The 72,089-nt window shown below is 45.1% G+C and overlaps 1 protein-coding gene across 1 annotated transcript; it reads right to left on the bottom strand.

The window, feature by feature from the left end:
* Positions 1 to 38,891: 38,891 nt before the first annotated feature.
* IRX6 (iroquois homeobox 6) lies at positions 38,892 to 45,784 on the bottom strand. Its single transcript, XM_078668991.1, has 5 exons — positions 45,191 to 45,784; positions 44,041 to 44,295; positions 43,519 to 43,628; positions 42,236 to 42,540; positions 38,892 to 40,413 (listed from the first exon to the last, which is right to left on the bottom strand). The coding sequence occupies exons 1-5, from the start codon at positions 45,233 to 45,235 to the stop codon at positions 39,737 to 39,739; spliced, it is 1,392 nt and encodes a 463-aa protein (XP_078525117.1). The 5' UTR covers positions 45,236 to 45,784; the 3' UTR covers positions 38,892 to 39,736.
* Positions 45,785 to 72,089: the final 26,305 nt, after the last annotated feature.

Here is a 72,089-nt window from a genome sequence, read left to right as displayed (position 1 = left end):
GCGTACCTCCACATCCCTAGGCTCCCAGGGCCCTAACCAGGTTAATAATGCCTCCTCTCAGCAATTACCTGTGCCCCCACTTAGTGATGTTAAAATCCATGGGTTAACTAATGACGGTCAAGCAGGCTCTCCAGTTAAAGAGCATAGAGCCCCTAGACCACATTTGCCTGACCTTCCTCCGGAAGCCAATCCCTTTATGGTAGTTTTAGCGGGTGCCCCCTCTCTGGAAGTCGGGAAGTTGAAACTTTTCACGCCCTAAAAAGTAAGGTTGTCAGATGGCTCAATTGGAATAGACCCTTGCCGGCCCACCTCCATAACGAAATCATCATGGTAAAAAGGGTGCCCTGGCTGGGTAAAACTGTTAAGACCATAAATGGGGATTGTATTACGGTTAATTTCAGAGACCCTAGAACCGTTTCGCATATTTGTGCAGGTTTTAATAGATCTTTTGACTCCACCATCCAGACCCTTCCCCTGTCCTTCTTCTTTCCACCTGATTCTACGAATTATGGTAGAGGAAGGGATGACTGGACCAGGGTTGAGCGGAGGGGTAGGCAAAGAAGACATGATGTAAGACCGGCCCCCTTGCTCCGGAATGCTCCCTTTTGTGATTATAATCGGTTCAGTTGTTTGGATGGAGTTGACTGACTACTTCCAGCCATCGAGTCACTATCAACGACACGATTTTCCATCCCCCACCTCAGTAAGGGATTAATGGTCGAAGTGGCTGAGCCTAACGGAAATACCATTATAGAGTGCCTGCCAGTGGTTGTAAGCCCTACGGAGATATCTCTCACTTCTATCATTAACCCATTAGAGCAACCTCAGGATGTAGATAATGTGGACATCCTCCCCCCATTGGTCCCCCCTGTTATTCTTGAGGATTAATTTTTAACCCCAGTACTCCCAAGTGATTCTGTGTTCACTCAGTCAGCTCCCTGTGTCCCTGGTTTTAAAATTATAAGCTGGAATATTGCCGGATGGCGACAGAAGGTGTCGTCTCTTGGTTAGAGGGAAATTATTTCCAAGTATGACATCCTCAGTTTACAAGAGACGTGGTCGACAACAGATATCCACTTTGATGGCTATGTGTCCTACAACTGTCTAGCGCAAGAGTCCACTATGGGTAGGGCTAAAGGTGGGCTTGTAATTCTTTTGTCTGTTAATTTCCCAGTATGTGTGAAATCCCATTCCACCGTAGGATTTCATTCGCAAATACTATGGTTGGAACAAAGAGGGGGCCGTGATACTCTGTTAATTAACCACTATAATAATATGTTTGACCCCCACGAGCACTTGTGTTGTAAATGACCTTGAGACAGCCATTAAGAAAATGTGTAGGGATATTCATAATCCCTATGACATCGTTTGGGGAGGGGATTTTAATATTCGCACTTGTCCCTATTCATTTACAAATGTATGTGGTTTTGACGGGGCTAATGGGGAGGACCGGGCACATTTTATCCATACATCTTATGGTGATTGCCTTAACACCCTTTTGCTTAACTTTGATTTGTTAATCCTTCAACCTGCTGAGGATAGAGATGGTAATATTGTACCAACTTTTGTAGGGAGGAATTCTGCCTCTGTTATTGATCACTTGCTGATTTCTGTACATATTGCCCCATTTTGTGCTGTTCCTAGCATTGCTGATTTTGGCCTCAGTGATCATAATGCAATCACTATGTCGACTTCTATCTGGGGGCCTATGCCTTCATATGAGCGTAGGATTGTTGATGAAATTATCCCTTGCAGGGAACAAGCGTGGGACAACCTGACTAAAGCAGCGGAGCTGCGAGACCGCAAGTTATTCTGGAGTACTGTTAACAGCCCATTCCTCCAAAAGGAGGAATTCCCAGTTTTAACAGCTCAGGTCAGTGAGGACAAATGGGTTCAATATTTTACCGGAATTTTTGACCCGGCCGGGGAGGACCATGTTAGTTTAAGTGCTGACACTATAGGATCTAAGCTACCCCTGGAGATTGCACTACTCGAAGTTGATACCGCCATCCGCAACAGTAAGGGGGGGAAGGCTCCAGGACCGGACGGTGTTCCGGTCGATTTGTATAAAACTGATTTAGCGCTATGGAGCCCACTCCTGACCTTGGTTTTTAATGCCTCCGTCAAAGATAGTACACCTTCCACATGGAGTGATTCCATAATTTTGCCGATTTTCAAGAAGGGAGATAGAGGAGAGGCCAAGAACTACCGCCCTATCTCCCTTCTGGATTCTTCGCTGAAAATTATGAGTAAAGTCTTACTAACTCGTCTGGAGGAATGGGCTGAAGCCAATAATATCCTTGCGGACTCCCAATATGGTTTCCGCAAGGGTCTCGGCACTATTGAGCAGTGTATTAATCTAGATTTAATCATTGGGAAATACACCAAAGCTAAACAGGGCTCTCTATTTCTCTGCTTTGCAGACCTTTCTAGTGCCTTTGATCTGGTGGATCACACCCTTTTGTGGTCCACGTTACTTGACATGGGAGCCCCGGCAGCAATTATCTATTTTTTGGCCAGACTTTACAATAAGTTGTCAGCCCAGATTCGCTTTGGCTTGTCGGGGGAATGCACAAAGAGGATCAAGGTTAAATCTGGCATCAGGCAAGGCTGTGTTTTAGCCCCGTTACTTTTCTCCCTTTTTATAAATGCTATGGAATCTGATTTGAAGAAGGTCCAAGCAGATGCTCCCCAAGTTGAAGGCCAAGCTATTCCGGTACTGCTTTATGCAGACAATACGGTTCTACTCTCGAGAACTCCAATTGGTCTGCAAAGATTAATGAATTGTTTTTATGATTTTATAAAGGGGAGGAAATTAAAAATCAATAATTCTAAAACTTTTATCTTGGTTTGTGGGAAAAAGGTGAAACAGCTTAAACCATTCCAGTTTAAGGAACATAGAATTGAGGTGGTGGACAAATTCTGCTATTTAGGAATAACTTTTAGCAACAGTGGGTCGTGGGCCCCAGAGCTACTTAACATCAAGGCCAAGATGGGCAAGGGGTCCTCAGGAGTTTTCCGATTTGCTTCCAAACTAGGCAGCCATCTCATCTCTGATATGCTAAATGTCTACCGGCACAGATGTGCTTCAGTTGCTCTTTATGGTTCGGGAGTGTGGGCACATTGTAAACAAGGAGATTTGCAAGTAGTTGAAAATACATTCCTAATACATTCCTAAAGAGACTTCAATGTCTCCTCCTTCAATGTCTCCTACCGTCGGCATCCACCGAACTGATTCACAATGAGGCTGGAATTCCTGACCGACCTAACAGGATTGAGACCCCTTATGGTCTGAAGGTCAATTTGGGCCAAGGACGAAACGGGTTTCACTAGGCGAATAATCCAAGATTGTCTTCGCCTGGACAAAGCCCGTCAGATCCCTTGGTTAAAATATGTTTTAACTTCTTATAAAGAAATGTTTGATCTGGATGTTTTCAGTGACCCTGAATGTGCAATTAACTTATCTAAACAGGAGGTCAAAAACGTCTTTTTGGGGGCCAATTCTAATATGCGTAAAGATCATTGTAGCCACCTCACCACTCATGTATTTTATAATTCTAATAATGTGGATGGTCATGGCATGCCTAAGTATTTAAAAGTAATTACCAAACAGTCCCATCAGTTTGTCCTCACAAGGTTGAGATTAGGCATTGTTCATTACCTGGTGGCATTCCCCCTGATGAAAAAACATACGTCAACCCCTTGCCCATGTGATGGAGCCACTAAACAGAGCACGCTGCACTTTATGCTATTTTGCCCCTTGTATTTGCAACTTCGTATTTTTTATCTTAAACCTCTTTTTAAGAAATACTCTGTGTTTACAGTTAAAACTGCTATGAGTCTTCTATTTGCATTTGATTCCTTGGATGTCTGTTTTTTTACGGCGACCTTTATTCTAAAATCAATGTCCCACCGAAAAAGCCTGGATTTCTAATTATGCCTTTTGTGTATTAATTTTTTTTAAGACACAAGGGGGACCCAACGGATAGCTAAGTACCATGGGTATAACAGCGTTATAATGAACAAAGGTCCTTAGCTTATTTGAGAATCAAAAAAAACAATACTGTATAGAAACACAATGGAAAGCTATACGTTATAAAGTTTCCAAACCCAGCCGGGAAAGGAGTTTATTTATCAAGAAACAATGTTCAATCCTACAATACAAACGTAATAACAAGACACAAGCCTGTGCCGTACAAAAAAGAGGGAAAGGAAAAATAGGATAAAGGTGAAAGCGGTGTCTATCAGGCAAAGGAAGAGAGCAAGGACAGGGCACTGTAAATAGGTAAAAGATCAATAACAGTGTCGCCTGGAGTGGAGTATACACAATCTTATTTGACAATATTGTAAATGTAAACCCACTCATGGGTGTCGACGTTTCGATCCCTATTGCTCAACTAGATACATGGGATCATCATCAGGACTTTTGTAATGAACAAAACATGCCTGATTGTGAGAAAGCCTCAGTAAATCTATGCATGAAGCCTCACATGGGAGGTGTACTTCACTTCAAGGTTTATGGCCGAAGAGATCGTGCACGTAGTAAAATGTCGTGGAGGTCTTTTTTGGGGGTCCAGACGAATTGTTCGTTAAAGAATTACTGGTACAATTCGTAGTTCGTTTCCAACTGCATACGATGGCAGCGCTTACTTAGCTCATCAGGGGAGCGGGGTAAAGATTTTACGTGTAGGCAGCAGTGGCCATACACGGGGGTTGCCAACAATGTGGCGTTCAGACGAAAGTCAAGGTGAAGACTCGTCTCTCCCGTGGCTTCTCGGTCAATGCCGGTTGCAAGTCCAGTTGCAAAATCTTTACCCCGCTCCCCTGATGAGCTAAGTAAGCGCTGCCATCGTATGCAGTTGGAAACGAACTACGAATTGTACCAGTAATTCTTTAACGAACAATTCGTCTGGACCCCCAAAAAAGACCTCCACGACATTTTACTACGTGCACGATCTCTTCGGCCATAAACCTTGAAGTGAAGTACACCTCCCATGTGAGGCTTCATGCATAGATTTACTGAGGCTTTCTCACAATCAGGCATGTTTTGTTCATTACAAAAGTCCTGATGATGATCCCATGTATCTAGTTGAGCAATAGGGATCGAAACGTCGACACCCATGAGTGGGTTTACATTTACAATATTGTCAAATAAGATTGTGTATACTCCACTCCAGGCGACACTGTTATTGATCTTTTACCTATTTACAGTGCCCTGTCCTTGCTCTCTTCCTTTGCCTGATAGACACCGCTTTCACCTTTATCCTATTTTTCCTTTCCCTCTTTTTTGTACGGCACAGGCTTGTGTCTTGTTATTACGTTTGTATTGTAGGATTGAACATTGTTTCTTGATAAATAAACTCCTTTCCCGGCTGGGTTTGGAAACTTTATAACGTATAGCTTTCCATTGTGTTTCTATACAGTATTGTTTTTTTTTGATTCTCAAATAAGCTAAGGACCTTTGTTCATTATAACGTAATTTTGTGTATTAATAGCTGCTATGTTTATTGTATTCTTTCCCACCGAACTGTTTTATATCTTGTATTATACTGTAATCCTTCCCTTTTTAATCTTAACGTGTTGTTTTAATATTCTGTGTGCTTTTATGATTGTTTATTGAATAATCAAATAAAGCTTATGAACTGAACTGACAGTTTAACATTCAACCATCTACCATCATCATCTGATTCTTGGGATACAAATGTGAACAAAAGGGATTTTCGGCAAAATATCATGACACCATTACGTTTACCATCACCTGGAGAATAGTAGTCTTCACCCACCCACCCTTTGTTTAATTTCAAGGATTCAACATCTGAGAGATGCGTTTCTTGCAGAAATGCAATATTGGCTTCTAACTTAGCCAGGTGAAACAAAACTCTTTGCCTTTTAATGGGAGAGTTTAATCCCCTAACGTTCCATGTTACTAGTTTCAGTGACATAGGTTTTTAAACACGAGATGATCAAACAGTGCAAAACAAGAGTCCAAGGCATTATAGCAAAAATAAAGAAAATGAGAAGAAGTAAAAAGGAAGAAGATAAATAGTTCAAGAAGAGAGGTGTACAAGTCTAGGAGCAAAGGCCAAAAGAGCAGGTTAGAAACAACTGTACCGTAAATAGAAAACCAGGCAAGTAGAAGAAAGAAGTACGGAACAGCACGTAGAGAAAGGTGGCATGAGAGGCAAGGGAGAAAAATGGTGACAACACCCATGAGTAAAGTAGTCATTAGAATTTAGATAGGAAGAAAGATAAGAAGAGAGAAATGAGAACAAACAAAAAAAAGAAGTATAAGGATAACATACCTACACACAGAAGAATCAGGGAGACAATACGAGGGGAGGGATGGAACCATATGGAACAAACGGGGCATCCGGGGTTATTGGACGGGGGACCAGGGGGAAACCACCCCATGAAGGTGAATGATCTGTGAAGACGAAGGACAACAAAAATTTAGACAACAAATATGAACACAATGTGAACTCATTAAACCATGAAAACGCATCCAACGGACGAACAAGTTAAAACTGCAAGCTTAAACAACGAAACAACCAAGGATAATTGAGTACCAAATGTCACTCAAAAGAAGGAACAAAAACTATGAAACACACTGATGGTGCGAATAAATAACAGATCAACACTAAGAAACATGAGAAATTAAGCAATCATGCAACCAAAGAATAGAGTAATTTGCAGCTGCGACAGGCATTAAGAGTCATGTAATATTCGAAGAAGATCCTGCGGAATCCATAGCACTCAGGCCACCGGAGTTGATGAAGCTCTGTAATCGCACAGGATCGTCATATGATGTTGTTCTGTTGTTGTAAGTAACCTTGAAGAGGCAAGGATGAAAGAGGTCGTAATGTGCTCCCATCGACCTCAGAACTGGACTCATGTCAAGAAACACCTTGCGCCTATTGGCGGTGGCTTTGGCATAATCCTGTGTGAAAAATAGGGTAGAACCAGACCAAGTGATTCGTTGAGAGGATCTGACTGCTGATAAAATCTTTAATAAATCTGTGTACTCCAGAAAGTATAGAATAACTCCTCAAGGCCTCAGCAAAGATGAAGATGAGGAGCTGGAAGAAGGTCTGCCCAGTCTATGAGCTCTTTGTATATTGAGAGATGTGTCTTCTGCCATGCGTAGCAATTTGGGAAGGAAAGATTTAAAAAAGGTGAGAGGATCCGACCCCTCAATTCCTTCCGCCAGGCCGTAGATACGTAGAGTATTCCTCCTATTGCGATTATCAAGGTCCTCAAGTTGACGTTGAAGCACAGAGACCTGTGATTGAAGCTGCAAGACATTCGTAGTTGTATTGCTAAAGGAGGATACGCTCATTTCTACCGCAGAGACTCTTGTCACAAGTAAGGACCAATTATCTGTAAGAATTTGTAGCTTGGCATTAGTTTCCTCCATAAAGGGCCGGAGGGCCCTAATTTCCTCCAACAATAACTCCATGGAGACGGGTGAGGTCAATTTAGGAGGAGACGGCGGATTCTGTTTTAGATGATTAGTGACAGATTTGCCCGGTTGTGCATTGGAGAGATCCATATCAGTTGCAGAAGATTGGAGCAAGGAGCAGAGAGAATCTTCCAGCCTGGATAAATTAGTGAAAACTCTTGAATTTTTGACAAAAGTTTGTTTGGGCTTTTGTTGTTTAGATAAAGCACCTTTTAATCTGCCCATCGATCATATTACTGCCTCAGACATCAAACTAAGGGTTAATAAGACCAGGAGCTGCAAATGAGTAGGCAAGAGCCGTAGATGAATCTGAACACAGATATGGGCAAACCTGTTCAACATTATACATTCAACAGGTGCCTTATGATGATGGAATTCCACTATGAAAAAGCAATTCTCCTGGATATAAAAAGAATAGACATTAGCCCAAATGGAAGTTGAAATATCGTGATGTGGAAAGAAATGTACTTGCAAATTGTGTTATTTAAGTAGAGTGTCAGAGGACTTACAAAATGGCCGCTGACAGAGTTCACCAATTAATATAAAACTGTGAAGAGTTTTAAGCATGTAATGTCACTTGCAGAGCTTGGGGCAATATGAAACAAGGCTCAATTAGCAGCATATGTACATGAATGAGGCTTGAGTCATTTTTAAGCAAAAGACACCACAGAGGAGCGGAGCACCGGTAAATATGCAAATTCAAAATGGCGGTCGTGACTGCGATAACAGGTCTCACATAACGGAGATTGCAAAATGACAAAACCTTGTCTCTGCCCTGTTTCCGTGAGCAAGAAGGGTCTCAAGTTGCTCGCCAGACCTTCAGATGTCCTCCTCTTCTCGTATTTCCGTTTGAGGCAGTCTGGAAGCGCGGGACCTCCGAGTCGCGCCCCGGAGCTTCAGCCGAACGCCTCCGCGTTCATCGGGCGACAAGCCACGCTACCAAGTGGGGAACTTAGCATCTCCCTTTCAACTGTCTCCATCCACGCTAATGTCACTGCATCCAGATACAGGTCCATGCCGCTCGTCAGTTCGCTGTAAGAGAGGTTAAATAATCTAGTTGAATAGTCAGCGAATGGAACCAGGATATCAATCATGAGATGAGCGTCCTTCTCCTGTGTCAATGGTGGCAATGCGGCCAGCCACCCATTTTGGCTTTAAAAGGCCAGCTAATATGTGCCCAAGGCACTTTCCCACTCAACATATTCCTGTTTTTGCATATTTTATTAGATAATAGACATCACAAGTAATGCGTAGTCATAATAGAAGTAGCATGCTTCCAAATGGAACTGGAAACCATTATAGGTGGAGCTGTAGATGTAGTAGTACAAATAATTTGATTCATCACAAAAAAAAATTAACAAGGGCCAAATGTCTGGAATTACAAATACCATGGAAAATCAAGTTCTGCCCTTAAGGTTGGTGAACACCTGTTAAAAACAAGTCTTTTGTTGTTTAAAATTGTTACTGATGCCAGTAGCCTTACAGGACACATAAATAACCTTGACAACAGATAAAGGACCAGATTTATCAATGTTTTGTGCTGGTGTAAAGTCAACAAAAAATTGACAAAACTGGTGCAAAGCGTTTCTCAAAACTATATGTGTTGGAAAGTTGCCTAAATGTAAGACAAAGTGGTGCTATGCACTACTTTGCCTTACTCCGCATCATGGGTGCATCCCATGGTTGGTACTTGCAACCATCAATGTTTTTTATACAAAGCCCTAGATACTGATATTGGTATAAAAAGATTTATGGCAGAGAAGAGTGCCTCCTTGAGACAGGCACAAAGCTGGACAAAAGTTTTTTTTCTCCAAACTTCAAACTTTTCATGTGTTCTATACTGTACAACTCAAATGCAAAGTGGAAAATGTTTACATTTTGTCTATGCATAATATTTTGTACTAAATGGTACCCTTCTAGCATAAAACCTGTGCTAGACATTCACCCATGCACCTTTGCAGAATGATGCAAAAGGTTTTTTTGTGTGGCACAAGGCAGCCTAATTGTACTCCAAAATTTGGAAACATAGCAGCAGCTCATCATATAATATTTGCCATTCTCCTGTTTTTTCTTTCCTGTACAAAACAGTGCAGCAACTTTGGTAGCTGCGCTGCGTGAAATATTAGTAAATTTGCTTCCAAGTATGTATTTGTCAATACATTTGGTGAAGTTTGATGGATTTGCATGATATTTTGCAGGCTGTAAAAAATTGAAGCCCAGTGCAGGTTGTTAAACATTTTTCTGGTGTGGAATTTTGGGTGAAAAATTATTTGTGTGAATTAGAACTTTTAATGATGCATAAGAATGTAACCGGTGAATTAATAATTTTGTACTTAAAATACTATGATTTTCCTATTTCGAAGTGTGATAAATTATGTAGTATAGTTATGCCACATTTTAATCTGAGACACCATTTAATTATAATGGGTACAGTTTCTGGTAAACTGCTCATCTTACTTCCGCTCATTTTCCCCTCCCAATCAGCTACCGGCTGAGAGTGTTCTCTCCCCACTGTTTCTGCGGAACACAGAGTGCAGTGACACAAATAGATTTTAGTATCAGCAAGCATGTATTGTAAATGAAACTTTCCATTGTGTGTCTGATGTATCATTATGAAGGATTTTCACTGGACGTTCTGATGCAGGTGTGCAGAAGAACATGATTACATGGGCTATTGTTAAAGAAATGTTTCATATTGGGTTGTACATCTCTGGTGTACAATTGCGGAAGAAGCAAGCCGAAAATGTCTCTTACCTTAACAAGTGGGTTAGTGTTAAGAACCTTTTGGAGCTACGAAATAGTTTATGATATGCCAATGTGACATTACTATGATTGTGTCATACTGAATTTGACGTTTTATTAATTAATATGCATAGATTGTATATAAAAACCCCTGGTTTTGAGGGATTGGGTGCAACTTCCATTTTGCCTCCTGAGATTCTACTTGACTATTCTAAAAAAAACTTTCCTCACTTAGGATGTTGTCAGTGCTCTTTATGAGATTGGTATTAGAATCTAGAGGGAATTTTACTAATTAACTCAGGTTCTGTTATGATTTATGATTCTGTATTTCTAGTCTTCATGACAAAATTCTGCTTTCTCTGTAATGTTTTATTAACAATTCTTGATTAAACCTTTTAAAACTTGATTTTGATCTAGAACTGAGTTCTAAAGTGGCCCTAGTCTCTAAATATAATTATACTCACTAAATTTGAGTCATTGATGGGGAGGGTGGTCTCTTACTGCTAGATCAATGAGAAAATTCTCGGAGGTGAACTGCCTATGGGAGAATTTGGGGTTCATACAATATTGGGCTTCTGGAGGTTATTGCAGTTCGGCTCCCACGAAGTGATCTCATGTTTGAATGAGATCTGACATGGGGTAGCAAAGTCAAAAAATCTTTGGTGGCATTTCACAGAACAGCTCAAAATGCGGCAGACTCTTATCATATTTACCTTAATCTTGATGTATTGAGCTTTGGGCAGATCTGTCAAGGTGGATAAGATGAAAGGGGCAAACGCGTGTGCATTTCTTAATAACTTTACCAAAACCAAGCAAAATTCAGCAGACATGTACAGGTTTCATGTAGATCTAAAAAGGACACCCGGACAAATTTAAAGGGGATGGTCAAAAAACGTGTTTGTTTTCTAATAATTTTAATACCTTTTGACAATTCAGAATTACGTTATGCAAACATTTACATTTTCAGTTTTGTATTGATGTGTCACGTTTTGTGCCAATAAGTTGTAGGTCGTAATGCTAAAATGGGGTACATTAAGTGGGGCAAAAATATAGTAATTTGCTACTAGGTTTGTCTCGACTGGCATACATGTATAACATTTTCAGGACAGTTAAGAAGGTAAGCTTCGAAAATCTGTCAACTTATTCTAGAGTCCATAAGCTTTCTGGTAACTTTGGGGCATCTTTAAAAACATTCTGATGTTTTTGTTGGTTAAATGTTTACATATCCTTCAACCATGACGGAGGGTCTATTTTTTATCATGGGGTACCCCAGGCCCATTCTGCCCACACCTGAAGTATGAGCCCCTACGTAGGCCCTGCCAGGCTAATTTGTAGGCCTTTTGTTAAGTTGACCAAACTTCTGCACCCATCTTTACTGAACAGCAGGCTCTGAGTTTGTCTGACCAAGAATCACAGCCAGCCTCTCTCAGCGAGGCCTCCGGCTCCAAACGAAAAAGCCCCCACCCTACCCGTGTGACAAGGTCACTGGCGCAGAGTTCAATGTCTAACTTTTGTGATGAAATATGGCTCGTCACATCCCGGGTCTGTAAATGAGAATAAGGGAAGTTTCCCACCACAGCCACGTCAAGCTGGAGTGATGAATAACCAGGACATATATCCCTATATGTATATATTTCTGCTTGCCCTGTGCAATTTACGACGAGCGCTTGGCCTGTGAATATAACCTTTCACCTAGTCTACGTGCGATAAATGTGCAAACCATGCTATAAGTGATGTAGGTAGAAGTGGCATGAGATGACGTTACTGTAGATGCTTAGAGAGTATAAAAGGGGAGCCCACACAGTTCTCGTCGGACTACCCCACCCCCGTCTGTTAGTAGATGGCAGGCTGGTGTGGGTACTTCCCATGAGCTCTTGTTTTTTGTTTTAAGATACAATTTAACTTGCCAATATAGTTGCTGTATATGCTATGTATGCTATTTTGTCTCCAAATTGGTGTTTTCTTATTGAGAATTTAATGCCTATATTACACTTGCAAGGCTGATTTCTTTTAGGTTCAAACGTGAGTATTCTCAGCATTTTAGATCAAATGTGTTTTGCATTCTGAGAACATTTTCCTAGGTTTAAATCATGTTATTTATGTTGCATTTATTGATGTGTCCTCGGGGTTTTTAATCTGCACATGTTATATTACATTGCATTAGCTAAAGCGTCTCTTTCTTCAATTGTTTCAATGCTTCCATTTAAAAGTGCCTTCTGAACTGAGTCTGAGTCTGATCTCTGGGAATGCGAGGTCATTATATTTTATATTTTGTATTTTAAATGCCTTATTCTTGAAGTTGCACCTTCTAAATACATCTGTTGAACCTTTTGGCTTAGTTTCCATGACTCACACATCTGTTTCCTTCATTTTAGAATGAGCGTTCCCGTGCACCCCACCTCAAATTAAGGTGCCCCTTTTGCCCCTAAATCACTCCCTCGATCATTCGGTGAAGAGCCCAAGTATCCCCGTGCCCCCTAAAAAATGCTCCCTCCAACAGCCACATCAAATTGTGCCTGTTTCTTAACAACAGGAGCCATTTTCACCAGTTTGAGAAGAAAATGAGGCATTAACCTTTTATACTGAGAGTCACAGTTGCATTTTATATTGCAGTCATGGTAGCCAAAGCTGAATTGGGACTTCCAGGGCAGTAGCACTCAGCATGGTACGTGGATGGTGGGGCGGGTGCGGACAGGCAGGGGGGGCTTCGCAAGGGTGTTGGGGGAATGGTAAAAAAATAATAATAAAAGAAATACTTACCTTGCTGCAACGGTCCTGTATCTCTGCTCCTGCTCACCTCATCAGACTGAGGCACAGAAAGCACAGACAAGGCTTCCCTGACCAATCACAACTCTGCAATGCAGTGTTGTGATTGGTAAGCAACCAGACTCTCACTGACCAATCACAACGCTGCAATGCAATGGTGTGATTGGTTTTGAGCGTCCTGGCTCGACGCTCAACCAAGGAATGGGGGGCTGGGCTTGTTCTTCAAGCAGGCTGTATTGCAGCCTGCATGGAGAACAGGTAAAGTGTGCATGACTGGTTTGGGTGGCCCAAGAGGCCGACCAAACATTCATTGCACACTTAGGAGTGTGCAAACCACTTCTCCCTTCCCTGCACAAAAAGCAGAGCAGCCCCGCCCACCCGCCTGCCCGCAAAGCAGCAGGAAAAATAAAAGGATTTTAACTCAAAGTTATTATTACTTTATTTTTCCTTTACTTTGCAGTGCACTGCTTAAAAGCAGCGGGGTGACCTCCTCCACCATACCAGAGGAGCTGCCCCTTTTCCAGGGACTTTAAGTGCTTCTGCACCTCAAAAAGCGGAAGAAGGCATTTTCACAGGGTAGACTGCGGAGCAAATAAAAATAAGCAATCATTCCATAGTTTTGCCTCCACCCCAGAGATAAAACACAATGCTTTAAGAACTAAATGCAAAGTCAGTGACCTGAAGTTGAGCATGTGACTAATAAACAAATAAATGGAGTACATGGCTGGGATTTCGGAGAGGGTCCACTAAGCACAAAGGGAGACCGGTTTTCATGTGTTCTAGTGCAGTTAGATAGCAGCTCAAAGCAGAAAGTATAAATCACAAAGATCTGAGAGGTAACCAGATCAACTTGAAGTGAAATAACGGCAAAATTGCAGAGCATAAACAGATGAAGCGAGAGATTATCTTTGAATATTTGATCCTTTATTCCATATTCGCTGGAGAATTAGAATACAGCCAACGTGTTTCGCCAGTATTTGGGCTTCTTCAGGGAATCCAAGAAGACAAGCTCCTCGATTTCGTGGTTATTCCCAGTGCGATATCTGTTTAATGAACCAGAAGCTATATGGCTTGATGTCCTCCGCACGGGTAAAATCCAAATCCATGGACGTTGAAAATCTTCAGTGAAGAGTGGTGCGATTAGGGTTCTCCGTGCACGTATGTAATTTTGAAAAGCTGTAATCAGCATCACCTGGCAACGCTGCCCAATCGAGACACAGGTTGCTTTGACGTCGGATCCGGACATGGTTTACCCTGGCAATGATGATTACCGCTTTTTTAAATTACATACGTGCACGGAGAACCCTAATCGCACAGCTCTTCACTGAAGATTTTCAACGTCCGCGATTTTGAGTTTTATCTGTGCGGAAAAAATCAAGCCATATAGCTTCTGGTTCATTAAAAACATATCGCACTTGGAATAACCGCGAAATCGAGGAGCTTGTCTTCTTGGATGCCCTGAAGAAGCCCAGATATGGGAAAAACACGTTGGCTGGATTCTAAATCTCCAAAGAATATGAAATAAAGGATCAAATATTCAAAGATAACGTCTCTCTTCATCTGTTTATGCTTGGCAATTTTGCCATTATTTCACTCCAAGTTGATCTGGTTGCCTCTCAGAATGTGATTTATGTTAAATTATTTGTGTTTCTAATTGGTGGTGAACCCTTTCTTGAGGGGGGCAACTGTGATTTTTCTTTATTACTTCACTCTGCCAGCAACACGTGGTTTTGCAGCAAATGGGTCCCCTAGCCACCATTGTTTGTTTGATCCCAAGCAGCAAGTAATTTAGACTAACACGGGTGATGTTGTATGGAAAAGTTACATTTAATCGCCCTAGGTACTTCGTTGTCTTGCTTGTGCTTTCTATGTTGGTTGCTAAGCGCTGTCAATTAAATTCTCACGAGCCTCTTGTTGTATTCAACATTGTAGTCCTATTTCTAGGATTGTGGAAACTCCTGTGGTTTGCTTTTCAGACTCTGTTGACTTTATATTCTACAGAAGCAAAAGTATTCGGGATCGCATCCCCATGCATTTAACTAGGCCATGCTGCGGTTAAGCATCAGTGGGATGGCAAGGGATGGCAAGGGAGGGCAAGCTTCAGCAGAACTAGTGCAGAATGGGTCAAGCAGAGGGCACCGGAAGCCCTCGAGGTGTCCCGAGACTTTGGACTGCCGTACACAAAGCCACCCTTCTGCCTGCAGTGCCTCCTACCATGGGACTGATAATTATCTTCGACATCATTCATTAGCGGGTCTCGGGGAGACATCGGCGTGCCCTGGCATTCCAACGGGGGCCAATACATGATCTCAAACAAAGCCACGGCACATATTCCATCGCGCTCTTTGAATAAACGTAATGAAGTGTGCATGTCGGGGCCTCGTCAACATGTGAACTCGTCCGCATTTGCATACAAGGCTTGTTGTTCGAACGTCCTGCCCAGGCGTGGGATGCGTCCATCAGCGCCCGTCCGCTCTATCGGGCCCTGTCAGGCCTGGCCCGGGAATTATCACCGGCAGAACGGAGTGTGTGCGTTCATGCTAATTGAAAAACAATACACACGGCGCTGACCCCTTTCCCCCTGACAGAAGTGGGCCGGCTACAAACGTGTGAACCGCCCCTATCTAATCTCGGGGTTCTGGAGGGCGCCGTGACATCCGGAACACTTCCTCTTCACTTGACGTCGGTAGATAAGATTAGGGCATCCCTTGTGAGAATGTTCGAGGGATGTTCCTCGCCTCTCCTATCTTGACACCGACTTTTACTTGGCGATCCAACCCCTGGCCCTGATTTCTGACCTGTGACATAACACATGCTGCAGCTGTGCTGCTCACCAAACATATCCCTGAGGCTGGCACCCGTCAGTTCTGGGGTGGGGGGCGGGGGGGGGGGATTTCATAATGAAATGCCACAAATCTCACCGTACTGCCAATCCAAGGTTAACCACAAAAAGACCACGTGACGTGTCTTAAACGCGAAGTGCCTACAGGTATTATACTGCTGTGGGCATGCAGGTAGGTTAACCGTCGTCGGCATAGCAATACTAAAATCATTGTTGTACAAAGAAATAGAGCCGGCAGAAGTGGAGAGTAGGGTGTTTCAAACCACCTGTATCTCCGTGCACCCCCCCCCCCCCCCAATTAAAGCATATGCAGCTGATTATTTCTGCTGCTGGCTGGAAAGGGAGCAACATAGTTGAGTAGTGCACGTTAAATGCCTCTCGTATGATCTCCCTGGTGTATTCTGCTTGGTAAGTCATGGGCAGTCACACTGTTAGATAAGTGATTACTTAGCGACACCGGAAGTGTGCGGCCATTCCCATTCCTATGGTGTGATGCCTCGCATGCACAGTGATTTAGCTAACTGTAACCGTGGCATTACGAACGCACAGACCAGATTATCACTGTAACAGAGTATAATAATTCAGCAATATTTTTACAAACTCGTTCATACAGCGGCCGTGCAGGTAAGACTCGTAATTTTCTTCGACTTTGACGGAATTGCTAAACTTTTTCTGGCCATATTTTGTTCTAAGATGTGATTCGTTTAAGAACCAAAACATGACAACTTTTAACCTTGCGGCTTTTTTCTTATTGGACTATTTAAGGACCTTTGTAGGATGCAGCACAGAGTGCACTTCGTGCGTGTCAGCATTCCTGTTCCGGGCACGGTGCCCGGCTTCACTCGTCACCCGAGGCAAGTGACGGCGAAAAACATTTCGGAGAAACGATAGCAAATTGTGCGCATCTAGCCGGGCATAAATCACCTCTGTACGTTGAAAAAGGACCAGGCACGTCACACTTAAAATATAAGCGCCCGCACAATACACAGATTCAAAACTTGAGTCTCCGAAGTTATTTTCATCCGTTTCATATTTAAGGCCGGAAACGGAACGTCGGCTTTTTTCACAAGGAGGAAGGTGATTTCATTTCCAGGTCCCAGCGTAAATCACCACAATTCCCCAGTGCGGCAGCCGTGTGCTTCACGACGCAGCACTAAATATCCGCAAGAAACTGTCTAGAAAGTGCAGCGTTCATAATTAGGCGCTTGTGATCGGATGCAGTAATTTGTACTACGCATGAGAAGAACAAAAAATACTAATTCATGGAAAAATCCATACTGCAACTGGCGAAAGCCGCGTCTGTGTATTATCCAATACTAAAGAGGGCATCCATCGAGTGTGTGTATTAGAGATGCTTTATGTACAGATTTCCCTATTGCAAATGCTATTTCGTTATTGATTGGCCACGCTTTCGAAAATTAATAACTGTTTTTCTATGAGGCTTGGTTCCACCGTTTTTGCGTGAGCTGTAAATAGGATGTTGGTCGGTTAATTGACCTCGGAAGGACGAACGGCTGAGTTGGCCCAGTTTGCATGTCAAAAAGGTTTGGCTGTGATGGCAGCAGCGGGAGTTTAACTCTATGAGCCATTGCTCTATTTGCATTTACCTTTAATATGCACGTTTGATGGTGAACATTCACATGCAATGCACGTTGTACGGAACTCATAAGGAAAGTACTCAATCAAAGCGGTTATCTCTAACGAAGCTGACCCTCAAAATATGTATTCCTATATCTTTCCTGTTGTGTTGATACTCCACTCAGACCTTGCTATTTTGCATCAGGTCGCATGCTGTTTATTTCTTCTGATCTATATTAAATATTAAGGCGCTCTGAACTCATTTCTTCTCATATTAGTGCCGCATCAATCCCGGCTCTGATTTTTTAATCAAAACAGTATTCGGAATATGATTCAGAAAGATTATATTTTGGGAGATTTGCGATCCATATCTTGGCCGTCTGACAGATTGCGGGGGGTTCTGAGCTGGGTGGATAATCTGGCGGGCGGTCGGTTGACCTTTAATGCCAGGCGAGGTGGAGGAGCAAGCACTCTCTTAAGACTCTCAGCGGGTCCTCCCCGTTCAGTGCGCGCCTTAAACAATTCTCAACAACCTGCTTAAGTGTGTTTTAATCATTGTCTTCAGAAAATAATCATCTTCCTGGAGGGAAGAAAATCATATTTCGTCGTTTTTAATACAAACATGGCTGAAGTGGGGAGCAGATGTCGAAGGGTCTGTGGACTGGAGGGAGGTCTGTGGTGGTATCTGTGTGCGCTGGTGGTGGGCTCTGAGTGGGTGTAAAGCATCCTGCTGTGTGGAAGGCTGTCGCATTTCCACTGGTGGCCACAGGGGCTTATACCTGGGGGCTATCACTAGTAGAGCAGAACCATGACCTATATGAAGCAGAACACTTCCGGGTAGACAAAGTGGTGGGTGTACAGCGTCCAGCTGTGTGGAACGCTGTACCCTTTCCACTGGATGGTCACGTGGAAGTACACCTGGGGCTGTCACTTGGGGGGGGGGGGGGGGCAGAAGCATGACCTATATGATGCAGAATGCTTCCGGGTTCACCTAGTGGTGGGTGTACAGCTTCCAGCTGTGTGGAACGCTGTACCATTACCATTGGATGGCCTCCTGGACGTACACCTGGGGCTGTCACAAGGGGAGCAGAACCAACTACATGAAACAGGACACTTCCGGGTTCACCAAGTGTTGGGTGGACTTATCCTATAACAGGTCAATGGCCCAGTTCACAGAAGGAATTTTTGGAGTATTTGAAGTAGTAGAACAATAGTACAATAAAGTTTACAAACCTATGGCTCGAAATCTTCATCTCCACCTGTCCTATGTGTTCTCCCACCATGGTGTGGATCTCGGCACACATAAGTTTATGTTTAGCAGTAAATATAGGAGGTAAGGGGGGTGGTGGGAAAATGTGGAATAAGTGTTAATACATGAGAGATTATATTGATATACAGGGAGGGGGTTAGGGAGGGACATGTTTTTCTAAAACACATATCCCTGTAAGAGTAAGACAACTGCAATTCTCAAAATACACTACTTATTCTATGTCAGCCCTACTAATGACAAAATAGGTTCGAATGGACTCCACCCCAGCGTGTTGTAAATCCAGCACCACACATGGACAACCACTGGTACTACCAATAGAAAATAATGAAATAAGTATAATTAACAGCAAATTTTACTTTTTTTGGTGTAATAATTCAACCAAATTTGAAATAAAGTACATTACATTTTTAACTTAGTTTAAACAAAGCTGAATATTATCACAATAATTAAAACCTAACGTATACTAAATGTATTAAATAATACTTACAAACTAATATATTTACATTCATTTACAAAGCAACATAAAGTTAATTTTAGGAGATATTTACCCATAGGGATATTTCTACCCAAGTGGGGAAGATCGCCACAAAGAGGTGTTAAGTAACATTAAACTCATACATTCAGTCGTGGGACTCCTACAGCTCATCTGAAAGGCTGAATATTCTTAGGTTTACCTCCAAGTGTGAATTTTCCCACAGAATCGGTGAAGAGAAATAAGAAGAGATTTGAACCTAGATTTAGGTCGCCCTACCCATGAGTTGATCTAAACATGCAAAGTTTCATTTGTGAATCACACCTGAATATTGCAAAGTTTGAGTCTTTAATGAAGAGTTCCATTTGGAGTGTGCTTTACCCACCGAGCTATATGTACGCTCAAGAGTTTGCTATTTTGGCAGCCTTAGGTTTCCTATAAATGTTTAACTCGGAAGACTAACATTTTTATTCTCAGCACGCATAGACATTTCCCTCCTATCCACTCCTTTTAATCTGATGTGTAAATTATTTCCAAGAACTGGATTTTTTTATTTGAAAATGCCAAAACTACTTGTTCGAGGCAAATATGTTACGCTGAGTTCTTGTGCAAATATTTTTTTTGAAAATGTATGGCGGCTGTCTTCTGTGCCACATACCTCTGCATGACAGTCCATTGCAGGAGGTGGATGTAAAATAGACGAAAAGAGTAGGGTTTGTAGCAGTGGGGAAGGTGAAAGAGAGGTCAAGGGAGAGAGATGGAAACAGAATGAGGGTGAGAGGGACGGCCGGTTATAGAGGAGAGAAGGGGACAGAGGGGGAGAGGAGAGAAGGGAAGCGAGTGAATGGAGCAATGCGGTAAAGAGGGAATGGGAGAATGGGAGAAACAAAAGCGCTGGAGAGATGCAGAGCTCGGAGAGAGAGGGAGGAGAGAGAAGAGATGGAAGGCAGGTGAAAGAGAAGCTGAGAAAGAGAATGGGGCGAAGAGAATGTAAGAACGATAAAGGAGGTTGAAGTTCGGTGGGCGAGAAGCATGGCGAAAGGCTGCATGGAAGGTGAGCGGAGATGGTCAAAGGCGGCTAGGTGTAAAAAGAAGAGTGCGTGAAGAGGTGGAGAGAGGTAGAAAGAGAATTAATGGGTGATGAGAGAGTGAGAGTGACAGAGAAAGGCGGAAGGGAGAGAGAGAGTTAAAAACAAAGGCAAGACGGCCGATGATAAAGACAACAGAAGGGAGGGGCGCGAGCTACTACTTGCAAGAAGCCACGGAATGGGCCTAATACTCTTTATTACAAGCGCTAATCCTTCAAATCCGACTTGAAATAATGTTTATCTTTTGGCAGCTTAATTTCCCGTCCCTAAGCTGCAGGTCAGTACAGCAGACTGTGCTGTTCCTGCTTCCTAAGCGGCAGCAAGAAAGTGGAACATCACCGCGGATGCTTCCAGCCAACTGCCTGCCTCCCAGAATGGAATCGGCCGGAACAGTCCATGTTCTGCCCCTGTTCTTGTTTGTCTGAATGCACCAGCTCGTAACCAGCCTATGTGCAGGCTCATGTATCACTAAGAAGTACGTTTACGAGTGTTGTTTTAGTTTAACTTTCAAGAACAGAGTCTAGCTTAAACTTTAATTTATACAAAAAAAAATCATGTCATGTTGAAAAGATAAAAAATAAATTTTTACTACAACATTGCGTGGATTCTCTATGACAGATGGCAAAAGTTCACGGTAGTCATGTTAGGTCTTCCTCATAGAAGCCGAGCACGAGCGCAGCGTACTTCAATGAGCTGGGGCATTAAAAGATGGCGCTAGTGTGAATGGAGTTCCAAGTGGCGCGCGGCAACGCGTGTCTTGGCGTCAACACAAAACATGAATGAAAACCATCCTATTGATAATATCACCGACTGAGTCCATGTTATGGGATAGTCGGTTTCCAGTGCTCCATGAACTACCTTGTGCATTCTGGGAGGCGTAGTCTTTAGAGTGTGCTACAATTGGACTAACGCACCTGCAACCAATTAATTATTTAAGGGAAGCTGAGCACCAGAGCATGGTATTCCAGAAGACATGGAGACGTTTAGGGCGTAGTCATAAAGGAGAGAAAAAATTCTAACGGACAAAAATTCGGGAAAGGAAAAAACCCAGGAAATGAAAGATAATATTAATAAATGGGCGGGAGGGAGGGACAAAAAACGCTACAGCCCTCCTAGCCACCAGGTCACCAAACCTAAAATGGTGGCTAGGAGGCGGGGTCAGGGAAATTTATAATTGGGCTGGCCAGTCCTACTAGGCCAGCCCAAATCCCGAACTTTCTGATACCTACGTCATGACAGAAAACCCCTCGTGACCCTCCCAAACAGCCCGGGGGAGGAGACCTCCCTTCGGTCAGCTCTCTCCCCCAAGCCCCCCTTGGGAGGGAGGGCGAGGGGTGAGAGAAACGTAGACCAGAATTGTTTTTGTGTGTGAAAAAGGCCGCTTTATTAGGAAACAGGTGCACATTACAATTATAAAACCTTGGCAACGCCTTACAAAACTATCTCTCACTAAATAAATAATTAACTACAAACCCCGCCCCCCACCCCCTCCCCTAAAATTCTTTGACCCCTCCCCCACCCACAATTCAGCATTACAACATTACAACAACATTATAAACATAACATCATCAATAAACATTACGTCATTAATTCAATCATTACGTCATCAATTAACCCCTTATTCATCAAAACCCCAATCACATATTGAAAGCCAGGCCCTCTTTAACCATAAACCCTGCCTGACCCTTCACTCCTGCCAATACCCCCCAAAACCTGAACGGTCAAACAATGACCAACTTCCCCTGAACCTGTCAATCAAAGAATCAATCCAATACTCATCAAACAATCTACCATAAACAGCACCGGGGCAACCAAAAAACCCCGCCACCCAGAAAGGTAGGAGGGGGAGAGAAACTACACCACCTCCCTTTCTGCCCCCCCCCCACCGGAAAACGAAAAACAGAAACCGAACCAACCTTACCGGTGCATCGCTAGCGAACGCGCCAAAACCTCACGTAATTCCAACAAGTATAGATCCATACCCACTCTTGACAGGTGAACACCATCATCCCTAAAGAATTCCACAGTCTCAAACTTAATTTCCCTATGGGAAATCCTACTAAAACCAAGACCACGGCAGCAGCGCGAAACCTCTGAATTTACTTTCATCCGAGCCCTGTCAACCGCCTTGGGGTTGACCGCTCCTCTCCAGATCCTACGCGGTATCAATTCAGTCCAATAGACATGGCACCCAGCCCAAAGCTCTTTGATAAGGCCCAAATCCTTCTTATTAGCTCAGAGTAACACCACACCTTTGGTAGCGCAAAGATCATTTTCCCCCAGATGGATGACCAGAATATCAGGACACAGCCCACCCACCATATTGTTGTTAAGACAAGGGATTAACTCTCTCCGGAGCATCCCACCTTTCCCCTTCCAAACCCCATTGAACATACTAGCGTTAAAACCTAGAAGTTCTCCAAAATAACTCTGTGCTGCCTGGACTCGGCCCCACTTCACGAAGGAATGTCCAACTATCCAGACCGTCACCACCGGAGAACGAGGCCCAGCAACAGAACCTATAAAAGAAAACAGAGTTAGAGCTCATGGGAAGGAAGATGACGCATGCGCCTCCTCCGCCTGACTTCTCACGTAGCGCTGAAAGCAGCTTGAAGACCAGCGCCCCAGCCTCATGATATCCCTTTGAGTCCAACCTCTGTGAAAAGCTTCAGTTGCAGCCCCAATCCGGAAGGAATGTGTCCCATATAAGCTCCCATCTAAACCCAGGTGTTCAAAAGCTTTGCGCAGAACCATGCGTAATTGGTATGCAGTAACCAGGGTGCCATCAATATAGTGAAAGACGAGTGCATCATCACCACCCCCGCACAAAGAACGCCAGCGCCGCGCCAGCAGCAAAGGGCAAGTAATCCTGAGAGCACGCACTTGCAACCACACACCCTTTCCCTTCTTAGTCTGATCAGTTTTAGAGCTGGCGAACCAGATGTGCACCCCCTCATCAGAACAGAAAACATCCCGCCAACATAGGCCACACTTGCATTACGAACCCAACAACTCCGAAACCCTAAAAGCTCCAAAAAACATGAAGGCCATGAACATGGAAAATAAGCATGACCAAAGTCATCTGAACAAACCTCAGGGAGAACAGTTAATAATCGAGCCAGGATCTGCCAAGATAAAGGAGCCCTAAGTCTACTGGTGTGCCCCTGTTCTCTGGCCCAACCCTCGAGCATTCTCCTGCCAATCTCCCCTGCCGACGGAAGATAACCCCATAACAACTTGTCCATAAATGCTATCCCCGCTAATTTACCGGCAATAGTCACCTTAGTAAACCCTTTGTCCATGAGGTCCAAAATGAAATTCACTACATCCTCTAAACGACGCCAAACCTCCTCACGCCTACAGGCGCCAGACTCCAGAAATTCCCTCCAGGCCAGAGAATAAGCAGAACGCGTAGACACAGACAAAGAACCTACCACCAGTTGTAAGACCCGACGTTGCCTACGACCACTCATCCGGCCAACGTTCCGCACACCATCTCCCATTCCAGTACAGACCAAAACCATCACTGCCAGCAGCATCTGAAAACATTTGCACATCCCATTGAAAGTCAACGTCCCTGAGCAAAGGAACACCATTAAAGGAAGAAAGAAAAAATCTCCACATTCTCAAATCCTCCTTGACTCCAGCAGACAATCGAACCCTATGGTGAGGCAAATGTTGACCAGCAAGAGCCCTGCCTAATCTACGACAAAAAGTCCTTCCTGTTCTCACGACCCTACAAGCAAAGTTGAGATGGCCTAGTAACACCTGAACATCTTTCACCAACACTTTCCGATTTGCTAACATATTGTCCAGCAAATCCAGCATCTTCACTTTCTTGTCCTCAGGCAAGCGAGCCCGCATTGCCACCGAATCAAGGTCAATCCCCAAAAAGGACAAAACTGTGTCAGGACCCATAGTTTTCTCGGGAGCCAAAGGAACTCCCAGATCCTCCATGAGCCCTTGGAAAGTGTCCAGAGCAGACTGGCACTCCGCGGAGCCCGGGGACCCGACAAAGAAAAAGTCATCCAGGTAGTGCGTTACCAGTGAGTGACCAGACTGCTGAGTAAAGTACCATTGTAGAAAAATACTGAAGCACTCGAAGAGAGGACAAGATATAGAGCAACCCATCGGCAAAGCCTTGTCCACATATCACTTTCCTGAAAATTGTATACCCAGAAGACACCAGTCTTCCGGATGGACAGGCAGCAGCCGGAAAGCAGACTTTATATCACACTTGGCCATCTCAGCAGCTGCGCCCGCGGTCACAACAAGTGACATGGCCACGTCAACTGATGAATAAGAGACTGACACAGCATCTGGATCAATAAAATCATTGACCGACGACCCTTCCGGCCATGATAAGTGTGGTATAAGTCTGAATTGTCCCGGATCTTTCTTCGGGACCACTCCAATATGTGATACTATTAAATTAAGGGTCGGCCAATCATGAAAAGGGCCAGCCATCCTCCCTTCGTGAACTTCCTTATTCAACTTGTCTTGTACTACTGTGCCATGCTCAGATGCAGATTTTAGATTAGCAAACCATCGTCTCTGTCTAGGACCTGTGTAACCTAACTTGAAACCAAATTCAAAACCATCCAACAATGTTTGTTTCCCAGCAGCATTATCATAGTCATGGAGTGCAAGGCGCAGCTTTTCCAACCTAACCGGTGTACGAGCCCTTGGCCCAGAACCCCGATTACCTCTGAATCCCCTTCCTCCTGTAGAATGTTGGGACGTCCCCGAACCCCCTGCACCTGACTGAAACCCCTGATGATCCCCCGCTGGTTTGTTCTCCCAGCATTTAGACAAGGGGTGTCGCTTACCACAACCTGAGCACTCGTGCCTGAATTCACAATATTCCCTAGTACAGAAACCTTTATTAAACTCCCAGCATGTGCCGACTGCAGGCTGTGTGGTTGAGCTACTTCCCACCCCTCCCCTGGTGGGCTTGCCCTGAAAGGGCCGGTATATTATGGGGAGACCACTTGCAGTAAAAAACGTCTTACCGCCCGAAGCCGACCCCATAGTATGTTGCCAGAAATCAGTGTCCAGTTCCCCCCACCTAACCTCCGGATCCCAAGCCATTCTAGCCCTGAACTCCTCATCATATTGAGACCAAGCAAACCCCCCCCCCCAGTAAGCTGCGCCTTGCGAATTACATCCATGTATTTAAAAAGGGACACGCTGCGCTCCGGGAATTTCTCACAATATACACTTGCATATATTAGGAAGGCAGCTGTCCAATTCTCAATGGGTAGGGGAACTCTAGGTCGTTTAGCCAACTCAAATTCTTCCCCTTTGGACCCTTCTTTGGACCGTACTTCTCTGTGTAGTAACTTAAGTATTTCCACATATTCACCCTTCCAAATTCTGTCCTTTGTACTCAACATCAAATGTGCCCCCAAAGGCTTTGTGACTCCCATATAGGGCAATTTTTTGATTTTCCATTCTCTGCTGGCCAATGGCTCCTTTGCCATACCTGAGGCCTCTGTACCAGTACCACTGTCCATTTATTTATTTATTTTTTTTTTTTTCCCTTCTTCCCTGCAGTGTCCAGCACTTCATCAGTGCCCACCGCGGTGTCTTTCACATAACGTCCCTTTACCAACCGCCCCTCACCCACCCCAACAGTCTCATCTCCACCTGTGCCCACAGACACCATACTTGGTTTGGCCTGTGTAACAATCTGCTCACCTGGCAACAAAGAGACCACTCTTCCCGGCTCCGCCCGTGATGCCGAAAACACTGTGTCACGTCTTGGAGGCGCCCTGACAGACGGGCCGCGTTCTCGTCTCTCCTTGACTCGCTTTTGCACCACTGGAGCCTGAAAAACACTTTCAACAACATGAGAGGGCACCCCCCTTTCCACGTCCCTCAACTCTCCCTCTTCGGGACTATCATCAACGTAATCCAGAACCACTGACTCAGGTTCATCAGGAAACGTCACACCACGGGTCTTACCAAACCCAACATCAGCCATATTACATTTTAGATTTTGTGTAGACATTCCATGAGGGGGAGCAGACTGTACACGCCCGTACCTCCCCTGGCGCTGACTCTGCGGCTCCATAGCCGCCGGTAAGGTAGGACACCTATACCTGCTACTCGATGGGGCCAGCGGGGTCACGCCGGACCCTCGTGTGCTGGCCGCGGCGGGTTCCGGAATCAACCAGAAGGCAACACATCACCACGGGTCTCACCTAACCCGATATCAACACTATTACATTGTAAAGTTTTTGAGGAAAATCCAGGAGGGGGAGCAGACTGTACCCGCCTGTACCTCCCCTTGCGTTGACTCTGCGGCTCCATAGCCGCTGGCAAGGTAGGACACCTATACCTGCTACTCGTTGGGGCCAGCGGGGTCACGCCGGACCCTCGTGTGCTGGCCGCGGCGGGTTCCCTCGGTGGAACAGAGATGGCCGCGCTAGGCAATCTCCTCGCTTCGCCTTGGCGAAAATGGACTGGACCGCGCCCTGCCAAGTCTGGACCGCCGCGCCTAACCCTGACCTGAAAAGGAAAAGTTTGGACTGGTGTACTAGGGTCCCTGACTACAACTCCTGACGCGGACCTCCTCCCTTGCATATTATCACCCATAACCTTCCCTTGCAACCTAACCAAAGAACATCCGCATTCAAAAAACCAAAATCAGCGCCAGAAACTGAAACCCCCTTCGTCCTTTTGGGTCCATTCCCCCTCTCCCCTGGAACCCCCCCCCCCCACTGACAATGCCACCCCCACAGATGAGCCAGGCGTGGAAACAAAAGGGGCATCCTAAATTATCCTCCATCTTATTCATAACCCTAACTGTATTGGCACCACACAACACTGGACCCCCTTGCTGTTCCAAACCCTCAAAACCCTCTAAACCCCCTGAAAAAGCCTGCCTGTAGCCTTCTGTTCAGCAATAGGCATCCCTGGCACAAAATGCTCTGAAGGTGTAAACAATGCCCCCTCCTCATTGCCCAATAACCATGTGTCTCTAATACAATAGGTCTTGAAGGGGTTAATGTCTGCCCCACCAGCTCCCTCACGGCTGTCATGACTCCCGAGATTCTAACTGAAGGGAGCCTCTCCTCACACCGCGCACTGCCCGTCATCTCGCAGGCTCTGAAAACTCTCCATAACCGGGTCAGGGGCGGAGCGCTTCCCACTCGCTCTCCGCCCCCCTCATGTCGGTCACCTTCGCAGCAGCTGGTGCTGCCGAGCCTAAGGTGTGTACACTGGAAGCCCCGCCCGCCTGCACAATCAGCGCGCTTGACACCGCGCCTCCCGCCTCCCTCCCCACAGCAGACACCCCCGGAGCTTTCCCCCACCTGAAGCGCCACTCGCGCTGAAGCAGCAGGGACCGGGCGCGCCTCATGCGCACCTGTAGAATTAGCGCCAGATACCGCTGGCGCTCCCTCCGCCCCCAACACCACAACACGCCTGAAAATGAGGGGCCGGTCTCTTTAACGTACCTGCACAGAGCCTCTCTCCTTCGGCGATGAAAACGCCATCACCGCCACAGACACGCCAGCGGAGGCCTGGCGCTGGGGGCGCGCCGGCCCCCCTCCCACCATCCGTTCCGTGCGACCCGCTTGATACAGAGCCTCATCGCTTCTATCATGCAATAATCCGCCATGTAAGCGATCCAAAAACAGCCACAAGAAACCTAAATAAAGCTACCCTAACACTCTACAAGTAATCTCATACAAAAAACGCTACAGCCCTCCTAGCCACCAGGTCACCAAACCTAAAATGGTGGCTAGGAGGCGGGGTCAGGGAAATTTATAATTGGGCTGGCCAGTCCTACTAGGCCAGCCCAAATCCCGAACTTTCTGATACCTACGTCATGACAGAAAACCCCTCGTGACCCTCCCAAACAGCCCGGGGGAGGAGACCTCCCTTCGGTCAGCTCTCTCCCCCAAGCCCCCCTTCTGCCCCTGTTCTTGTTTGTCTGAATGCACCAGCTCGTAACCAGCCTATGTGCAGGCTCATGTATCACTAAGAAGTACGTTTACGAGTGTTGTTTTAGTTTAACTTTCAAGAACAGAGTCTAGCTTAAACTTTAATTTATACAAAAAAAAATCATGTCATGTTGAAAAGATAAAAAATAAATTTTTACTACAACATTGCGTGGATTCTCTATGACAGATGGCAAAAGTTCACGGTAGTCATGTTAGGTCTTCCTCATAGAAGCCGAGCACGAGCGCAGCGTACTTCAATGAGCTGGGGCATTAAAAGATGGCGCTAGTGTGAATGGAGTTCCAAGTGGCGCGCGGCAACGCGTGTCTTGGCGTCAACACAAAACATGAATGAAAACCATCCTATTGATAATATCACCGACTGAGTCCATGTTATGGGATAGTCGGTTTCCAGTGCTCCATGAACTACCTTGTGCATTCTGGGAGGCGTAGTCTTTAGAGTGTGCTACAATTGGACTAACGCACCTGCAACCAATTAATTATTTAAGGGAAGCTGAGCACCAGAGCATGGTATTCCAGAAGACATGGAGACGTTTAGGGCGTAGTGACCTCATTCTTTGGTGAAAAGACCACCCAAATATACTTTAAAATGAAACCGGATTTCAACTAAAGGTCCCAAGCAGCACAGCCACCCGTGTGTTCTAGTTGGATACCAGTGGCGTAGCCAGTGTGTCATGGGCTCAACTGCAAGGAAGTACATGCCCCACCCTTGGTCGCTGCTTGAACCGTAAAATACAGCATTAACCAGGGTTCAGTGGGCCCTTCGGACTTCTGGGTCCAGGTGCCACTGCACCTGCTGCACCCATTGATCCTACGCCCCTGTTGGTTACTGTTGTTCCCTGTTCTGGAAGGTTAGCAGTTGCTTAAGTGTTGATCCCTTTTCAGATTCTTAGAGAGAGATAACTCACTTGAATATGCTGTTGGTCTACACTGGGCCCCAAGGGAAGGAAAAAATACATGGTTCATCAAACTCAAAATAGACAAACAGGTGCAAGCTTTTGAGGCCTAGTATTTAAAAGGACACGACCACAAACAAAGTCACATTTCAAGCACCACTTCCCAGCCCTCAATTAATTGAACCTGAATTATTCATGGTCCAAGATGGCTGTTTTTTTAAATGGTATATCTACTGCTCAGCCCTTGGGAACCTATTCTGCAAAAAAAAAAAAAATGCTCGATGGTTAAAGCATCTTCGGTCACAAAATCAGTAGAACAAGGGATCCGCACTGTGTTTTTAGCCTTTGCTAAACGTGAACAGCTCGATATTTCACATCGATTTCTCGGAGGGGGCTGATTTATTGAAGCAGAATTGATCTGGCTGTTGAAACCACAGATGATACACAGTGAAAGCTGACCGCGCTGAACTTGGGGGTGGATGGTAGGCAGAATGGCCTGGTGGGGAATCGGTAGATTTCCCCTACAAGTTAGTGCCTCTGAAAGGCAGGTAGTGCCAAGGCAGTGCAGGCCACGTGACAGTCTGGTGGACATCTGCAGAGCTCTAATCCCACTCCCACTCACATTTCACAAGCACTGGACTTCAGGAGGATGTGTGGGATTCCATATAGTCAGGGACACTGGATGAATGCAATTCTGCAGCTGCAGCTTTTGCGAATATTTATGGATTTGCCACGTAATCATGTGCTGCATAATTTGCAGATTTTAACAATAAAAAATGATTCTAGCTCAAACGGGAAAAATGTTACTAAAAATGTGGCAACAAGTTAGTCGCCCAACAGTGGGAGGCATAGAGTAAGTCCTGGGCTTTTGGGTAATTATTTCTGTATTTGGCTGTTAAACTGGTCATAATGAGGTGAAATCTTTGTCCAGACATTATTACCATACTTAAAAAATAATAAAATAATTAGTACTATAAAAAAATATGTGCAGCATTGTGCTGCGTAATTTGCCCTTTCTTGCTAAATATAGGCAACTCTGCACACAATTTAGTGCTCCCCTGCCTCATAATTCCAGAGGCCTTAGGTATAGATAGGTTAGTTAACCTTATGACCCTTTCTAAAAGGACGACGCCAGCTACAGTTTCCTGCTTGTAACTCCAGAAAGGCCTGGATGCCTTCACCAGCCCATAGTATAGATCCATTTGTAATTGCCACATTCATTTAAAATAGTGCTTTGATTCAGCAAAAAAATACGTGAACAATAACTCATTGTTGCCTCATTAACGTTTGGTTCCCGAGTCTGAACAGAATGCGTTTGCCGACAATTTTAATTAAAGTGAAATAATGCAGTGCTGTTGTTTTCTTTCTTTTTCGCCTAATTGGGGACAACGTTGCTCTTTTCATCGAATTATGGTGACCCAGTAACTGGGCCACAGCTCGCCACTCCAGGCCAGCGGGTGCCTGTTAGATGCAGAGTGCAGGCTAGAGCTGGCAGGCTTCAAGGGTGGATGTGAGTGAGTGAGAGACAGCTGGGCCTGGTGTACACAAATGTTGCCGCCTCCAGATTTATCGTGACGTGTTTGACGTTCAGACAAAAGAAGCGATCATTGCCAAAAGCGTTTCACGTAATTAAATCAATGGTCAAATAGGCATACGCACTTTGTTGTAAAGTGTAATATGCACACACAGGAGCACCCGGGTCGTGCATCATGCCTTCCAAAATGCAAATGCACACATAAAGGAGATTTTTTTTCAGCAGAGTCTTGCCACAAAACGGGAGATATTAGCGGAGAGAGAGTGCAAAACATCAATAAAAGCATCAAGATGTGTGTACAAGAACAAGAGAGATGCCTTTCTCAGGAAAATTCGCCTGGATGCAGGAAACGATTGAGATATACTTTATCAAAGGAAAAGGTGGTTGTAAAGTACAAGAGAAGCAAGCACAATGCTGACATATTAATAACATGGACTGAAAACGTTATTTCATAGCAGAGCCTTTATAGGACCACAGTTGTTGAAAACTCTGCAGGCCATGATGAATAACAGGCATTGATATGGTGGAAAACACAATACAGATGTTGGGTGGATCGGCGCGATGCATCATGGGTAGACGGAAGATGGCTGTCCCCTTCTGTGCATGTGTGCAGTAGGTGTGCTCCCACGTTTCATGCATGCACCTGCCTCAGGATGCCTACATATGTTATTACTAGGTTAGACTCTTATACTGGAGAACAGCATTGAATGGTATGCCAAGTTTTTTGCCTTTCAATTGTGTTCTCAAGGCGAAGTCTGCTGGCAATGCTAATTTACAATATGCCTAACTTATTCATAAAGATATAGAGGGTTTTTAACTTTGCTCCAAATGTTCATGGGCTGGGGTTAGAATAGTAGCTAAGATTCCTGGACAATATTGGGGAAGGGAAGGGGGTATTTTCCACAAATATTGGTGGACTGGAGATAGAATAGTAAATGAACCTTCTTAGCATCTGCAACATTATCTGCTGATCCTGCTGTGTATGTGGATGCACCTTGCAGGCACCGTTCTCTTATCTTATAAAATAAGTAGTATCTGACACATTGTCCATGTTCAGAAGAGAGCCCTCTGCAGGAATGGCGTGAGTGTTTTTGCCAAGGCCTCTACATCAGCTAACAGGCAATTCTTGCCAAATACATCAATGTTCCCACTTTTTCAGCATGGGCGGCTCCTCCACTAGGACGGAGGAACATTGGCCCACTGCTTTCCCACAGTGCGAGAAGCAGAAACATAAAATGGTAAAACTACAATTTTATGTTTCTGATTCTCGCACTGCGAGAAAGCAGAAGTGTTTGATTGTTGATCGGCGGGTGGATGGGCAGGGCTGCTCAACGAGCAGGGCTGGGCAGGGGAGGAGTGGTGTGCCCACTCTTGAGTGGGCATGACTGGTTTGGTCGGCCCTCTGTCATGCGCATTCTGCCCTTTCTCCATGCAAGCTGCAATGCAGTGTACATCAGTCACGGCCGGCAGTAATCTGGGGGGGGGGGTTGCCCGGGCACTGGGGTGGGTGTAAATTTAATTTAAAAAAGTTACCAGTCTGCCGGCCAGGTCCTGCGTTTGTTTTACAGTTCCAGCTCCTGCTCTCCTCTCCTGCCTCCAGCAGGAACAGGAAGCAGGCAGCCTCTCTCCCCTGAGCCATTCACAACCCTGCAATGGCAGCGTTGTGATTGGTGGGGACGGCATCCAGCCAGGCACCTATGGGGAGGCCATTTTCTCAATGTAGGCCAGGGGTGGCTCCTCCACTAGGGCGGAGGAGCGGCACCCCACTGCTTTCTAGCAGTGCGAGAAGCAGAAACATATATTGATAAAACTACCATATTATGTTTGTGCTTCTCGCACTGCGAAAAAGCAGAAGTGTTTGGTTGCAGGTGGGCAGGTGGGTGAGGCTGCTCTATGAGCAGGGCTGGGCAGAGGAGGAATGGTGTGCCCACTCCTGAGTGAGCATGACTGGCTTGGTAGCCAGACATGCACACTCTGCTTTTTCTCCATGCAGGCTGCAATGCAGCCTACATGGAGAAAATGGCCTCCCCATAGGCGCCTGGCTGGACGGCGTCCCCATCAATCACAACGCTGCCATTGCAGCATTGTGATTGGCTTACAGGAGGGGAGGGAGGCTGCCGGCTTCCTGTTCCTGCTGGAGGCAGGAGAGCAGGAACCAGAGCCGGAACTGTTAAAGAAAACGCGGGACCCGGCGGGCAGACAGGTACGTTTTTTTTAATTATTAAATGTAACCCCGCCTCCCCACATGACCTCCCGCACCCCAACAAGCGATTTATGCCGGCCGCAACAGTTTTTCAGCATCCCTACCACCTACTAATTTTAGAGGCCACTCTTAGGGCTTTTCACAAGGACTCGGCAGGCTTTAGCAATTCACTGTCCCTCGTGCACCGTAAAAACAATGCAAAAACAATGCTCAGAGCAGGGAGACGGTGGTTTACTTAAGAAACATCTCTGGAAAATGGAACTAGAAACTTCTGTGTGAGCAAATGAGATAGAAAGGCAGTGAGGGCATTGTGACTGCCAATTTCTGCCACACCTGGGCCCCACTTCTGATTGTGCCCATGGAGCATTTGGAGAAAGATTTGGGAATTAATCTGTACAAAGCTTAAAAAGGGCATTTGCCTTCTTTTTCTTTGCCCAGCAGGCTGCCACATGTAATACCAGAAACTGGAGTTGGGAGAAGTAAATGTTCACAAGGGAGGTGTATGGATGGCTCAAAACAAGGGCCTAGTGAAGCCCTCACTAAATCAGCTTCAGCGGGAGTGCTGGTAGATAGATTAAATTGTTTTTTATGGCCCTATTTACTTTTGATCTGGGACCTGAAGGTAACCAGACAAAGATAGGTCCTAATGAATAATACTGAAATAAAGACAACATAGCACTGATTTGCGTTGATGGTCAATCGGTGGCAAGGAACCAAAACAAGGTTAAAGAGATTATGAGAAATGACCACAGTTGCAAAGAAAAAATGAACTGAGAGGCAGATGGAATGAGAGTGGTGAAGACAGAAGGAAAGAAGAATGCAGAATGTAGGAAAGAAAACAGTATGGAAAGGCCGTTTGAAGGATTGAAAAAAGAAGAGAAAGAAAGAAAGCTACATGAAAGGGAAAAAAGTGAAGAAATAAGGAAGGAAACTTTATTATTGGGAGCAGTTGTGAAGAATCTAGCCAGAAAGAGCTGGTTTTCACTCACCCATACAGTGCTCTATGGTTCAAAGTTGGGGGTATTTTGCTTTTCAGACTACATCCTTGGCACGAGGTAACCAGTCTATGTGTTAAATGTCCCTCATAACTGGGCCAATCAGGAGAGGATGCTGTTCTCAAGTCTTTCTGAGTGATATAGGAGACGAGTACAGAATGTTATCTCTCCTACCTGTTTTAGGAGTCCACTCAGCTTCCTTCAAACTCATAGCTACCAATGTGCCTCATCAGCAGGCTAGTTTTTATTACGTCTCTTCTTTAAGTTAGTGTTTCTGCTTCTCTAGTACTTTTGAAACCTGAAAAGCCCTATCTCTTGTTAGTCACAGAATGTTGGCATGCAAGTAAGACCAAAGCTTTTTATTCCCACTTTGGTCTAATCTTGTAGCCCTCTGGATGGCTACGGGTGACACCCTGCAGCAAAATGCACCATTGTGTAGCATCTTAATGGAATACATCTCTTCTCAGGCCAAGTTGATTCCAGTGTTTTGCACATGAACTGTCAGCTTACTTTAGACTCGGCTGAACCTAGTCTTTTAGGCCAGCTTTGGCAACATCAAACTGACCCCAGCAGAATGGAAGATCAGGCACCGGAGCTGATAGAACAGACATCTGCATGAAATTGAAACTGAAAATGATTTAAAACATGGCGTTTTAAAAAAAACAAAACGAAAGCCAGTGTATCTCAGTGTTAATTAGTAATAGTAATTATTAATGGAATACCCCTTTTCTATTTAGAATTTTCTGATCAGGGACTCTCGCAGATTCAATTAACAACAGACTGTATCCTAAATGAGGATGCACCACCCTCCCCACGCTCATCAGCATATGAAAGGAGAAGCAATGCTTATTGTAAACACTGAGGGAGACTCAACTTTTGATTTTATCTAATGTATGCAGGATCGAATCCAACTAATGCATTTTAGTGCTCGAGGTTTCAAGTGTTATTAGAACATCTTGTGGGAGAGGAACAAAGTTGGCCTACATTCTGTGAATTGTTGGAGTAACAGATCCACAAAATGCTGTTGGTTTTCAATACAGCTTTTTTCTAGGTAGGTATTTTTTTAGAAGATATTCTTGTATAAAAGGTAGGTATTTTTTAGAATATATTCATGCACACCATTCTAAAAGGAGCACATTTATCTTATGTAGCTCATTTTAGCAGCATGGGATATAAAAACACGGCTACATGGCAGGTTAAAGGTGCGCCTATCAAGACATGTCTTTGTGACAGTTGTCTTTCTGTGGTGTTGTAGACATTAAATCATGCCACTTTTTTTCAAGCACAGACCCCTCTCGCAAATACAATTTTTCATTAACAGATGCTGAAAGAAGACTGTTAGAATTTTTTCTTTTTCCAAATTTCACTTTTCCCCACTTAAAATCCTCCCCATTCCCCACTTAAAATCCTCCCCATGCCTCACTGAATAGCTTCGGGCGGCAGGGTCTGAATGGTGGGGGGAGGGCGTTGGCAGCCTGCCTCTTGGTGGACGATACCGCAGCGCGGGGACACGCTAGCCTAGTGTAACCAGGCGCTTTACAAACTTGCATATTATATTATTATTACTGATAGTTTCACTCATTCCATAATGCCTTATTCCTGGACCTGTTTAACAAAGGTGAAAATGTATTGCCAGGATTATGTGCATTATCATACACACAAACATAATCATGTTGGCTGGAATGCAAACACACATTGTTATAGGTGCACACATCTAACTTACAAACACACGTATAATCAGGCACAAACCGGCAGATAGACACGTGGATGCACTTACCCCCACATACATTTGCACAAAACACTCACACACATCTACTAAACATGAATCACCCCAGGAATAATCCAGGAAGGCTTTCACGTTTGCCACTAAGTCTCATGTGAGGTAAATTCTAGACAGCCAGTGACCAAATGTTTTTTTTTGTTCTGCTTGTGACATGGACATTTTAGGACGAATGATCTGTAAATCAAAGCAGAAAGGTGCTACTGGTTACATAAAACAACAACTGAAACAACCCAACACCGTCATACATCAATATAAAAAAAATGTCATTACAACCATTGGAAACTGTCTTTTCTTCCATTTCCTACGTGTTGAAGAATCATGGGGGCAAACCAATAAAGTGTATCACCAGTGAAATACTCTATCACTTCTTGGTAGATTACCTATATTATATCCTTGGTACTTTAACATTGCCTCCAATGAGCTGGGTCTTTTGATGCTACTAAGTTGGCTCTATTAGTGGACCCACCAGATATATTTAAAGACAGGTCCTACATTTCTCCATTCTAAAATGAATAAGTACCTGCATGTACCATGGAGCCGGTTTTCACCCACTCTACTAAGTCTCATGTGTATGCACAGTGATATTAGATGCACTTTGCTTCTACTGCTTTGTTCGCAGTTCACACACTTTATGCAACATATTCAGTAATAGTGTAAGCACAAACAAGACCCCTGCAACCACACACTCTAAGAGGCACCCTGGAATCCAATATACATTTGGGAGCTTCACGTCCTTGCCAGGGGTAAGAAGCACTATATGCCACAGACCACCCAGAAAATACCCGAGGCTCCATGAGTGGTATGGAAAGCACCAAATACCAACAAAGAACGACACAATACATTCAAAGCACAGGACAAGCAAATCAGGAAATTCAACACCTTCCAAGTAAGGGGTTTGCAGAGCTAGAACATTTACAAGAAGAACTCTTTGTTTAAAAAGGTACTTGACCGTGGGTAATCACTCCAGAGACCATCATTGACCTCATTCCCAATCAGGAGTGGACGAGACCCCACCAATCAGCCTCTGTACCCAACATGGATCCGAATAATACGGGAAACTGACAGGGATTACCAGTCACCGGTTTTGCGTCTCTTATTAAGAATGAACAACTAACAAGTAGTGGTGAGATGTAGCTATTGGCAACCTGGCAGTGGAGAACAACACAAATGAATAATTAAATTAGTAATTACCAGAGACTGAGCCACTGCAGACAGACTCTCTGCAGTGATTGCTCTACTTATCTTGCGTCTATTTCATCCTTTATTTTGCTACGTGCAAAATAAAGGATGCCAAGGATGTGGCATTTAACATTCTTGAGATTGAAAGGGGGTTCCTCTGCATGGATTACATCAGGGATAACACCTTTATCAAATATAAAAAAACAATGCTAGGAAATTGGAGAACCTTTTCCTTCAGCATCACAAATTTAATTATAAAACAAATAATTAAGTGTTGCTATCTCAAGTTCAGGGTGTTAGCAAATTTTTAATAACTGATCTGTGAAAGTGGCAAAAGGAAAGGCTGCATGCTGAGGGGAGGGGGCAATTGACAGCTGCCAGATCCCAACAGCATCTGAGCTATAAAGCTCGTATTCAAATTCAAAAACACCAAACGATCACAAAGTACTGTCACCATCGGGTTCATGACCTACTCCACAATTTATCTGGACATGAAATTCAGACACATTACAGTAGTCAGTGGCCACATTCTAAGCCCTCTAATTGGCTGATGCAATCTCATTATTCTACAAAGAATGCTAAAAGAAACACAAACTGCGGATAAAGTAGCATAGACCACAGAGGTAGCATTTTAGTGTGTTTTCGAGGTGCACTCCACAGGTCTCAACCTTGATTTGAAATTCTTCTTTGCATTACTCGAGTTTGAATACTTATCCCCCCCCAGTCTGAAATCGAGTTCACTCTCTAGCCTCCTCGGTCTATTAACAACAATTCAAATATTTAAAGTAATCAGAATAATCAATTGGTTGAATTCTGTATGATTGTAAAATAATCACATCTGAAATATACAGTAATGTAAATATTGACACCCCGTGTCATTTCTTGAACTTTTTCTATAATACTTAGCTAATATCATTAATACTAATGATTATGACGATTATCATAATAATAGATATCTGGGCGAGGTTGTTGCCCTTCACACAGTGCATAAAATTATACTCGGGAAGAGAAGTAAAAGCTAAAATACGTAAACAAAGTGAATTAGTCTTAATTTGAACTAACGTAAATTTATGGCACTTAAAGAAGACAAGTCTTGTGGAATTGGTTTGCATACAACCACACAGGTAATGGGTATGTGGATCTTTTAGGGTGAAGGGATTTCAGCCTCGTCTTCGTGCCTTCTATTCTTGGCCTTGGGGCTGTGCTCATAACAGACAGCTGTGGTACAGGTGGTATGCAGGGTAGATCCTAGATAAGGTGCTGGACAGCACTGCACAGGTTCGGTGTTTGACGTGGTGCCTAGTGGAGGACACCTTGAAAAGTACTGCCTATAGTATGAGTAAGGCTCACAGTTTTCCATTTTTACTGATTTTTACAGGTAAATACAGACCGAATAAATGTGTTTAATGTCTATTTTTATTTTTAAAAGTGTCAAAATACTGAAAATTGTGGTTCTTGTGAGAGAATCTCCATGCGGTCTTTCATGAACTCCAGGCAAAAGCTAAGCAGAGAGACAGCACGGGGAGTTAAAAAAACAGGATGAGATTTCCTTACATAAAGGCATATGTGAACATATATTTGTAGTATGACGCAATTATGTACCTATGAGTTTAGTGTTTTGTTATATGTTGCTGCTTAACTAGCTCAAACATGACAGGCATCCACATATGAATGCACGTCTAAGAGTTAAATAAAAGTGGAAATATACCATTTTATGACTCCATTGATTCTCAAAACACAACATAAATATGGATATATACCAATAAGATATCCCAAAAATAAATATGGACAAATACAAATAGAATATTTTTTTTTAAATACCATAAAACTGGGAGCCCTAAATATGAGCGCCTCCATTTTGAGGATTTCAGTCCTAGCAGAGAACACAACTGTAAGAAGAGCAGAGCAAAATGCTGACCAGCAGAGAAATCAGGAACTAGATTTTAGAAAGTAGGATGAAACAATAAAAGAAAGACCTTTGGCAAACAAATTAAAAATCATACATTCATCTGTGGGATGTTTATGGAGTTCTCCAAGAAACCATTATTGATGCATCGCTCCGTACGAATGCCAACCAGCTTAGAAGTAAAACATGAATGATAAATACAAAAGCATTTAGGATTAAATATTAATTTATTTCATATTATGGCAGGCTGCTACATTTCTCAAGATTGGAAACACCATTCTAGTGATAAAAGGACACCAGGAAGTTCCCAGTTTACCGCCTTTTACTGGAGCAGGGCACTAGTGCTGCCTGACTGCTGACAGTTGGGAAGCTGTTTGTTTGTCTGTGTACACAGTACATATATGTTGTTCCAGGGCACAAGTAGGGAAACAGTTTTTGCTATGGACAACAGAAATATGATAAGAATCACAACATTTCAAAAGCACAATCATCTAAAAAAACTTTCCAATTACACATATTTCAAGGAAAAAAGTTCATATTGAGATTAGGCAGGTTAATGAGTAGCCAATAAAAAGAGTCTGCCTATGACATTGCTTTAGCGCAGACTTAAAACCCGTTTTTAGTCACTCTCCTCTAAACAAAACACAGTTTCACTAGGCTCCATGACCCCAAAGTCACAATGTAATTCCATTCCGCCTGCATGCAGGCAACACTAATGGATGATTGTGTTTGCAATCCACAAAATGCATTGATTGTGTCTCTAAGAAAAATATTTTCCATATATAGACACATTTCAACAACCTGATTTTCACTAGTTATGCTCCACGGCGTTACTTGTTCGCATTGCTCAGACTAGTCCCACCGGGCTTTGAGAGATTCAGTGGCATTGCTTGGGCCTAGCAGATATTTCAAAGATCAGAGTTGTTGGCACAACATCTATAGATAATGGGTTGCAAAGGAAGAGAGCTATGCCTGTGCATGGACAGGGAGGATAAATCTACACAAAGGAATAAATAGCTTTATCTGGAGGAGGCCTTCGTGCAACAGAAGTAGTCAACAGTTGTTCTCTCCCATGAGCTTGCACAGAAACATGGAGGTCCAGCTCCCTTCTGCTGCGGAGGAATACTGACAGGTCTCTCCCAGTACAGGGTAGGGGGCACAGCTTAGCTGCAAAGACTGCACGTTGAAAGAAGTTGTTCTGAAAATCTTGGCTGACTGAGGCAGGTCATCTACTAGGCCTTCATGGCTGACTTGGGTCTTCCCACTAGGATGGGGCCTGACGTCGCTGCACTGTTCAGAAACTGGGGGTTTTGCCCTTCCGTGCAGGCAGTCGGGGCTCACTGCCTTGGGTTCATGGTTGGGGGCGCTCACTATGACGTTAGCCCCAGCCGTGTGAGCCAATGACCAGATGCGGGGCTTCTCTGTGGTATCAAAGAGTTGCATTGGAGCCGAGGTATCTGCTAAAGAAGATGGCTTGGCCAGCAGGCCCTCCAAAAAGTCTCCTCTTGGTGATGCTGGGGTGATTTTGCTGCAAGCCACTCCCTGGAAACTGCAAGGAGGTGTCATGCTGCAGTCACATTTCTCAGGCTGCCCTTCCTCTGCGTTCATGCTTGAAGTTGTGCCTTGCTGTGTAATCTTCAGACCGTTTTCGATTTTCCCTGACTCTCCGTCATCAAAGTCCTCCAGGTCGCTTAGTCTCAGCTCCTTTTCGTCTTTGCAGACTTTGAAATCTGCAGAAAAACAACACAGCAATATAAACAGGGTCAAATAAGGCATTTATACAGAGATCTCTTTTGAGAGTGCTAGTTTTTAGATCTGTGATTTCCAGCCACCGTGGTGGGTTGGTGTCTTTTGTTCTTTCAGAAGTTTGTAATCCACAGGACTTGGATTTAAATCAGTACAAAAAGTTGCCCTTTCAAGCAGACGGGGACTGGAGAATTGGATTCACCAGTGTTTTGTGTATTTAAGCTATATCCTTGTCTACCCACCGCCAGTACTGGAATGGGAATTTAACCAAACATCGTCCACCAGATTAACTCTCGCATCTCCCCCTACAAAACAATTCCACTTAAATACTCATCCACATTCACACACACACACATACACACACACACAATCAATTAGGCACCCAAACTGACAAACACATATTCAAATACTGACGAACAAATATGGACACAATGCAGAGTGTAAAAACACAAGTACACACAGATTAATATGCATAAACACATGTGATCTGACACGCAAAGAGTCACAATCAGACACACAAAAACACAAGCACATATACACAAAAAGGCACTGTTTCGCTGTAGAATATAAGCAGCTTCACTGACACAGTTAGAAAGAACTCTGGCAGGGAGCATGATTCTGTACGGATCAGATATGCAGATTCTGTGCTGTACATTCAAGTCAGGGATTAAGGGGTTTCTTGCTCCTCATACACATCATAGTGTCAACCCCTTGGGGATGGACACAGTGAGGTTTTCCCTTGGGTTCAGACTCTGTATAAACAAAGAGGGGCCATTTCAGGTCAATGTATTGGGCCCCCCTGAATTTATATGGGGAATATTCCAGTGACACGTACTAATAAAATTTTATAACGTTAAAACAAATGAATAATTCAAATCAGGAATAAAAACGGATCTTTCTTTAGAACTTCTCATGGTCTCACCTCCTTTTTTTCAGATCACTTTCTCCTTCCTTTCCGTCCTCTGCATGCCTCTTCTCTCCAAGCACAATCTTCTCTAAATCACCCTTAATCTCTATTATTGTATTTTCCTTTTAAATTATCATCACCTTACTGGCCATCCTCTGCATGCCTCCTTTCTGAGCACCACATCTCTAAATCATGTGTGTCTGCATTAATAGCTATTAATATATTAATGCAAATTGTCAACAACCCATTTTGAATATCACAACCTCTGCCTTTTGGAAAGCGATAACCTTGTATCCTAACACTGCCCAATCTCCTCTTGCTATAAACCCCAACAAATATCTGCATGGACTCACATGCCCCCCTTTCTCCACTAATGATCACACACATCTTCTGTTACTTTAATCTACTACAAAGAAACTGCCTTGAATTCATGGAATGCTTTGTTTGAGCGCCAAAGACTAATTCCAGCCACCAATATTAAACAACACTGAACAAATTGCAAATCTTGTGTTTCGGAGCAGCGTGCAGCCCGGCATAAAGAGCTTCAACACTTCGTCAGGGGCAGTACGCCTATATAAAATACAATTACAAATAAACCAGTATTTACTAGCATGGCGTGGGAAAGAAAGCCTACTAGGATGCCCCGGGCCTGCCTTTAGTTGAAGCTTCAGGCTCTGAGCACTTCCATCATTCCGAAGGAGCCCCCCAGGGAGATGGCTGGGCCTTTTCGGCATGAAAGGTGTGAACCGGCCTGACGCCGCCATGGCCGCGTGCAACCGGTAAAAGTTCACTCCCAATACCGGATGTTATACCTCCTCGGCTGTGCGGATTGGTGCACGCCGGGACTCTGCGGTGTAAAAGTGGCACTGAGCAGCCCCTCGGTCCCCCGTTTATCTTACCCGTGTCTTTACTTTCAGAGCAGTAGTCCTCCTCGTCCCCCTGGCCCTCTTTCCTCTCATCCCCCGCTTTATTCTTCGGGGCCCAGGTCATCTTGTTCTCCTTCTTGAGCCGCCGCCGGGCGTTGGCGAACCAGGTGGAGACCTGGGTGAGGGTCATCTTGGTGATGATGGCCAGCATGATCTTCTCGCCCTTGGTGGGGTAGGGGTTCTTTCGGTGCTCGTAGAGCCAGGTCTTCAGGGTGCTGGTGGTCTCCCGCGTGGCGTTCTTACGTCTAGCAGAACTGCTGAAATCCATCGCCCCGTACCTACCAAAGACATGACGTGCACGAATCATGAGACCACCTGCCACTGAAGGGGTGTCCACTAGCAAGGGGAGCCCCACAAGAAGTGCATATCAAAATTATACGCATGACCTTTCATTAATTAAAAAAAAGACAACATAAAAAGGCGCACACATACTATTTTAGCCAACACATGTAGTTTAAATGCACGCATATTGACTAATTGCACTCATGTAGTAAAGTATAAAAACAAGTGTACACGTCAGTTAAGTGCACCCACCCCAAAATGCACATATATCAGTTAACTACACTCGAATAAATTAAGCGCACAGATATTAAACAATCCCGTTCACATAGGAGCAATTTACCATCCACTAAGTGCACACGTAACAGTAATGCGTAAATTAAATGATCAGTTATATTAGTTTGGTGTATGCATCTGACAAATGCAGAAACACATGCATTTATGAGGTATAGGAGATGGTGTTTTGGGTTTTCGGAAGAATAACCTCGTACCTTTACTTTGAAGTAAGTTATTTAAATGCAGAGTGCGGGTTGTACAGAGTTATAGCACACTATCTTCCTGTCAAATGTGGTTTCTGTAGTTATCGGCCGTTCATACCAAGTAGCTGCCTTTCGAATAACACAACTGAATACATTGGTATGTTGTTATCATACCAGTTAGGCATAACAAGTTTCCCCGAGGCAATGACAGTGACAACGACACCCCAACACCCCCCCCCCCTTTACTGATTCCTAAAATAGAACTTTAATTTGATTATCGCGCCCCGATAAACTCCTGGGACCGGTGCCACTGCACCTGCTATACTGTTCATAGCCCTGCGCCTGCTAATTGCATTCAGGGGCACATTACCAGACCGCAGGCCACCTCGAGAAAGTAACAACGTGTTCATTGGGCCTGTGGTGGACAGTAGGTGTCAGCTGCTGAACTCGCTCTCGCATTGTGAGAGCTGAGGGGTCAAAGGGCGCGGGAGGACTCACCTGTCATACTGGTAGTGGCCGAGGGTGTGGTCGTAGGAGTAGTAGGCAGCAGACTGGGTAATGCCTGGGTGTAGGGAACCGGAGCCGTCTTTCACCTCATACTGCGGGGTCTGCAAGAGAAGCTGAGGGCAGTTAAGATCCGCGCTGACACTTTCAGGAAAAAAAGCAGCGCCCTGACGCAGTTCTACACACAGCCTGCTCCAGCCCGCTTCTTACAGTGTGCGGAATCGGGACAGAGCAACTTTTCATTGAGTGTAGCAAAGTGTGTTCCTGTGGGTTATTTGTTGCCCAAAGTACCACTAGTGTTCAGCACTACTCAAGGGCCTGCGCGTACAAATAGATATACGTCTAAAAAATCTTGTATAATAAGATTTATAATTACATAAATATGCAACTTCCTAGTGTCCAACGGTTAAACACGTTCCGCTCCTGAGTAAGTTCACTTCCACTGCCCTGTATGTGCGTTCATATAACCCGCCCTTTTCAGCCCGCACATGGTCTGAAGGCGCAAGCAGTACTCACCAGCGCCGTGTACAGCGTGGGCGCCTCGGAGCCATAGGGCAGGTAGTTGGCATATCCCTGGCTGGCGGCTGTCGTGTACGGGGCGCTGTACCTGCCCAGGGCGGCGCTGAGCTCCGTCCTGGCGCCGGCCAGCAGCCGGTTCTCATAGGGCGAGCAGCAGAGCGTGGCAGCCGGGCTGGACCCCGAGGAGCCGTCCGGAGGCGACCTGGAAGCAGACTCACAGCAGCTTGTGCTGGGGTTGGTAGCTACAAAAAACTATAATTAATAAAAAAAATGTTAGCGATGGCTTCTGCGGTGTACGTCATAATAAAACAGACATGGGTGCAAACACACTACTGTGAAACAAAGACGTCTCTACTAAAGTTCCCAAACTTTTTTGAGACTCAATAAATTGAAACATGCATTTATTATATTTTTTTAAGTTTGGGCTTATAATGGATGGTGTTGTCCCCGGCTCCCGGTTGCACCTGCTTGCCAAGAGATGCAAGAATTATCACACTCCGGTTTTGTTAGAAGAGAAACAGCAGTGGCGGCAGAACTGTTTTTATTATGGGAGTGCATAAAAAGCCCACCTCATCTGCAAACCTTGACCCAGCTATCACAGCCACTAAAGGTCCCTGCGCCTTGAAGCCCCCGAGGACCCCTTGCTCCAACTCCTGTGAGGGAAATCTTTCCTACCGAGGCGCCCCGCTGCAGAATCTCTCATTGCTAAACCTACCGAGCGCTGAATTATGCATCGCGACAGTGTGAGCGCCAGCTGTCCGGGTTAATTCACTTTAAAATGGACAGAATCTGCAAAATACAACGCAAGGCTCAAAGGAAACGCAGCGCGAGACTGTGAGATCGAAACATTTGCCGGGCAGTTCAGAAACTTGGACGAAGGGAAACATTCACAGGCAGCTGGCAATAAAGAGTTAAACACGGCAGTGCCCACTCAGCTGCTGACCCCGCAAACAGAGGTTTAACGGGGGAGCTCAGTGCCGGGTCCGTGGCGGCCGTGGGGTGATGGCAGCAGGTTCAGGGCACCGGGGGTACCAGCACAGGAAGGCGCTGTGATCACACGCACACCCAAAGCATGATAGAGTCAGCAGCACCACGCACCTAGGGCAGGCACAGCAGCTGTCAGCAGGCGACGGATGCGCGAGCTTACCTGGGAAGTGCTGCTGTAAGGGTAGCCAAACTGTGAGAAGGACATCACTGCACCTCAGTCTTTTCTTCTTTTTTCCACCATAAGGCAATATTTCTCCCCGATCGATGAAAGGCTAACCTGCTCCAGACGCACCTTCACACACACAATTCCGCATATGGCCCTTTTTTTTTTGCTCAATTATAGATGACTGCACTTAAGCAGCCGGCTCGGGCACGCGGCTCGGAGCTGGAAGCCAAGATCCCCCTCCCTGTGCCTTGACAACGGTAAAACACTTAAAACAGAGACTTTGGCATAGGCAAGAGAGGGGTAACACCACCAACCCAACCCGCACGGCTGGCAGGGCAGGGAGCCGGCTTGTTGTATTATTTGCAGCCTGTGTACTTCTTTTTGCCTTCGCCCCGTGGAAGAGTATCAAAGTGACGTCATACTAATCCCGAACCGACAGGGCAGCCTGGATATAATAATGTCTTTGCCAATCATATTCCACATCTAATATTCTGAGATGCGCCCAACACTTGTTTCATGTTGTTTTAATGTTGTGCTCTGATGCACGTCAAAGGCAAGGGACCTGCAAGGCTTCCTGCTTGCTCTCTCTTTTTTTTAAACCCAGCAAATTATATTTGAGAATAAAGGAGAAGGGGGGGGGGGGGGGGGGTTCAGACACGACTCAGTCCATTAAACGTAGCAGGCAATCAAAAAAAACCTCCGTTGTTCTTCAGCGAGGAGGCAGGCAGCGTGAATTGCTTCGCAAATCCATTCCTTTTAATATGTTCGCGTGGGTGATTGAGGGATGTTTTTATTTTACAGAGCACCTGTCATCTCTGCAATTCCATGATGGTCGTGTGTCTGCACTGGGCATGTTACTTTACAGCTGTGTCCCAGTGAATGCCTGGTGTGCCGTTGGCCACAGCCAGAGGTGAACATGCCACACCTCTTGTCTTTAGCATTTTTGTGCCATTGACAACTAATTAGGAGAGCAGTGGATTGCGAGGATGCCGGCACTTGAACTAAAATCACACACTGTACCTGCCAAAAAAAACACCTAGATTGGAGAGCGGGTAGAAATGGTGGTTTTAGTGTCAAGCAGGGAATTTGCACACTTCATCTAATCAGCTATTTCTGCTATTCTGTTTTTACATATCACAGCGTGATGCCGCTTAACTTTCATTTTTTCTACAAAGAACACTAGGCTCGCATCATTCTGCTTCAGATTCTGAATAGAGAGGGAGGTGCGATGCCACTGGCTTCGAATAAAAGCGTCGCACCTTTTATTAGCACGGGACAGGCACGGGTGTATGTTGATAAATCCGGTACACAGAAAGGGAATTCAGACAGAAAGCGATAGGGCTGAAGAAATAAACAGACCTTTTGTACATATAAAGCATGTGCCCCTTTTGTAAATGGCCAACAGTCGTACAGCCTCATGTCCCCGAGGCCTCGAGAAATGAAAACAACATTTCCCAAGGCGCGTGATGATCCCGGCGCCCCGCCTCCTCTCACCCAGGAGGCGCGTTGTGTTAACCTCAGCCACAGAAAAAGACAGCAGGCTAATAACCAAACAGAGCCAGCTGGGTGTTCCTAAGCCCCACCCGGCCGGAGGGGTTGGTACCCAGTAATTAATGATGATGGGCTATCCATTTTTCTCCATTAGACCCAGAAGCGGTCCCTGTAGAACTGGCTGGAGATTCTGACAGGTCAATGGGAGGGTGATTGATGGCTGCCTGGGGACCGGCCTGCCCATTACCAGGGCTGCGTAATTGCATCAATTAACAACTGGCAATGCCCTTGTTTAACCAGCAACTTACACCCCGCACGCTTGCCTTTGAGGTGAGAAGCTGCGGAAAAGGGAGATTTGGAAATCTTTACTCGCAGAAGCGTTGGATTCCTTTCCCAATTAGTGCGAAAAAAATCGATGAGGGCAGAGTAGCGTTCTCCCGTTAATAACTGGGTTGTTTTTTTCCACGGAAGCTGGAGTTAATGCTGGGAGGCAAGTTCGTCCCACTCTGGCTAAGGGTTCGGTAACCCCTTATCAAGACATTCTTATGTGTGTGAAAATCAACTTAACGTTTTTCTTTCCCAGGACAAGGCCACCTCACAAGGGTGTATGCACCTTGTGTGCCATTTAAAAGTTTTCTACGTATATTCTTTGGGCAACGCTAATTGAAATAAGCGACGCCACATATTACAATTAGGTGAGAGCAGTTCACCCAGTTTTATCTTGCTTTTATTTGCACCTCGAACTTCAAGTGTTACGTTCATTTTTTTTTTCTATAAATACATAACTATAAAATGGCAGAAATGACAAAAACGCGGCACGGGAACTTTACAATTGAAAGCGCCCCGAAGACTCATCAATGACCCACGCGAGCACTCGTGCTTGTCTTTCATAGCCAGGGGAAGTCTAAAATGGCCGTCGTGCCTGCGTCAGGTGCATCGGTGCCATGTTTTGTTAAGACGGGCTGCGCACAGCTGGCCTCAGGGTATCGCTAAAGCTGCGCTCTGCTATGCACTACTCTTCACTGGCAGCGGGGAGCTGGTGCAGGGGGTGGGAGCGGTTCACGCAGCATGGCTGGAGTTGGGCGGGTGGGCTTAGAGTGGCGCTAGTGAGCTACGCGAGAGAGCCGCAGCAGCGCAGATTATCCGATCATAGAGCGCAATATATGGATTTCAAGAAACGCAACGACGCAGTTTCTGTCGGGCCAGGGGTTCCCACTACCTACTGGGCAGGTGAGGGCGCAGTGGAAGCAAGCGAGGGGACCTTTCCTCTGTACAGTCAGGCCTCGTCTAGAGCTAGTGCTGTAACGCTAAATGATGGGCCCATGTGGAACGTGACGAGGACCACCTTCATTTTCGAATACTCATTAGCCTAATCGACCCGCTCGTGGTGTAACGTAAAGGATGGGCTCCCCCGTAGCATGCAAAGGGGGTGCCCGGGGCCCCCCTTATCTAACAGTTATTTAGTAGGCTGAGGGGTGGAGTGCGAAGCATTGGGGGCCTTCTGCCTGCAGAGCCCTTTCAATAGAGGCCAAGTTTTTCAGGACCATGTGTGATGTGCAGGTTCTTTCTTTTCCCTTGAATTCTGGGACTTGTAGTCCTGTTTTATAATGACTTAAAATACTACAAATCCCAGAATTCAAAGAAAAACCTGCAGTGGAACAGCACATCATGCATGAATCCGACACAATTGGTATAACTGCCCCCCACCCAACCCCCCTTTAAACCTGCGTAGGAGCACATCCTAAATTTGACTTTTTCTTAAACCCCACACTGGGACAAGTTTTCTGGAATTCTGAGGCACATTTATGGCAGTATATTTGACATGATATATTTTACAACTTTTCTCGCACTTACATTTGTTTTTTATTCCCCATCATCCTTTTATTTCTTATATAACTCGTCGAACTGTTCTTCACCCTTATGTTTTACTCTCCTATTTTGTAAGCGAAACTCCAAGAGTTTATTTCTTGATTATTTTCCCCTTCACCTAGGCCACACTTGACACTCCTTTTCTATTATTTTTTTGTATTTACCTAATTTTTGCAGTTTTTTCAACTTCCACACCCCATGTCCTTTTTATTTCTTTACTCACTCGCCTTCGATAATATTTTGACTAGAGGCATGAAGTTAACCCAGCACAGGACATTTTGCATCATTAGATATAAACCTGATAAACAACTAATTAGAAGGTGTCCCCTTAAAACGTCACAGATTGCTTCAATTAAGTAGCTCTACGTGGTTTCATTATGATATATGTGGAATCCCCTCTAGAGTTCAGGACTGGCGTGTTTGTGTGGTGGGAGAGGGCACTCCCTTCCATTAGGACCGACGTGTTTAACAGATCCAGCTGTTTGCAGAACTCGGCAGCGTTTGTAAAGGCGACATGGTGGCTCAGTGAGTTCATTACTCCACCGATGCTTACCCTTAGTGTCGGTGAAGGTCACGAACTCGAGATCCGCAATGTCAACTCTCCATTTTAGTTTACGAGGTCGAGTGACTGAGTTTGAGCGAGTACGAAATTGTTAATAGCAGCAGAGTAGGCCCGTGTAAGAAAGGACCGGTGCGCCTGTACTGTGTATCCATTTAGCAGCCTAATGCATTCTGGGAGTTGCTGTCTAGGTTCAATGTAACTAACGTCTGTAAACAATTATTTTGCGAAATAAAGCCCAGTGCTTTACCTGTACTTGTTTAATTTGAGAGGCAGTGTACTTGCACTTCTCAGTACTCCTGCAATACATTTAATGGGAGAGCAATGGCACGTCTCATGAGCTAACAGTGCTCTATACAGTGAGCAGGACCGATTCTAGGATTTTTGGGGCCTGGCAAAAATGGAATGTGGGTGGCCCCTCTAATTTACTTAAATGACACATTCAGGGCTCCGGAAGCTGCTTCGTGTAGACTCCTCTTGGGCCATAGCTCCTCATCTCAGCCTCCAACAAACACCTCTTTTAAAGCTCTTATCAAGCAGAAGGTGTGAGAATTGCATGTGGGCTAAAAGTTAAAACGGTGGGGGCGCTAAAATGGTGGACAATGGGCGACCCACCGTCTCTGAGTGGGCAGCCGGGCAGGAGAAAACAAACCTGCAAAATGTGTCTCCTTGCAAATGGGACAAGAGGAAGTGCCCCCTTCCCCTAGGCCGCCCAACACCATCCGTGAGAGTCCCACGGATGGGGAGAGGGGGTGCTCCCATGCACCCTAATTGCAAGGAGACACCTTTCTTTCAGTTGGATCAGCAGGGACACAAGAGGTTTAGTGTTGTGTTGCACTGGTGCGGGACCCCATGCTGGTGGGCTGAGTGCGAGGCCCTGGGCAGCTGCCTACACCGCCCATGCCTAGTGACGGCCCCGGCAGTCAGTACCTGCACTTCTATATTTCCAATCAAAGCACAGGCTTTAGCACCTAGAATGCAAACCAATGCTGCTATATAAACAATACAAAACTGAAACGTTGTGCTGTCTGCTCCTTCAAAGCCATTTAAGAAGCAAATCATAGTACAGAGGTATGAGTTATTGGTGAGAGTTTAATTTGTTATGCAAATGAAAGTCCCCGAAGGGATACAAATTGAGCACAGATCTCATTGTGTCCTTATAATTTTGCACTTTCTCTTCTCTCCCTTGTTCCAATCCTTCAGTGATGAGTAATGCCCCGGTTACTTACCGGTAATCTTCATTACTCCGAGTCCTTGTCTTCCTCGCCACAGTACTTACACATAAGCCTCTGGCTCCCAGAGAAACTCCGAGCTTAACTTTCTCGCTCTAGTCTCCCTCTCCCTCCTCCAAGATGGCCCCCAGTGGCTCCAGCCAATCCCATAAAGGGACACAGAATACACCAGAACGACCTGAAAAACCAAGCCGCAGACTTGAAGCCACCACCAGGGCCGGGAGGGAAGGGAAACTATACTGTGGCGAGGAAGACAAGCACTCGGAGTAATGAAGATTACCGGTAAGTAACCGGGGCATTACCTCCTCGTCCTGTCTTCCTCGCCACAGTAATTACACATGAGCCGATACCAAAGCAAATCAGCTTCATGCAAGGAAAACAGGCCACAACAAACTGCAGTGACATAGTTTAATCACAAGAGGCATACCAACAAAGGAAAAACCTCAAGGAAGTCCAGCAGACAGTACAGAAGAGGCAAAGGAAACTGAACCCCTACCCCCAATCTGAAGTCGATAATGGGACATGAAAGTATGAGGGGACGACCAAGTGGCAGCCCGGCAAACATCCTCCATGGACACCCCCATGAAAGCGGCCCACGACACAGAAATAGACCTGGTGGACCGACCCTGAACAGGAAGAGAGGGAACCTCAGAAACAGAACTATATGCCAACATAATGGCCTCCTTAATCCAACGACTGACAGTGGAGAGGGAGGGTTTCAGGCCCTGATGGGACAAACCAAAATTGACAAATAAATTGTCCACTTTACAAAAGGAAGAAGTGCGGGACAAATAAATCACTAAGGCACAACGCACATCCAAGAGGTGTAGAAGGCAATCCTCAGCTGAGGAAGGATCAGGGCAAAGAACCGGAAGAACCACCTCCGCAGACCGGTGAAAATAAGAATTCACCTTAGGAACAAACATAGGATGAGGGCGCAACACCACACGATCTGCAAAATAACCAAAAATGGAGCAGACCGCAGGAACGCACCCAATTCCCCAATACGCCTGGCAGACGCAATAGCCACCAGAAACACCACTTTGAGTGTCAAAAACTTTAAGTCCACCGACTCCAAAGGCTCGAAAGGAGCCCACTTCAAGGAACGTAAAACCAAAGGAAGGTCCCAAGGAGGAGAACACATGATAGGACGGGGACGTTGCAAAGAAAGCGACTTAAAGAGTCGAGCCACCAAAGGAGAAATCTGAACCAAAGGCAGGACATGAAATGCCCGTATGGCGGCCCATTGTGCCCTGAGATTGGAAATGGCTAAGCCCAAAAGAAAACCATCATTCAAAAACCCAGAATGCGAGCCGGGTCCAAAGAATCTAACGACAGCCTGTGACTCACACACCAAGAAGCAAAGTTATCCCAATGCTTAGCGTAGGATTTAAGAGTAGAAGGCCTCCTAGATAGCTGAATGACGCCAGCAATAGCCAAAGAACAACCTTCACACATCAGCGACTCCCTCTCAAGAGCCAGGCCCGCAGACCCAGGGACCGGAACACAGGTAGAGGCAGAAGAGGACCCAACAGAGGGTAAGGCACGAACGGCAATGTCCAGCCTGGAGACACAGCCAATTCCAACAACAGGGGATACCAAGGTCGACGGCACCACCCCGGAGCAATCAGAAGGACAAAGGACCCCACCCTCTTGATCTTCTGCAAGACCGCCGGAATCAGGGGAATAGGAGGAAAGGCATACAACAGTTCCTTCTGCCGAAGGAACACTGGGCGTCCACCTTCCAAGCCTCCTGGCAAGGCATAATCATGCAAAAGCAGCGGATTTTGGCACTGGTCCGGAAAGCAAAGAGGTCCACAATCGGAGACCCAAACATCCTCCGCAACGTCCTGAACATTAAGGGTGACAGGGACAAAGACCCCACCGATGGAAACACACGGCTCAGGCAATCCGCCACAGAGTGCTCCCGACCCGGCAGGAAAATAGCCGACAGGGACTCCAGGTTCACCTCCGCCCAACAACAAATTCGACGGCCAAGGCAACTGAGTGAACGAACCCTGCATCCCCCCTGATGGTTTATATAGGACATCACCACCTGATTGTTCGTCCGGACCTGCACATGGTGACCCTGAAGAAGATACGAAAAGGCCAACAGACCCCAAAGGACGGCTTTGAGTTCCTTGTAATTGGAAGAACAAGACAACACAGACTGAGGCCAAAAACCCTGAGCCGTCGAATCCCCTAGAGTAGGACCCCACCCCAGGAGGCTGGCATCTGTAATGAGAACCTGGGTGGGAACAATCAGAAATGGGCGACCCCTGGACAGATGACCCTCGTCCAACCACCAATCCAGGACCACTCGAACCTCCCCGGACACAGGGATCAAAACACTCATATCGAGGGAACAGGGGTCCCAATGCAATAAAATGTGGGACACCACTGGATACATGTGGAGGCGAGCCCATGGCACCGTCAATAACGAAGCCGACATCAGCCCCTGAACCCTCAACCATAGGCTCACAGGATGAGAAGGGCCCAACAACAGGGAACGCACAGAAGACATCAGGGACAGAATACGAGCAGGGGGCAGGAACACCATCCCCAACTGAGTCTTGAACAGAGCACCAATGAAAGTCAATTCCTGCGCAGGAACTAGGGAGGACATCGGAACATCCAACAGGAATCCGTGATGCTCCAGGACATGGCACACTCTCCGCACATGTGACTCCGCCTTCGAAAGAGAAGAAGCAGAAATCAAAATGTCGTCCAGATAAGGAAAAATACAAATGCCCTCCCCATGCAAATGTTCAATAACAGGAGCCAGAACCTTAGTAAAAATCCTGGGCGAAGAGCAGAGGCCAAAAGATAATACCTGGAACTGATAGTGACGACCCAGGAAGCAGAAACTGAGAAATCTCTGAGAATCCGGGTGGACCGGCACATGCAGATACGCATCACTCAAGTCGATGGAAGCCAGAAAATCCCCTCAAGATATCAGAGGAAGGATCCCCTGGAGGGAAACCATTTTGAACTTCAGATGAGGAATGAACGTATTGACCCACTTCAAATCCATCACAGGTCCGAGATCCCCTGTGCATTTTGTCACCAGGAAGATTATGGAATAAACACCCAACCCCAATTGATCTGTGGGTACGGGAATCATGGCCTTCTTCAGAACAAGGGACTCGACACCGTCCAAAAGTGCCACCCGCCTGACAGCGTCCCTGGGACATGGAGTGGATCTGAAACAGTCTGGGGAAATCCAAGATGCACGCCCTCGGACACAACCTGAAGTACCCATCGATCTGACACAGTCCGTCGCCAAGGGTCCATGAAGCAAGTGAGGTGACCCCCAACTGGACCTACACCAGGAGCGATCCAGTCAGGATTTGGAAGCGGGAGTGGAGGAGGGAGAAGCACCGGAGTACCGGGATTTGTCAAAGGAATGAGCACCCCGGCCACGCCCCCTCCCACGAAAGGGCTGACCAGCACGGCCCCTACGAGAATGACCAAAAGCCCTCTGGTTACCAAAGGCCTGGAAGCGACCAGTACGCTCAGGAGCAAGGAGCTTACGGTCTTCCGCCGTCTTCTTCACCATGTCATCCAAAGGTGGACCAAACAGCTTAACACCTGAAAAAGGGACCTTCATCAAGAGACTTTTCTGCGCAGCAACAGCCTTCCAGGAGCGAAGCCACAACTGACATCTCGCAGCGACAGAAGACCCAGCCGCTGAAGCCGCCGCCCCCAATGAATCAAAGGAAACATCCGAAAGTAGGCGTACCTGCTACTCCATCATCGCCAGAGTAGAAGAAACATCCTCCCCCTGATCCAACAATTCAGCCACAGATTGAAAATCTTTAAGCAAAGATTGGATCGTATAAGATGAATAGGCAGCAGCCCTGATAGAAAAATTTGCAACCGCAAAAGTGCGCTTCACCGCACTATCCACTTTACGGTCAACCGGGTCAGCAGGAGAAGAATCTTCCGAAACAACAGTCCCATGAGAAGACATGCTGGTCATTAAGGAATCAAACTTCACAGAGGAAGGGTACTTTACAGCAAAATCCTGCAGCAGGTACCGTTTACTCAAAAAACGCGGAAAGGAACCCTTATCCACATCCTTTCATTCATTATCCAAGACCTTCAAAACAGAAGAATGAATAGGTAAAGAATCAGGCTCAGGACGCTGATACTGTGAAAACAAGTCTTTTTCCAGAGGCATAACAGAAGCAGGAAACAACAAGTTCTCGCGAATGTGACCCAGCACCTCCTTCAGGTCGGCACCCTGCACAAAGCGACCCCTGACATCAACGTCCTCTTCATTGTCAGAGTCAGCAGCAGCAGCGCCATCAACCCTCGCCTTTTTATCAGGAGGACCAGGCACCTGACCCTTCAATGCAGCAGCCACAGCAGAATTTATTATCTGTTGCAATAATTCCATAGAAGGAATCGTCACCCCTGAACCAGAAGCCTTATCTAAGGAACCAGGAGCAGGAAATGCTGAAGAACCATGCTCCATGACAGCCACACACGAGTGAACGAGTGTAAAGAATACAGGCAATGACTAGAACAACATGCCCGGTAAAAAAAGGTCCCGAGGTTGCTAGGCAACCGTACAAACCACCCCCTGCATGGCTCCAAACATCATAAAACATGCAGGAAGACTCGCGCGTACACGAAAAGACAGCCACAGACCGTCGCATGAGTCAGGAGCAACGGAGACCCGAAGGCGCGCCTACCGCAGCCATCGAATCCCCACAGATGCGGCAGCAGGTAAGCAAACACGACCGGAAGCCTCCGGCCCCCATAGCAAGCGCACCCGGTCGCGCTACGTCCGCTCAGCAGGACGCGCAGCTGGCAAAGGGACCAAATAACACTTAAAGAACCGGCACTACAGGACTCCAGGCACCCCGCATAGCGAGCCTCAAAACGACTCCAGCCGCAAATAAACACCATGAAAGTCCGCTAGAGCAGGACATGAGGCGTGGAAGCAGAAGAAGGGGGAAAAATACAAATAAACCAATACAAATGCACCAACATACACACAAAAACACTACTTCCCCCAAACTTGATACCCAAGGACATAAGGGGCTGCTCAAGCAAGACCCTATCCCCACTCACCCGTATACCGGGAAGACAGCACTCGGAGTAGTGCAGAAACAAAAGAACAGGTCGTTCTGGTGTATTCTGTGTCCCTTTATGGGATTGGCTGGAGCCACTGGGGGCCATCTTGGAGGAGGGAGAGGGAGACTAGAGCGAGAAAGTTAAGCTTGGAGTTTCTGTGGGAGCCGGAGGCTTATGTGTAAGTACTGTGGCGAGGAAGACAGGACGAGGAGGTAATTCCCTCCCTCTGTAGACACACACTGCTGCCTATATGAAACAAGAACGAAGCTAAACTTTTCCCACTCCACAGTTGCTTACACAGTGCCGTTTCTACCCACAATCCTCCTGTTTTAATGTCTCCTCTAAGAGGTGTCACCCTTAGCTTTCCATCTATGGACTAAGAGTCCCTGCTTACTCTTTGGCTCTGTTTTTTTCTTGTTTGTTTTTCGTTCCTTCTTCCAGGTCTCTGTTTCTGTGGGGTGTTGGGTCCTGTTTTTTTCCTGGCTTCTTGGACTTGTGGCTTTGATCGGCTAGCAGTGCATACACATGATGCTCTTCTGAATCTATTGCTAATGATGGATGACCAGATCACCCCTGAGTTTTGTTTGTGCTAGGGCTTGGGTAGGGGTGGCTCCCCATGAGCGATGATCTAATCCTCTGGCCAAGGACACCCCAAACGTTTTTGTTGCAGATTTTAAGTGTGTAGTCCCTGCTGGGATTGTGACTGGGTTACAACAACTCTGGTGACACTGGTGAATTTTCAACTACTGGATGTAAGGTGCGTTTTTCTGACCTGTTCTTAGATCTGTTTTACTTCTTAGGGTATGGGGGGCTGCTCACAGGGGCTTCCCCCTGGGCTGCTTGTTAGGCCAGTGGTTTGTAGGATGTGTACCCTGTCTCCCTGATTTGTGGTCTCCCCGTGCTGCCTGTTGTATTCCTGCCTCACTGATGAGACTAAGACCTGAACTGTGATGGTTTGACATGTGCTCCTTAGCTCTGTGCTTGCCTGGTGGATGACTTGGGTCTGTTCCATGTGGGCAGTAGTGGTAACCTCTGTTGCTAAATGTCAATCAAGTGCCCACACTGTATTTTTGTTCTCTGTGATTGTGGTGCTTCGCTTAGAGGTCCCCTACATTCTTCATTAAAATGAGGGTTTGTAAGTTGAGTGCCCTGACATGAAGGGACTATCTTAGCCATTGAAATTTCGAGGTTGTCATCTTGGGATTCCCCCCAAATCACTTCTGTGTCCCTAACAAAAAATGATGGCACGTGCAGGTTAGAGTGCAGGTGTCACGAGGGGTCTCAAGATGTTTCTGAAGGTCAGGGGTGGCAGTAGGAGAGAGAAACATTTTCTTAATGTTCTTTATGTCCTTCAAATGTATTCAAGACTTGAGGGTCTTTGTTAAAAATAGTGGTTAAAATATAGCTGTATATCCATAGGCAAATTGAGCTCGTGACCGGGATACTATTAGAATTTCTGATTACAGGCTCGTATCTCAATCAGATGGTTACGGAGGTGGAGAGGCTGCTACTGTGCTCTGTCAGTGGTCTACATGTCACATATTACAATACCAATGATCTAGCTTGGTGGCTTATTGCACATGCCATGTAAACTTACACCCGCAGGCTCTGATTCAATGAGCTAGGTTAGAGGGCAGAGTAGCTGTTTTCCCACCCATTATGCCGGTCATACTCTAGATCTTATTTTTACAAACATTGAGTGGTTAAAGTTCTACCCCCTCACTCTCAAATGGACAGATCATTGTATGATTCTATTCACTCTCTTACCCTAAATCGGCTCAACTCCCATGATCCATTCAAAGCTGACAGAGAGAATGGCGTAGGCCCTGGCATAAACTCACATTGGAAGCCTTTAACGAGTTATTCCCTCTTCATAATAAGGACTAAGGACACAATGATCAGGATATATCTTATCTGTTGGCCAGATTTAATTCAGCCTTGGTAATGACATTAGATGCTGTCATTTCTCAGTACAAAAGGAGCCCAGTCTCCTGGCGGCATTCTGCCCCCTGGTACTCAGGCGATTGAAAAAATCAATAAATCATCGTATAAAGCATTAGAGAGACGATGGAGAAGCACAAAAAACTCTGCCTATAAGCAAAGTTATAAATCAACTTTATCCCATTACCACCAAAAAATCAGAATTGCTGGACATACTTATATTCTGAACCAAATAGAACAATCTAGCAATTCCTCTAAATCTTTGTTTAATATTGTCAAGGACTTTGTGGCGCCCCAAGTGTGTAAACAGTTGCCACTGGATTCCCAGGAACTGTGTGACTCAATAGCGAATTTTTTTAAAGAAAAAATCTTTGATTTATGCTAATTTTCCTATTATGATCACAAAAAACATCAGACTTACTATGGATTCGGACGATCCTGTGATATCTCCTGCCTATCTTCTGAATCAGTTTGAGATGATTCCGCTGGAGGAGATAAACAGATTACTGTCTGCCGCTAAATCTGGCTCACTAGGTGACATATGTTCGCCTAAAATTGTGGCCCTTCTTTCCCCTGTGTGTGCTCCGGAAATACAAAAATGTTTTAACTGTTCAGTCTTATCTGGTTCAATTCCCGCTGTTTGGAAAGAAGCCTATGTCTGGCCTATCCTTAAGAAACCGACGGCTGACCCTCAAGTCCTCAGCAATTATATACCAATATCCCTGCTGCCCTTGCTTGGTAAAATATTGGAAACCGCAATAAATAAGCAAATCAGCTTTTACTTAGAATCCAATAAGATCCTTAACCCTTCACAGTCGGCCTTCCGCCCGGGCTTCAGCACGGAGACAGCCATTTTGGCTGTCACCGACTCTATAAGACAAACTCTCGATGCAGGAGGATCAATGATACTGATCCTCTTGGATCTCTCCACAGCATTCAATACCATTTCTCAGTGACTGCTAGTGGAGAGACTATATGAGTGTGGTATTCGGGGTCGAGCTTTGAAATGCTTACTGACTTTCTATCAGATAGATTGCAAAACATAACGCTGGGTCTGTTCATGTCCCAAAAATTCTTGCTTGACAAGTGGGTACCTCAGGCCTCATGTCTTAGCCCCCCGCTTTTTAACCTGTATATGGCTCCCCTGGACAAGATTGTTCAACCATATGGGTTTGAAATAATATTGTATGCTGACAATACTCAGCTGCTATTCCCAATGGGTTCTAATCCAGTAGTTTCTCAGCAGGAATACTTTCCATCTCAAAGTGGATGATAGAATGCTGCCTCTAACTTAATCCTGGAAAAACCGAGCTCATGCTCCTTGGCAAAGTTTCTAACATCTGGACCGTCGACTGGTGGCCATCTCAGTTGGGAGAGGCCCCTATTCCTACCTCCTCGGTAAAAAGCCTGGGATTGCAACTGGATCAAAGGCTTACAATGAAGGACCATATCAAAAACACTATAGGCTCTTGTTATTATAGCCTTCGCGTCCTATGTAAGATACTTCCCTACCTGCCGCTAGAACATGCAGAACGGTGGGTCAGGCAATGCTTATGAGTCACCTTGACTACGGGAATGTGCTATTGGCAGAAGTAGCTGAGACCCTACTTGCTAAGCTTCAAGTGATCCGAAATACGGCAGCAAGGATGGTATTAAACCACCCCCCTGGGTCCCCCTCACTTCCCCTGCTCAGAGAGCTTCACTGGCTTCCAGTGAAAAAAATATCTTTTTTCAAGATTTGCTGCCTTACATTTAAAGCAATGAAGGGAATGGGTCCCTGTTATTTGCAAAATAAGCTTTGTAAGCTGGTCTCTGGCCGCAATCTTAGGTCTAATTCCTTAGCCCTTTTAAAGACCCCCCGTATCTGTTTTACACAGACAGGAGGCAGATCTTTTTCATATGTTGCCCCCAAGTATTGGAACTCGCTACCAGAGGCCTTACGCAAATCCAGCTCTTATCTGGTCTTTAGGAAGCAACTAAAGGCCTTTCTGTTCTAATCTGTTTCCTCCACATGCCTTTCTATCTCACCGCCTCCTGTTATCTTCTAAGTAAGCGCTGAGATGCCCCCGGGTGTGTCGCGCGCTATACAAGAGCCCTCTATCAATAACATCTGTTTGTCATGTGTTAGTCACAGACTTCAAAGCAGGTAAGCTAGTTTGTTGGCTTGATGACCCTAATGGCCAAAGAAGGTGGGCAAGAGAGAGCAAGAATGTGTGAGAGAGATTGTGTGTGTGCTAGTGCGAGGGAATGACCAACCTAATGGATATTTTTACTGCATGTTTCGTATTTGATATAGTCTGACCCTGACTACATGAAGCAATATGGGAATTACCAAGAACATTTATTTTATCAGCAGGAATATGAGGTGCAGTTAGAAGAAACAAATTGAGTGCAGAGTGTTCGAAACCGACTATAAAGCTGTGATCAAATGCGGATGTGGGGAATAATAATATACATTTTGAAGTGTGGGGCATGTAGACATGTAGCCCCAGCCGCACTGCTGTAATGCGCTATATTTTTCGCGTCATGTTCATTAAAGTTTTCCACAAGTAATCTGTTTACCAATTTTTAAACCTTAACTTTCAAGCGTTTAGTCCAATCCACACTCAGACATGCTTCTGCCATTTCCCAAGCTTCTTATGTTACTATAGTGCCCAACCGGGCCTCATACTAAAACATAACTAGTGCATTGTTCATTCCAGGCAGTATTTTTTAAAAACCCGATGCATTTCAGACCAAAGCCCTTCTTCAGGGATAACTATAGGTAACAATAAAATATTTACCATTAGCATGTTATACATTTAAGTGTAGACAGTACATCAATTTTATCTGTTGCTTGTAAACTGTTAACAACGCATTGCTAAATTCCATAACAAATATTCTGTATCACAATTGATTGCATCCATGTTCAACCTTTATGTTAAATAACTCAAAAAGCTTCTCCCCCCCCCTTTTGAAGTGACAATAGTTTCACCACTGTTCGCTATGTGGCTTCTTCCATTATTTCCAAACTCATCTTCTCTTTCTCATGTCTCCCTTCTACAATCTTCCCTCAACACCATTTTTATCTCTCTCCACCTGTTTGCGAATGCTCTTAATTTCCCTCTGTTTTCTTTACTTATCAATCGTTATTCCCACTCACGTTTGTTATTTACTACCACGTTTCTTGATTTTGCTTCATCCTCCACCCCTTTCTTCTCTCGCTCAAACTCACTCATTATTTTTTATTTTTAACTTTTGCAAATTTTAGCATCACTTCATACTATTTTTCAATCCCCCACTGGAAATAATTTGTAACTGCCATGGTGTTTAGAAACCAAGTTCTCCTCCTCTGTCTCACATCTTCAAAAAGCCTTTCGGCACACCTTTACTTCTGTTCATTGTAATCCCTTTCACATCCTGTTCCTCCCCTCAATTACGTTACATAATACACCACTGCATTCTAACTCCCCTCACGTTGAGCTACTACATATCCCATGATGCAATAAATTTGTCCCGATAGGATTGAGAGATTATCATTACGTGTATTAATGTGACAAATTCAACAATATTTGATACAAAGTTTACCGATTTGCAGTAGGTAATTGACTCATATTTCATGTCCGTTTTCCTATTCACCAACACCGACTGGCTTAACGAACCAAGTTGTTACATCTTGCATGTGGATGATTCAGTTCCTTAGAAAATTTGTCCTTTTGTCCATTTTCTTTCTGTTGCTGCAATCCTTATATGGGCAACATATATGATACTGATCAGTGAGGAAGTCGGATGCACTCCTGTTTCATCCAAATGTATTTTCATTTACTCTTAGAAAATGTGTGCGCTGCTGGAGTAAGTGCCTAGCCCAATAGACACTTTGGGTTCTAACTCACAATTTGAAGTGTGGGGCGACATGTAGCCCCACCCCAGCCGCACTGCTGTAAGCGCTATATTTTTCACGTGAGTTCATTAAAGTTTTCTACAAGTAATCCGTGTTTTCCACTTTTCAAATTTCAAGCTTTAACTTTCAAGCGTTTAGTCCAATCCGCACGCAGACATGCTTATGCATTTCCCAAGCTTCTTATGTTACTGTAGTGACCAACCGCGCCTCATACTGAAACACGACTAGTGCATTGTTCGTTCCAGGCAGTATTTATTAAAGTCCCGATGCATTTCATGCCAAACCCCTTCTTCAGGTGTAGCTATAGGTAACAATAAAATATTTACCATTAGCATGTTATACATGAAGTGTAGACAGTACATCAGTTTTATCTGTTGCTTATAAACTGTTAACCAATGTAAAGAATCAGGCTCAGGACGCTGATACTGTGAAAACAAGTCTTTTTCCAGAGGCATAACAGAAGCAGGAAACAACAAGTTCTCGCGAATGTGACCCAGCACCTCCTTCAGGTCGGCACCCTGCACAAAGCGACCCCTGACATCAACGTCCTCTTCATTGTCAGAGTCAGCAGCAGCAGCGCCATCAACCCTCGCCTTTTTATCAGGAGGACCAGGCACCTGACCCTTCAATGCAGCAGCCACAGCAGAATTTATTATCTGTTGCAATAATTCCATAGAAGGAATCGTCACCCCTGAACCTGAAGCCTTATCTAAGGAACCAGGAGCAGGAAATGCTGAAGAACCATGCTCCATGACAGCCACACACGAGTGAACGAGTGTAAAGAATACAGGCAATGACTAGAACAACATGCCCGGTAAAAAAAGGTCCCGAGGTTGCTAGGCAACCGTACAAACCACCCCCTGCATGGCTCCAAACATCATAAAACATGCAGGAAGACTCGCGCGCACACGAAAAGACAGCCACAGACCGTCGCATGAGTCAGGAGCAACGGAGACCCGAAGGCGCGCCTACCGCAGCCATCGAATCCCCACAGATGCGGCAGCAGGTAAGCAAACACGACCGGAAGCCTCCGGCCCCCATAGCAAGCGCACCCGGTCGCGCTACGTCCGCTCAGCAGGACGCGCAGCTGGCAAAGGGACCAAATAACACTTAAAGAACCGGCACTACAGGACTCCAGGCACCCCGCATAGCGAGCCTCAAACGACTCCAGCCGCAAATAAACACCATGAAAGTCCGCTAGAGCAGGACATGAGGCGTGGAAGCAGAAGAAGGGGGAAAAATACAAATAAACCAATACAAATGCACCAACATACACACAAAAACACTACTTCCCCCAAACTTGATACCCAAGGACATAAGGGGCTGCTCAAGCAAGACCCTATCCCCACTCACCCGTATACCGGGAAGACAGCACTCGGAGTAGTGCAGAAACAAAAGAACAGGTCGTTCTGGTGTATTCTGTGTCCCTTTATGGGATTGGCTGGAGCCACTGGGGGCCATCTTGGAGGAGGGAGAGGGAGACTAGAGCGAGAAAGTTAAGCTTGGAGTTTCTGTGGGAGCCGGAGGCTTATGTGTAAGTACTGTGGCGAGGAAGACAGGACGAGGAGGTAATTCCCTCCCTCTGTAGACACACACTGCTGCCTATATGAAACAAGAACGAAGCTAAACTTTTCCCCACTCCACAGTTGCTTACACAGTGCCGTTTCTACCCACAATCCTCCTGTTTTAATGTCTCCTCTAAGAGGTGTCACCCTTAGCTTTCCATCTATGGACTAAGAGTCCCTGCTTACTCTTTGGCTCTGTTTTTTTCTTGTTTGTTTTTCGTTCCTTCTTCCAGGTCTCTGTTTCTGTGGGGTGTTGGGTCCTGTTTTTTTCCTGGCTTCTTGGACTTGTGGCTTTGATCGGCTAGCAGTGCATACACATGATGCTCTTCTGAATCTATTGCTAATGATGGATGACCAGATCACCCCTGAGTTTTGTTTGTGCTAGGGCTTGGGTAGGGGTGGCTCCCCATGAGCGATGATCTAATCCTCTGGCCAAGGACACCCCAAACGTTTTTGTTGCAGATTTTAAGTGTGTAGTCCCTGCTGGGATTGTGACTGGGTTACAACAACTCTGGTGACACTGGTGAATTTTCAACTACTGGATGTAAGGTGCGTTTTTCTGACCTGTTCTTAGATCTGTTTTACTTCTTAGGGTATGGGGGGCTGCTCACAGGGGCTTCCCCCTGGGCTGCTTGTTAGGCCAGTGGTTTGTAGGATGTGTACCCTGTCTCCCTGATTTGTGGTCTCCCCGTGCTGCCTGTTGTATTCCTGCCTCACTGATGAGACTAAGACCTGAACTGTGATGGTTTGACATGTGCTCCTTAGCTCTGTGCTTGCCTGGTGGATGACTTGGGTCTGTTCCATGTGGGCAGTAGTGGTAACCTCTGTTGCTAAATGTCAATCAAGTGCCCACACTGTATTTTTGTTCTCTGTGATTGTGGTGCTTCGCTTAGAGGTCCCCTACATTCTTCATTAAAATTAGGGTTTGTAAGTTGAGTGCCCTGACATGAAGGGACTATCTTAGCCATTGAAATTTCGAGGTTGTCATCTTGGGATTCCCCCCAAATCACTTCTGTGTCCCTAACAAAAAATGATGGCACGTGCAGGTTAGAGTGCAGGTGTCACGAGGGGTCTCAAGATGTTTCTGAAGGTCAGGGGGGGCAGTAGGAGAGAGAAACATTTTCTTAATGTTCTTCATGTCCTTCAAATGTATTCAAGACTTGAGGGTCTTTGTTAAAAATAGTGGTTAAAATATAGCTGTATATCCATAGGCAAATTGAGCTCGTGACCGGGATACTATTAGAATTTCTGATTACAGGCTCGTATCTCAATCAGATGGTTACGGAGGTGGAGAGGCTGCTACTGTGCTCTGTCAGTGGTCTACATGTCACATATTACAATACCAATGATCTAGCTTGGTGGCTTATTGCACATGCCATGTAAACTTACACCCGCAGGCTCTGATTCAATGAGCTAGGTTAGAGGGCAGAGTAGCTGTTTTCCCACCCATTATGCCGGTCATACTCTAGATCTTATTTTTACAAACATTGAGTGGTTAAAGTTCTACCCCCTCACTCTCAAATGGACAGATCATTGTATGATTCTATTCACTCTCTTACCCTAAATCGGCTCAACTCCCATGATCCATTCAAAGCTGACAGAGAGAATGGCGTAGGCCCTGGCATAAACTCACATTGGAAGCCTTTAACGAGTTATTCCCTCTTCATAATAAGGACTAAGGACACAATGATCAGGATATATCTTATCTGTTGGCCAGATTTAATTCAGCCTTGGTAATGACATTAGATGCTGTCATTTCTCAGTACAAAAGGAGCCCAGTCTCCTGGCGGCATTCTGCCCCCTGGTACTCAGGCGATTGAAAAAATCAATAAATCATCGTATAAAGCATTAGAGAGACGATGGAGAAGCACAAAAAACTCTGCCTATAAGCAAAGTTATAAATCAACTTTATCCCATTACCACCAAAAAATCAGAATTGCTGGACATACTTATATTCTGAACCAAATAGAACAATCTAGCAATTCCTCTAAATCTTTGTTTAATATTGTCAAGGACTTTGTGGCGCCCCAAGTGTGTAAACAGTTGCCACTGGATTCCCAGGAACTGTGTGACTCAATAGCGAATTTTTTTAAAGAAAAAATCTTTGATTTATGCTAATTTTCCTATTATGATCACAAAAAACATCAGACTTACTATGGATTTGGACGATCCTGTGATATCTCCTGCCTATCTTCTGAATCAGTTTGAGATGATTCCGCTGGAGGAGATAAACAGATTACTGTCTGCCGCTAAATCTGGCTCACTAGGTGACATATGTTCGCCTAAAATTGTGGCCCTTCTTTCCCCTGTGTGTGCTCCGGAAATACAAAAATGTTTTAACTGTTCAGTCTTATCTGGTTCAATTCCCGCTGTTTGGAAAGAAGCCTATGTCTGGCCTATCCTTAAGAAACCGACGGCTGACCCTCAAGTCCTCAGCAATTATAGACCAATATCCCTGCTGCCCTTGCTTGGTAAAATATTGGAAACCGCAATAAATAAGCAAATCAGCTTTTACTTAGAATCCAATAAGATCCTTAACCCTTCACAGTCGGCCTTCCGCCCGGGCTTCAGCACGGAGACAGCCATTTTGGCTGTCACCGACTCTATAAGACAAACTCTCGATGCAGGAGGATCAATGATACTGATCCTCTTGGATCTCTCCACAGCATTCAATACCATTTCTCAGTGACTGCTAGTGGAGAGACTATATGAGTGTGGTATTCGGGGTCTAGCTTTGAAATGCTTACTGACTTTCTATCAGATAGATTGCAAAACATAACGCTGGGTCTGTTCATGTCCCAAAAATTCTTGCTTGACAAGTGGGTACCTCAGGCCTCATGTCTTAGCCCCCCGCTTTTTAACCTGTATATGGCTCCCCTGGACAAGATTGTTCAACCATATGGGTTTGAAATAATATTGTATGCTGACAATACTCAGCTGCTATTCCCAATGGGTTCTAATCCAGTAGTTTCTCAGCAGGAATACTTTCCATCTCAAAGTGGATGATAGAATGCTGCCTCTAACTTAATCCTGGAAAAACCGAGCTCATGCTCCTTGGCAAAGTTTATAACATCTGGACCGTCGACTGGTGGCCATCTCAGTTGGGAGAGGCCCCTATTCCTACCTCCTCGGTAAAAAGCCTGGGATTGCAACTGGATCAAAGGCTTACAATGAAGGACCATATCAAAAACACTATAGGCTCTTGTTATTATAGCCTTCGCGTCCTATGTAAGATACTTCCCTACCTGCCGCTAGAACATGCAGAACGGTGGGTCAGGCAATGCTTATGAGTCACCTTGACTACGGGAATGTGCTATTGGCAGAAGTAGCTGAGACCCTACTTGCTAAGCTTCAAGTGATCCGAAATACGGCAGCAAGGATGGTATTAAACCACCCCCCTGGGTCCCCCTCACTTCCCCTGCTCAGAGAGCTTCACTGGCTTCCAGTGAAAAAAATATCTTTTTTCAAGATTTGCTGCCTTACATTTAAAGCAATGAAGGGAATGGGTCCCTGTTATTTGCAAAATAAGCTTTGTAAGCTGGTCTCTGGCCGCAATCTTAGGTCTAATTCCTTAGCCCTTTTAAAGACCCCCCGTATCTGTTTTACACAGACAGGAGGCAGATCTTTTTCATATGTTGCCCCCAAGTATTGGAACTCGCTACCAGAGGCCTTACGCAAATCCAGCTCTTATCTGGTCTTTAGGAAGCAACTAAAGGCCTTTCTGTTCTAATCTGTTTCCTCCACATGCCTTTCTATTCTCACCGCCTCCTGTTATCTTCTAAGTAAGCGCTGAGATGCCCCCGGGTGTGTCGCGCGCTATACAAGAGCCCTCTATCAATAACATCTGTTTGTCATGTGTTAGTCACAGACTTCAAAGCAGGTAAGCTAGTTTGTTGGCTTGATGACCCTAATGGCCAAAGAAGGTGGGCAAGAGAGAGCAAGAATGTGTGAGAGAGATTGTGTGTGTGCTAGTGCGAGGGAATGACCAACCTAATGGATATTTTTACTGCATGTTTCGTATTTGATATAGTCTGACCCTGACTACATGAAGCAATATGGGAATTACCAAGAACATTTATTTTATCAGCAGGAATATGAGGTGCAGTTAGAAGAAACAAATTGAGTGCAGAGTGTTCGAAACCGACTATAAAGCTGTGATCAAATGCGGATGTGGGGAATAATAATATACATTTTGAAGTGTGGGGCATGTAGACATGTAGCCCCAGCCGCACTGCTGTAATGCGCTATATTTTTCGCGTCATGTTCATTAAAGTTTTCCACAAGTAATCTGTTTACCAATTTTTAAACCTTAACTTTCAAGCGTTTAGTCCAATCCACACTCAGACATGCTTCTGCCATTTCCCAAGCTTCTTATGTTACTATAGTGCCCAACCGGGCCTCATACTAAAACATAACTAGTGCATTGTTCATTCCAGGCAGTATTTTTTAAAAACCCGATGCATTTCAGACCAAAGCCCTTCTTCAGGGATAACTATAGGTAACAATAAAATATTTACCATTAGCATGTTATACATTTAAGTGTAGACAGTACATCAATTTTATCTGTTGCTTGTAAACTGTTAACAACGCATTGCTAAATTCCATAACAAATATTCTGTATCACAATTGATTGCATCCATGTTCAACCTTTATGTTAAATAACTCAAAAAGCTTCTCCCCCCCCCTTTTGAAGTGACAATAGTTTCACCACTGTTCGCTATGTGGCTTCTTCCATTATTTCCAAACTCATCTTCTCTTTCTCATGTCTCCCTTCTACAATCTTCCCTCAACACCATTTTTATCTCTCTCCACCTGTTTGCGAATGCTCTTAATTTCCCTCTGTTTTCTTTACTTATCAATCGTTATTCCCACTCACGTTTGTTATTTACTACCACGTTTCTTGATTTTGCTTCATCCTCCACCCCTTTCTTCTCTCGCTCAAACTCACTCATTATTTTTTATTTTTAACTTTTGCAAATTTTAGCATCACTTCATACTATTTTTCAATCCCCCACTGGAAATAATTTGTAACTGCCATGGTGTTTAGAAACCAAGTTCTCCTCCTCTGTCTCACATCTTCAAAAAGCCTTTCGGCACACCTTTACTTCTGTTCATTGTAATCCCTTTCACATCCTGTTCCTCCCCTCAATTACGTTACATAATACACCACTGCATTCTAACTCCCCTCACGTTGAGCTACTACATATCCCATGATGCAATAAATTTGTCCCGATAGGATTGAGATATTATCATTACGTGTATTAATGTGACAAATTCAACAATATTTGATACAAAGTTTACCGATTTGCAGTAGGTAATTGACTCATATTTCATGTCCGTTTTCCTATTCACCAACACCGACTGGCTTAACGAACCAAGTTGTTACATCTTGCATGTGGATGATTCAGTTCCTTAGAAAATTTGTCCTTTTGTCCATTTTCTTTCTGTTGCTGCAATCCTTATATGGGCAACATATATGATACTGATCAGTGAGGAAGTCGGATGCACTCCTGTTTCATCCAAATGTATTTTCATTTACTCTTAGAAAATGTGTGCGCTGCTGGAGTAAGTGCCTAGCCCAATAGACACTTTGGGTTCTAACTCACAATTTGAAGTGTGGGGCGACATGTAGCCCCACCCCAGCCGCACTGCTGTAAGCGCTATATTTTTCACGTGAGTTCATTAAAGTTTTCTACAAGTAATCCGTGTTTTCCACTTTTCAAATTTCAAGCTTTAACTTTCAAGCGTTTAGTCCAATCCGCACGCAGACATGCTTATGCCATTTCCCAAGCTTCTTATGTTACTGTAGTGACCAACCGCGCCTCATACTGAAACACGACTAGTGCATTGTTCGTTCCAGGCAGTATTTATTAAAGTCCCGATGCATTTCATGCCAAACCCCTTCTTCAGGTGTAGCTATAGGTAACAATAAAATATTTACCATTAGCATGTTATACATGAAGTGTAGACAGTACATCAGTTTTATCTGTTGCTTATAAACTGTTAACCAATGTAAAGAATCAGGCTCAGGACGCTGATACTGTGAAAACAAGTCTTTTTCCAGAGGCATAACAGAAGCAGGAAACAACAAGTTCTCGCGAATGTGACCCAGCACCTCCTTCAGGTCGGCACCCTGCACAAAGCGACCCCTGACATCAACGTCCTCTTCATTGTCAGAGTCAGCAGCAGCAGCGCCATCAACCCTCGCCTTTTTATCAGGAGGACCAGGCACCTGACCCTTCAATGCAGCAGCCACAGCAGAATTTATTATCTGTTGCAATAATTCCATAGAAGGAATCGTCACCCCTGAACCAGAAGCCTTATCTAAGGAACCAGGAGCAGGAAATGCTGAAGAACCATGCTCCATGACAGCCACACACGAGTGAACGAGTGTAAAGAATACAGGCAATGACTAGAACAACATGCCCGGTAAAAAAAGGTCCCGAGGTTGCTAGGCAACCGTACAAACCACCCCCTGCATGGCTCCAAACATCATAAAACATGCAGGAAGACTCGCGCGCACACGAAAAGACAGCCACAGACCGTCGCATGAGTCAGGAGCAACGGAGACCCGAAGGCGCGCCTACCGCAGCCATCGAATCCCCACAGATGCGGCAGCAGGTAAGCAAACACGACCGGAAGCCTCCGGCCCCCATAGCAAGCGCACCCGGTCGCGCTACGTCCGCTCAGCAGGACGCGCAGCTGGCAAAGGGACCAAATAACACTTAAAGAACCGGCACTACAGGACTCCAGGCACCCCGCATAGCGAGCCTCAAAACGACTCCAGCCGCAAATAAACACCATGAAAGTCCGCTAGAGCAGGACATGAGGCGTGGAAGCAGAAGAAGGGGGAAAAATACAAATAAACCAATACAAATGCACCAACATACACACAAAAACACTACTTCCCCCAAACTTGATACCCAAGGACATAAGGGGCTGCTCAAGCAAGACCCTATCCCCACTCACCCGTATACCGGGAAGACAGCACTCGGAGTAGTGCAGAAACAAAAGAACAGGTCGTTCTGGTGTATTCTGTGTCCCTTTATGGGATTGGCTGGAGCCACTGGGGGCCATCTTGGAGGAGGGAGAGGGAGACTAGAGCGAGAAAGTTAAGCTTGGAGTTTCTGTGGGAGCCGGAGGCTTATGTGTAAGTACTGTGGCGAGGAAGACAGGACGAGGAGGTAATTCCCTCCCTCTGTAGACACACACTGCTGCCTATATGAAACAAGAACGAAGCTAAACTTTTCCCCACTCCACAGTTGCTTACACAGTGCCGTTTCTACCCACAATCCTCCTGTTTTAATGTCTCCTCTAAGAGGTGTCACCCTTAGCTTTCCATCTATGGACTAAGAGTCCCTGCTTACTCTTTGGCTCTGTTTTTTTCTTGTTTGTTTTTCGTTCCTTCTTCCAGGTCTCTGTTTCTGTGGGGTGTTGGGTCCTGTTTTTTTCCTGGCTTCTTGGACTTGTGGCTTTGATCGGCTAGCAGTGCATACACATGATGCTCTTCTGAATCTATTGCTAATGATGGATGACCAGATCACCCCTGAGTTTTGTTTGTGCTAGGGCTTGGGTAGGGGTGGCTCCCCATGAGCGATGATCTAATCCTCTGGCCAAGGACACCCCAAACGTTTTTGTTGCAGATTTTAAGTGTGTAGTCCCTGCTGGGATTGTGACTGGGTTACAACAACTCTGGTGACACTGGTGAATTTTCAACTACTGGATGTAAGGTGCGTTTTTCTGACCTGTTATTAGATCTGTTTTACTTCTTAGGGTATGGGGGGCTGCTCACAGGGGCTTCCCCCTGGGCTGCTTGTTAGGCCAGTGGTTTGTAGGATGTGTACCCTGTCTCCCTGATTTGTGGTCTCCCCGTGCTGCCTGTTGTATTCCTGCCTCACTGATGAGACTAAGACCTGAACTGTGATGGTTTGACATGTGCTCCTTAGCTCTGTGCTTGCCTGGTGGATGACTTGGGTCTGTTCCATGTGGGCAGTAGTGGTAACCTCTGTTGCTAAATGTCAATCAAGTGCCCACACTGTATTTTTGTTCTCTGTGATTGTGGTGCTTCGCTTAGAGGTCCCCTACATTCTTCATTAAAATTAGGGTTTGTAAGTTGAGTGCCCTGACATGAAGGGACTATCTTAGCCATTGAAATTTCGAGGTTGTCATCTTGGGATTCCCCCCAAATCACTTCTGTGTCCCTAACAAAAAATGATGGCACGTGCAGGTTAGAGTGCAGGTGTCACGAGGGGTCTCAAGATGTTTCTGAAGGTCAGGGGGGGCAGTAGGAGAGAGAAACATTTTCTTAATGTTCTTCATGTCCTTCAAATGTATTCAAGACTTGAGGGTCTTTGTTAAAAATAGTGGTTAAAATATAGCTGTATATCCATAGGCAAATTGAGCTCGTGACCGGGATACTATTAGAATTTCTGATTACAGGCTCGTATCTCAATCAGATGGTTACGGAGGTGGAGAGGCTGCTACTGTGCTCTGTCAGTGGTCTACATGTCACATATTACAATACCAATGATCTAGCTTGGTGGCTTATTGCACATGCCATGTAAACTTACACCCGCAGGCTCTGATTCAATGAGCTAGGTTAGAGGGCAGAGTAGCTGTTTTCCCACCCATTATGCCGGTCATACTCTAGATCTTATTTTTACAAACATTGAGTGGTTAAAGTTCTACCCCCTCACTCTCAAATGGACAGATCATTGTATGATTCTATTCACTCTCTTACCCTAAATCGGCTCAACTCCCATGATCCATTCAAAGCTGACAGAGAGAATGGCGTAGGCCCTGGCATAAACTCACATTGGAAGCCTTTAACGAGTTATTCCCTCTTCATAATAAGGACTAAGGACACAATGATCAGGATATATCTTATCTGTTGGCCAGATTTAATTCAGCCTTGGTAATGACATTAGATGCTGTCATTTCTCAGTACAAAAGGAGCCCAGTCTCCTGGCGGCATTCTGCCCCCTGGTACTCAGGCGATTGAAAAAATCAATAAATCATCGTATAAAGCATTAGAGAGACGATGGAGAAGCACAAAAAACTCTGCCTATAAGCAAAGTTATAAATCAACTTTATCCCATTACCACCAAAAAATCAGAATTGCTGGACATACTTATATTCTGAACCAAATAGAACAATCTAGCAATTCCTCTAAATCTTTGTTTAATATTGTCAAGGACTTTGTGGCGCCCCAAGTGTGTAAACAGTTGCCACTGGATTCCCAGGAACTGTGTGACTCAATAGCGAATTTTTT

Source organism: Lissotriton helveticus, chromosome 12 (genome assembly GCF_964261635.1).
Source record: "Lissotriton helveticus chromosome 12, aLisHel1.1, whole genome shotgun sequence".
NCBI classification, from domain to species: Eukaryota; Metazoa; Chordata; class Amphibia; order Caudata; family Salamandridae; genus Lissotriton; species Lissotriton helveticus.
This window is presented reverse-complemented; position numbering and strand designations above follow the sequence as displayed.

Coding starts and splice junctions, on each gene's coding strand:
- IRX6 (XM_078668991.1), bottom strand. CDS start 45,235: ATGTCCTTCTCACAGTTTGGCTACCCTTACAGCAGCACTTCCCAG. Junction 43,629..44,040: donor CCACGCTGTACACGGCGCTG/GTGAGTACTGCT, acceptor CTTCTCTTGCAG/ACCCCGCAGTATGAGGTGAA. Junction 42,541..43,518: donor GGCCACTACCAGTATGACAG/GTGAGTCCTCCC, acceptor TGTCTTTGGTAG/GTACGGGGCGATGGATTTCA.